A 72,089-nucleotide genomic window follows, 5' to 3' on the forward strand; every position below is an offset into this window, starting at 1 on the left:
CAATTAACCAAACAACACAGAGAAGAAACAACCAACCCATATTCGCTCCAACCAATACTCATTTTAGCATATATGCAGATAAATTGAAATCAAACCAAACCATAAACACAGAAGAAATTCAAGAGGCAAAATCATTAATGACAGAACTAAGGTCCTTTGTAAACTTCTTGCAGAACGACGAGGGATTCAAAATATTTAAAAGCATGCAAAAAATCATCAACCAAAATCAAGAACAAGAAGAAATAGAGCAGGATGAATACTAAAATAACAATAAAATCAATACTCAACATTTTAATCTGGAACGCAAACGGAATCACAGCAAAACAGCATGAATTTAAAAACTTCATTCTCGACTACAATCCAGACATAATCATCATTATTGAAACCCACCTAAATCCAACCCTTAACTTATCAATAGCAAACTACAGAGTACATAGATGCGACAGAAACTATAGAGGAGGAGGCGTAGCACTACTGACAAAAACCAGTCTGACAACCACAACATACAATGAAACTAAAGACAGAGGCTATGAACAAATCTCAATACTATTAAACCACCAAAAAAAAAGACATCAAAATTACAGGCATCTACAATTCTCCAAAAAACAAGCTTGCAGACCAAGATATGAAACTACTCTTTCTTCCAAATATACCCACAATAGTAGCTGGCGACTTAAATAGCAAACATACAATATGGGAATGCAAAAACACCAATCATACAGGAATCCATCTGAGAAAACAAGTTATAAAAATAATCTAACAGTCATTGCACCAACCACCCCTACATATATTTCAACAGCACCAAATCATAACTGCGATATACTAGACTTTGCCATAACCAATATACAAGTTCCAATAACTGCCTGCACACACAACCAGCTATCCTCAGACCACCTGCCTGTACAAATCATAGTCGGAATACCAACACAGCACCATGAAAAAACGAAACTAAAAACAGACTGGAATCAATACCAAAACATACTGACTGCAAACAACAACAACCCACCAAACCTAGAAGACGATTTCACAATAGAAAAATATATCCAACAACTGCAGCAAGAAATTATAGAAGCATATAAAACAGCAACCAAAGAAATCAATAAAATAGCCCATCACTACAAACTTCCACCAGAAATAAAGAATATTATCAGAAGAAGGAACCGACTCAGAAAAGCCTATCAAAGAACAGCCAACCCCGAATACCAGCATGAAATGAAACAACTAAACAAACAAATAAAAAAACTCAGCAAAAATCACAAAAACCAACTATGGAAAAACAAACTCGCCTCTCTATGTACTACTGACAACACAATATGGAAAATTGCAAAATCATTCAGGACTGAACCGCAAATCAATAGACCCATCAGCGGACCAACCAAACTGATATATGATGTAAAAGAAAAAGCGGAAATCTTCGCCAACTCACTACAGAACCAATTTTCACCAAACATAAACTCAGATATGAATCACCACAACATAATAGTTGAAGCAGTAAATAAATTCCAAGAAGAACATCCAACAACCGAATCTAATGAACCAACAGAAAATAACGAAATCTACAATATAATCAGAAAACTAAAAAATAAAAAAGTACCAGGAGAAGATGGAATAACAAATATAATGATAAAACTACTTCCACCCAACTATATCAGCAAAATCACATATATCATAAACAGCTGCCTCACACTCAACTATTTTCCCACCATATGGAAAAACGCAACAGTCATTTTATTCCTAAAGAAAAACAAAAACCCAAGCTGCCCTGAGAGTTACCGGCCAATAAGTCTCCTAAACATAATTGGTAAAATATTTGAAAAAATTATCTACAATAGAATAAAACCTCTCTTATCAGCACTACCAGACGAACAATATGGATTCCGGGAAAAATTAGACACAACCAAACAACTACTCCGAATAATTGATTATACAGGTAGAGCACTAATAAACAAAGAAACTATAATATTCCTCATGATAGATATATCAAAAGCTTTTGACAAGGTCTGGCATACTGGCGTAATATATAAATTAATGCAGCTCAACTTCCCACCCGGAATCATCAAATTACTTTCCTGCTACCTCACCAATAAAACCTTTCAAGTCAGCCTACAAAACCTAAAATCAGCAAAAAGAAATATCTCAGCGGGAGTCTCTCAGGGTAGCATACTGGGTCCGATTCTCTATATCCTATATACACATGACTTCCCAATAAACAAAGATGATTACAATAGCATCACATCCTTCTATGCAGACGACACCGGAATCATTATCAAATCAAGAAATCCCAACTATGCCCTCTTAAAATTACAGGAACAACTACAGGAAGTAGAAAACTGGAGCGCGAAGTGGAAAACAGCAATGAACGCAGATAAATCTCAAATCATAATCATCCAAAAAAGAAGAATACAAATACTACCAAACTGCATACCAAAATTTTTCAATACACCCATACCAATAGTGAAGCAAGCTACATATATTGGTCTAAAAATAAATAGCAAACTCTCCTGGTCAAACCACATCAAATATATTATAGATAAAGCAACAGCAGCAACAAATATCATTCAACCACTGTCACAAAATCCTAACATCTCCTTGCAAATCCGAAAACTCCTTTATACTAGCATGATCAGACCAATCTTAACCTATGCCTCACCAGCCTGGGCCACAATACCTGACCATCTCATGGAAAAATTAAATCAATGTCAAAATAAAATCCTCAGAAAAATCACTCGCGCACGTTGGTTCATTAGAAACAGAAATATCCACAAAAATCTCAAAATGCCTCTCCTCTCTGAATTCATCCATAAATTAAATGCCGATTTCTACCACAAAGCAGAAAAATGTCAAGCAGCAAATTTCAACCAGATCCTCTCCTTTGAAAACTACAAAAAAGACAGCCATCTCCGACCAATAGCAGCCTTCTACACATCCGATGCCTCATATCATCATTATCAACGTAAATAAAAGCCAACAGCCATAGCCTCATGAATAGCACACCCGTCTACAACCACCAAGGTCCTTGGTTCGACTCCAACTGACATCACTTTTATAAAATATCTTCCGAAACAGCCATAATGCATTAAATCATCAATCATGAATAAAATCAACTACTCCTCACTGCATCCTGACTTCCTACATCCTGCCGGCCATCATCCAGTGCCTCCTGAAAATACAGTATCAAGAACTTTGAACTTTCAATAGAACTTTAAAAACCAATAAATACTTCAAATACAACAAAATAAAAATGTGATAACCAATATAAATAATTATAAAAATAATATTCAACTATGTAAAAACAAAAACACTCCCTGTAATTTCTCTTTTTATATATTTTTAAATTTTTTTTTCTCTCTTCATGCCACCATATTGTTGCATACCTCAAAATGTTTTAACTCATTGTAAATATTTCATGATGTATGGGTTAGGGGCCGCTGCGCGGCCCAGGCACCCAATTTGTTTCAAATAAAGAAAGAAAGAAAGAAAATGACGCTGACCAAACCCCACACAGAGGAGGAGCAGTAGCTCTACTTGTAAATAAAAACTACTCATCTACCTTCTATTGCAGAACAAACACAGACGGATTCGAAGAAATTTCTGTGGTGATAAATTTTAAAGATATAAGATGTATTAAAATTAGAAGTCTATATAACCCACCTGACCATATTATTGCAGAGAAAAATATTATAGATTTCTTCCCTTAACATCTCGAATGCATAATCATTTTTTATTTATTTCCAATGAGCTGCACAATCAGTCTTCCCGATGAGCAGACCTAGTGCGTTCTCCAGAGGTGGTATCCACTCTTTCAGGATCACCACAATGGGTGAGATACAGTTGGCCATGTTAATTTGGACGTCCAGTTTCTGCCACACAAGATGGCAGCACCGAGACTCTATTCGGATGCTAAAGTGCACTAGGAATTTAATTTTGCCGGAAATGCCAAGAGCCAATAAGGCACTCCAGGGATCTTTTACATGCCGCATAATCATACGACATGGCCACTGAGGATTTTCTGCATCCCGAAAATCCTGTGTCTGGGCCGGGGATCGAACCCGCAGACTTGGGCTCAGAAGGCCGACGACAAACCAACTGCGTCACTCAGCCACTGTCTATGTAACCCAATGGAATGCATAATCATTGGTGACTTAAATGCAAAAACAACTACATGGGGATGTTTAAAAACAAATAAAACAGGAAGACACCTAATTAATTTAGCACAAAAATATGGACTCACACTCTACACGCCTCTAGAACCAACGTACATCCCAACCAACAATAGATTTAAACATAATATCATTGATATATTAATTACAAACTCTAAATATCCTTTCGCAATTGAAGTTCTAAATGAGTTAAATAGTGACCACCTACCGATAATAGCATAAGCCGTTTTCAAAAAACAAGACAAATTCAAAACAAAATTTATCACTTATTGGTTAGTCTTTGACAATTTGCTTCAAAATTATTGTAATGATAACACAACTCTCAATAGTTACCAAGATATAGATAATAACATTCGCGCACTAACCATCTTAATCCAAGAATCATATAATGTCAAGAAGTAAGACATCAGTACTCAGTGGTACTGATAATTTGTGTTGATGACGATGTGACAAGTGCTGATTACGCTTACAAACAATTGAAACTGAAAATATATCTCCGTGAACTATTATTTAAACTGATTTATTTTTGTTTTATGTTACAACAGTGACACAAAGACATGTAGTTCTGCTAAACTAATTCCCTAAATACAGTGCGAGCTGCACTAAGACAATTTTGTTTTCTCGTCAACATAAAGTGCATGCTGAACCACAATTTTATTTTCTACATTACTGGATATAATTTTCGAGCAGCGGTAGCTGCATTTATTTCAAGTAAGTGCAGATAAACTGCATTTCATAAACTTTATAATTATCTCTGTGCTTACAATAACATTATAATGTCCAATACTATCAAAATCAGTGAAAGTACTGTTCCCAGCTGGGTAATGGACACCAGGGATTTACTAAAACAACAACTGTAATATTAAACCGAACTCAATAAATCGCTATCTCAGCAATTAAATGACATCAAAACAATATTTGAAACTAAGATGACCACATTGCAACAAAGTATGGATAAACTCCAAGCTGAAAATGACGAATTAAAAAAAGAAAATAGACATCTACAAAGAATCAGTAAACAGAATGTTGAAACACCGATAACAATCCCTGATACTCCGGCAGTGGAAATAACTACATCGCCGAGGAGAAATAGAAAGAAAAAGTCATCAACAAAGAATAAAACAGATCAGCAACAATCAAACAACAACAATCGACAAAAAGAAAAGCAACCAGCTGTTCAAAAAAGAAATAGATCGTCCAGCACGGAAGAGGAAGAGCCCGTAATCAACAAAAAACTTACAATACAGAAAAACACATCAATACCAGCAAAAACAACAGATGGAGGCATTATACAGCAGCCAACAACAAGTGCCCACCCACAGGAACGTTTGAGAAAGGAAACGCTTTCCAACAGCGGACCTGGGAGAAGCAACATAAATCAAGAAAAAGACGTCACCGATAACGATAAAATGGAAGATGACGATGTCAAAGGACGATGGAGATCAGTTTCAAAGACGCAGCAGAACCTGGATTCCACCAAAAATCATTAAAGATAATAACGTAGCATGGTTGCAGCTTAAAAGAACACTTCAAAAAGAAAAAGTTAGAGGATTTGAAGATAAATACACAGGCGACACATTAAAATTACAGTTTTTTGAAATAGACATGAGACGCCGCGTAATAAAAAATCTAGACCAGCTTGAAGTAAAATATCATACATTTCAACTAATTACAGAAAAGTAATTAAAAGTAGTCATCAAAAGCATTCCTACAGAAATCACATCAGAACAAGTACGATTCAATCTTCAAGACTGCGGATATTATGCAAAAGATGTAAAACAGATGAAAAAATACACTGATTAGGGAATAATAAATCACATCGCATGGTTACACTTGATAAAGCAGAAGAAAACAAAGGCATCTTCCATATGACTAGATTTATGGACCTCGTTGTTTCCGTGACGAGTTAGAGGGCGAAAAGACTACACACAGAGCCACAGATGCCAGCAGCTTAACCATGTGCAGGCATCCTATCGGCACACACCCAAATGTTTAAAATGCGAACAGGAACACCTCACCTATCACTGCACCAAAACCAGAGAAACTCCAGCAACCTGTGCAAATTGAGGAGGACCGCACCCAGCAAACTATAAACAATGTGCAAAGCATCCAGTCAACCATATAACGAATAGAAACAGTCATCAACCTATTTTCGCTCTTAGCAGCGATCAATTCAGCTCCTATGCAAACAAACTAAAAGCAAATAATGGAAAAAAAACAGTAATACAATACTTGACACAGAAACCGTGAAGGAAGCCAAATCTCTAATGACAGAACTTAAGCTCTTTGCAAACTTCTTACAGAATAACGAGGGGTTTAATCTATTTAAAACAATTCAAAAAGCAGTCAACCAAAATCAACAAGAACCAGAAGATGATGAATATTAAAATCACAATCAAACTCATACTCAACATTATTCTATGGAATGCCAATGGAACTGACAAGCAGCATGAATTTAATTTTATACTTGACCAAAACCAAGATATTATAATAATAACAGAAACCCATCTCAACCCAACTCAAAATCTCACCATTGCCACCTACAGGACGTACAGATATGACCGGAACTACAGAGGAAACGGAGTTGCGCTGCTAACCAAAAATAGTCTTACAACAACAACATATAACCTTTCAAATGACAGAGGATATGAACAAATCTCAATATTACTTAACCATCAGAACCAAGATATTAAAATAACTGGTATATACAATTCACCTCAAAACAAGCTAACAGATGAAGACATGAAGATATTATTTCCAGCAAATATACCAACAATAATAAGAGGTGATTTTAACAGCAAACACACCATATGGGGATGTAACAATACAAACTATACAGGAACTCTACTAAGAAATCTTCTAACAATATATCAACTTACAGTTATTGCTCCAACCTATATACCAAACAGACAAAACCACAGCTGTGACATCCTAGATTTTGCAATATCAAACATCCAAGTCCCCATAGTCCCCTGTACCCACAATCAATTGTCCTCTGATCATCTGCCTGTTCAAATATCTATTGGAATACCTACTCAGCACTTTGAAAAGCCCAAGCAAAAAACAGACTGGAACCTGTATCAAAATATCCTGACCATAAGCAATAGCAATCTACCAGCTCTTGAAGACGAGTTAATCATAGAAAATTACATCCAGCAACTTCAACTAGAAATTACAGAAGCATACAAAAGAGCAACAATAGAAATCAAAAGAGTAGCCTACCAATACAAACTTCCGCCAGAAATAAAATTCATTATCCGTCAAAGAAACCACTACAGAAAATTTTACCTAAGAACAGCTGAACCAGCATATTCAAATGAAATCAAGCAACTCAACAAACAAATCAAAAAACAGAGCAAAAAATATAAAAATCTTCTTTGGCAAAACAAAGTCACCCTCTGCACTTCAGACAACTCAATTTGGAAGATGGCTAAAACTCTTAGAACAGAAACGCAAATCTACAGACCCATCAAAAGGCCATCTGGCTTAATATACTCAACACATGAAAAAGCAAAAATTTTTGCAGACTCCCTACAAAATCAATTTTTCTTAAACCCCAACTCAGATTTAAATCATCACAATACAGTAACAGAAGCAGTTAACAAATTTCACTTAGATCATCCAACTACTGAAATCATTGATTGGTTGGTTAGTTAAAGTTTATTGGCACAAGAGCCAGAAGTGGCTATACTGGGCCAGTCACTAGTGAAATCATTGAACCAACAGATAACGAAGCAATTTACAACATAATCCGAAAGTTAAAAAATAAAAAGGCACCAGGCGAAGATGGCATCAGAAACTTAATGATAAAACTGCTACCACTTAACTACATACAAAAAATCTCACATATAATCAATAGCTGCCTAATTCTAAACTACTGCCCAAACATATGGAAAAATGCATCAGTCAGAAAAATAAAAATCCAAGTTGCCCAGAGAGCTATAGACCAATCAGTTTACTTAATATAATAGGAAAAATCTACGAAAAAATCCTCTACAATAGAATAAAACCACTTTTAACAGCCCTACCAGATGAACAATACGGATTTAGAGAAAAACTGGACACAACTATGCAGCTTCTACGCATAATTGACTACTCTGGTAGAGTAATAAAGAATCAATAGTTTTCAATAGATATCTCTAAACCATTTGATAAAGTCTGGCACACTGGAACAATATATAAACTAATACAACTCAATTTCCCTCCCAGTCTAATCAAACTCCTCTCCCAGGGACGTATATATGGGGGGGGGCGAAATCCGAAAAAAAAATTATATATACACGTATAGTTGATATTCGGATGGCTTTACTAGCAAATAGTTTCCGAAAAAAAGTATAGATGGCGCTAGGAGTATCGTAAATCTAAAATATGGGCGTACAATGAAGGCATAGCCTATTTTGAAGACCCAATCAGGCCCCTCTTCCCCACTGGGCACTATGGGCACGTGCCCAGCGCCCCGCGATCGAATGGGGCCCCCTAGTTCCTGCCAGATTACCAAATGATAACCGATACATTATTACCGAAAAACATTAATTTTGAAAAATCTGATGATAATGACTTACTACAATACCTACGCTTATTATATTAGCTTTAGTTTGCCGCATGCGGATAGCTATACCTTGTACAACATAGCTTGAACTTTTTGACAGATGGGTCAGTGATGGGAAACAGAAAATATCTATTGGTGTAAAAAATGTGTTGGCTAAATATGTGGCTGTATGTATGTTTTAAACTATTCAAAATAAATAAATTCATTCGTCAATCAATTTTATTGCACTAGACATAAAAACATTGGGTAGGTAAGAAACCATTGTTTTCAGTTTTTGTATTTAAATTTTACCTCGAAGCAATAAAAACCACTTAAGACTTTCGGAAAATGCTTGAGTCCTTAACAGGTACTTTTATGTTGTGTGTCTATTCTTATGATTATTATCAATTTTTAATATTATTAAAATAAGAAGATATTGTTCGTCGTTGCAAAGTTATATCGATTTCAGATTTGACATCTGTCAAAAAGAAAGATCAAACTAATAAATAAACAGGGTATAATACTCCACTCTCTCTCAAAAATGAGTTTTTCCGATATTAGTATGTTTAGGTTAATTTAAATACCTATATGTAAGTATAAGAATACAATTTAAAAAAAAATTATTAAGGTATCTGGACACCTTCGACAACTTTTTTTTTAAAAATCCTTATTAATTGAAACCTTAAGGGTTTTTTTGGTGCCTTGTAGTATAAAAACTGCTTTTTTGCAGTTGTTTCAGCAAAAAAAATTTTATTTTTTGTAAATTTGGGGAAAAATATGGTAAAAAATGCTGTTTTTATGAAACCACTGTTTACGCTCTAAAAATTTTTCAAGTTAAGTTATTGAACAATTTTCTTCACTATTACGTTCGTAATTAATGTGTCTTAAAAACAGACTAAAAGCTAAGCTCTAAATTAGAGGAACTATAAGTTATGGCGTTTTAAATATCTTCATTTAAAAATTTCGAAAAAAATACAGTTCAAAATAAACAAAAATTGCTCAAACAAAGAAATTTACATATTTATGAAAAAGATTTTAGTCTATCTTTGAAAGAATGTTATAAAAAAGCTGTACACAAAATTTCAAGACTTTGGGACTAAAACTTTTTAAGTTATGATGTAAATCGTAACTCAAAAGTTGCAAAAAATCAAAACTTCAGAAAATGCATTTAAAGTAAACAATTGCATAAAAAAATTTTTTATTGTAATAAATATGCAAGGAAATCATATCAATGATATTTTACACCTTCATTTTTGTTATTCAAGTAGAAACATTTTCATAAAAACATTATTTCCTTTTTATTAATTAAGTTTTTACCAATGAGAATTATCAGATTTACTAATATGAATAAGGAGTAACCTTGATGTTTTATTTTAAATTGTAAACATCATTTATCATTGTAAACATTTAATATATTTGCTAGTTAGAACTTCTTTCTTATAAAGTGAAATGCTAGTTATATTACAAGATTAAACAAAATATAGTTTCGGTCAATAACATTTTTAAAAACAAGCATACACTTCGTAAAAGATAATGACTTAGAAGTATTATAACACACATTTAAAAAACACAGTTTAGAAAAAGAACATAATAGTTTTGAAGTAAGAGTTTAACAAAAGAAGGCACTTATAAATATTAGAAACAACCGCTTTGGTATGTAACCCCTTCTGTCAGTTCGATTTTTGAAAGCTTACGCTTTTTAGAAGCGTGTAACTTTTTTCTTTGAATTTTTGTAGACGGTAAAGAATGTCGGTGAGCAGAATTTAACCGCAGTTTGTTCATTTCTGTGAATGCAAGAGTAGTGAAATAACCAGGGTTTATTCCAAATGATCTTAAAACAGATAGTAAACCACATGACCCATCGTTGAATTGCAAAATTGCACATGACACACCAAACTGCAGAGTTTCCAGTCCAACAAAAACATTCTTTGGCAAGATTTGCCAGATAACACCATTGAAGCTTTCATTTTGATTCTGAGTTTTTCCATGCAAACATTTTTTCAACAACTCTTGATTGCACAATTTCATGTATGTTGGCTTTATAGCCGCCATTACTTTCTCAGGTAAACCTTGGACATTTTCTTTATAGTTTTTTCCTAACGCCTGAAACTGCTGGTACTTGCACCAACTCTCCAAGCCAGGAGGACACTGCACATGCATTGGCTTTTTTGAGCTAGAACAACAGTGGAAAAAAGCAGCAATTACTGATCTTTGCATCTCCAGAAGATTTCCACTATTGCTCCGAATTGCAATCCCATAATAGTTTTGTAGTTTATCTATGAACTTATCTGTCAGTTTGCCTTTCCCGCCAAGTCCTTTTGTATTTTTTTTTACCTTTCGTAAGTGGGAACCAACACGCTTTTGCACATGTCCAATGCATTCATACTTCACAACACTGTCTTTTCCATATACGTTTTTAACGGTTTCATATGCTTTTGCATCTCCATCGCCATAGTACTCTCTATACTCAAGGCTATTCAGTAGAGCCGATCTTTGAAAGATTCTAAGAGCACCAACACTCTCCATACCTCCAGCAGAGCCCGTATGATTTCGGCAAATATGAGGTTTCGTAGAATTTGTTGATGCTAAGCACATTCTACAATAGGATGACATCACCTCACAGTCAAGTACTTTACCGGTATCAATGGAGATGACAGAGACGCAACCATTCAATGAACTATAACCTCGACGTTGCCAAGTTCCATCGACAGAAATTCCACAAGGTGTCACAACTTCATTAGACTGTTTCATTGCAATTATTTCTTTTGCAGCCTCATTCATGCTGCTTTTGGACAGTTTTACAACAGCATCAGATAACTTTTTCACTTGTTTCTGAAAACTGTATGGCGCTAAGAAAGGTAAATCAAGTATAGAAAATAGCTTTCTGCCTGCAGTGTAACCTCTACCAATCAATCGCAACCCATAAACAAGAAGAGTGTTGATTTCAGAGCATTTATCAATTTTCTTTGATGTTGGGAAAGGAACCATAAAAGAGCAGCTGTTACACTTCACTGTAAAGTTTGACAAAAGTCCATACCTTGAATCTTCAATTATTGACAGCGATTGCTGAAAACATTCAGAACAAGATAGGGCAGAAAGTAAGCATACAAGGAATTCCATCGATATTATTCTATTACCTTGAATGTTAGCATTTGAAACTCGCTCATGGTTTTCCACTGTTTGTAATTTATCTTTCAGTTTAGAGAAACTAGCAGTAGAAAGTTTCTCCTTTTCAGTGCCATCCACGTTATTTTTGTTAGGTAAATTTGAATACCTATTTCCATAGAACTTTCGCTTTTTATTGCGATAATTTTTTCCTGCCATATCAGCTGAAAACAATTATTATGAAATAACCCAAAATAAAGCTATTTAATCTAGTATAAATCAAATCAAAATAAGAAAACTAACTCCAAACAACAATCGAAATCACAAGAGAGCCAAATGACAACAATCTCTTGTTGCCATATTTCAAGTAATAAAAACAATACAGACTATTAAAATATTTCGAATTGCTTATAATTACTTTAAAAAGTTCTTTAAAAGCAAAAAAAAATGGAAAACAATGATTTATGCACTGAATCTGTCAAAAACATGATTAGTTTCGGTTTCGAAATTTCACTTCCGGTGAATTTTCACTGAAACTAATACTTTTTCAAATGCACATATCTCGGGTTAGAATTATCGTATCAACGAAATTTTACCACCAATCGAAAGATAAGATTCCAAATATTTTTAAAAGTAAAAAATCTCAATTTCGAAAATTTCATCGAAATTCGACTTTTCAAGGTAGTGAGGCACCTTAAATTAAAAAAAGAATTATTTGATGCGGTGTGGTTTATGTCTTAAAGAAACCTATTCGAACGTCATTCGTAATACCAAAGACAAAAAAGGGGAATTCCCGATTCCCGATCGTCGTTTGACTTGACGAACGGGAATTCCCTTCAAGTATTTGTCTGCGATGTTGTGGCGTTTGTTTTGTTTGTAGTTGTTAGTTTGTTACTGACTGTGCTCGAGCTCTGATAAAAAAAATAGTATTGTTTGATTAAATCGTCGTTTTGTCTGTTTTGTGTTAGCGAATATTTTCGTTATAAAATTAATTAAATAGTGAATTATAATATAAAATGTCGAAACGGTCATATCCTAGTGGATCTGAAAAAAGGAAAAAAGCTCTACATCAGAAAGAAGTAATTGAAAAGTTACCAAAATTAACATCATATTTTACTACTACTACTGGAGAAACTTCTGTAAGTAGCAATCAACTCATAAATGTTCCACATGATGACTCAGCTCAATTACAAATTGCGGGAATTTCTAAACCTTCATGTTCCAATTTTGAAAAAGAGATTGAATCAGAAAGCGACTATTCCTACGACGAAAGTGCAACGACTTCAGTGACTTCACTAAAACCGACAACTCCAACTGTGTCAATTGAACAGCAGTTTTCCAACACAGAAGAATTAATATCGCACGATCCCGCCGATTATTTTCACGAAAAGTTTGTTGAAATAAATCGCGAAATTTTAATTCGTAAGGGACCAGTATATTTTCAAAATAAAGATTCTGACTTTTCCGAGGCATCCAGAACATACAAAGATGGTAATAAATTAGTAACGAGATATTTCAACAAAGCATTATTTATTCGCAAATTAAAGAACAATGAAAGCGTCGAAAGAAAATGGTTGCTGTATTCGCCTTCCAAATGCTCTGTATTTTGTTTTTCATGCTGCTTATTTAACCCAACTGATGTTAATCTTTGCTCTCGGAATGGATGTAATGATTGGAAGCATATTAATCACATAATTTTAACACATGAAAATAGCCCAGCGCATAAGCAATCTATGATGACTTATCTGGCACGAAGTAAAGCGGTTGGTAGAGTAGATATAGACTTATTATCTCAACATCAAAAGGAAGTGGATTACTGGAGAAACGTACTTAAACGGATTGTAGCTGTTGTAAAATTTTTGGCATCGAGAGGGCTTCCATTTCGCGGCGACAATGAAATCCTAGGATCTCCAAACAATGGAAATTATTTGGGCTGTGTGGAATTATTGAGTGAATTTGATCCATTTCTTGCAGATCACTTAAAGAAATTTGGGAATCCTGGAAAGGGTAACATTTCTTATTTATCAGCAAATATCTGTAATGAGTTTATTGAAGTAATGGGAAAACAGGTTCTAAAAAAAATTATAAATGAAGTTAAATCAGCAAAATATTTTTCCATAAGCGTTGACAGTACGCCCGATCTGTCTCATATTGACCAGCTAACTTTCATCATTCGATACGTAAAAGACTGTGTTCCTGTTGAAAGGTTTTTGAAATTTATACCTATTAAAGAACATAAATCTAAGTATTTAGCGGAGACCATCTTAAATTTTTTAGAGATACATGATATTCCCATAAAAGATTGCAGAGGACAAAGCTACGACAATGCTTCAAATATGTCGGGAAAGTATAGTGGTCTACAAACAAGAATCAAGGAAAAATGTGAATTTGCCACCTTTATACCATGTGCAGGACATTCACTAAACTTGGTAGGTGTCCATGCTGCTGGGTGTGTACCGGAGGCATCACAGTTTTTTGAAATAGTTCAGAAAGTGTACAACTTTTTTTCGGGCTCTACCCACAGATGGAATATGTTAACAGAACATTTAGGTTCAAAAAAAGTTGTTAAGAGTCTTTCACAAACCAGATGGTCAGCCCGAGCTGATGCAGTAAGTGCTTTGCATGGGGGTTATAAAAGAATATTAGAAGCTTTAATCACCATTGCAAACGATACTGAACAGGCACGAGAAACAAGAGACGAAGCCCTTAGTCTGTCTAGAAAAATGGGAAATCTAGAATTTATTATACTGACGGAAATCTGGAGCACTATATTGGAAAGAATAGACAAAACAAGTAATTATCTTCAGAAAGAAACAATAACACTGGACGTTGCAACCAATTTGTTGACTTCACTTTATGATTTTATTACTAACCTCAGGGATAAATTTGATAACTTCGAATCATCTGCCAAAGAAAATAACCCAGAATCTGACTACAAGGATCTATCTCAAAGAACAAGACGTAGAAGCTCACGGCAGAGTTTTTTTGATGGCTCTGCGCCATCAGTCCAATTGAATGGAAAAGAGCGATTCAACGTAGAAACCTTTCTCCCAATAATCGATACCTTGAGTGTTCATCTAAAACAGCGACAAAGTTCATATGAGATCGTCAGTCAACGTTTTAGTTTATTTTTTCACTTAAAAACTCTGAATTCCGAAGAGATACGACAAGGATGCAAAGAATTTTCTCAAATCTATCACGAAGATGTAAATGAAAAAGAGTTAGAAATAGAATGTCAACATTTAAAAGAATACTTAATAAATGTTCAGAGTGAAAATGAAGCATCTAACAGTGTACAGGAAGTATATAATCTATTAAAGCAAAACAAAATTGAAGACACATTTCCTAACGTAGAAATTGCATTGAGAATATTTTTAAGCATGATGGTAACTAACTGCAGCGGAGAACGCTCCTTCTCCAAATTGAAACGAATAAAAAATGAATTAAGAAGTACAATGCTTCAAGAGAGATTAAATAGTTTGTCGCTGATGTCCATAGAATGTGATATTCTCAATACCATAGATTTTGAAGAAGTGATTAACGATTTTGCTCATCTTAAATCTAGAAGGGTACCTTTGCAATCAACATAGAATTAATCTAAGGATTTTAAGTTAAGCGAGTTACTTTTGTAGATTATTTTTTATATTTCCTATTTTTTATAGCTAGTAACTAAATAAAAATAAATTTAGAACCTTGTTTGTCTTTCTTTATCTATTGTAACTAAATAGTGTTTTCTCAAGGTCATAGGGGCCCCATGATCCTAATGTGCCCAGGGCCTCAAATAGTTTAAAGACGGCCCTGGACCCAATCGAAATTTCGAATAAGTTCCTGTTCGAAGATTTTAGACTATTCCAGAAATCAAAGCTTCTCGAATTCATGCGCTCTAACTCAATCTATATAAGCGGGAAACAGACAATATGCATGCAGTATGTAGTGCGCATGTAGTTAGATCCAAGTCGTTTTATCTGTAGCTCTGTTTATTGGGCTAGTGAGATTCTTGGAGAGCGATCATCTGCATTTTGCTGTTGTGGAATCTTAAATTTGTTATTAAGTCAATTGCATTCATAATGAAGAGACAAGCTTCTATTAAAAACTTTTTCGCAAAAAAACAGATTGTAAATAAGTCTGTTAGCGACAGTACTAAAGTTGGCTGTGCTACTTAGAATGTTTCTTCTGGTGTCGAAGGTATTTGTACGGTTGATCCACATCCAGTCCCAATTACAGAGGATTTCAACTAGGTAAAAAGAGATATCTATGATATTGGAAACTATTGTCAAGATGATTCCATTCGTTCGTTAACAAATGAAGAAAAAATTTCGCTTGTAGAAAATGTTTGGAAACCACAACCTGCATAAAAATTTCCTTCTAATTCCAGTTGTTCTACTTCAACCCATACTAGATCTTTTCAAATGTAATGGTCAGAAGAATTTAAGTGGTTAGCTTATTCTGAAGAAAAATGCGGATTTTTTTTGTAAATATTGCGTAATATTTTCACCTTCCAATAGTGTTGGAAAAGGAGATCATCAAGTAACAGGGGCATTTAATAATTTGAAAAAAGCCAAGGAAATATTTCGTAAACATGAAAATTGCACTTATCATAAAACATCAGTTTTGATTGCGGAAGACACAAAATCCATTGTAAAAAAAAAAGCTGACAGTGTTATCAATAAAGTCAATGCTCAAAGAAAATTGGATATTGAAAAAAACAGAAAAAGATTGATTCCTATAATACAAACTATAAGATTTTGCGGAAGACAACAAATAGCGGTGCAATTAAGCAGTTATTTGAATTCTCTATTAAGTAAACATAAGATTACTCCAAATGATATTTATAACGTTGATGAAATAGGAATTCTAACGGTGCCAAACAAGCCTTCAAAAGTGTTGAGTCTACGAGGCAAAAAGCAAGTGGGTAGCTTGTCTTCAGCCGAACGAGGAGTTTTGGTTACTGTTGAAACATACATCAGTGCAGCTGGGGTATTCGTCCCTCCTATGTTTGTATTTCTTCAAGTGAAGAAAAACCCAAGATTCATAGATAATGCTTTCCCAGGATCTTTTGAAGTGTATCACAAGACCAGCTGGGACACTAAGGAGACCTTCACTGTGAGGTTTTAAGAGTTCGTAGAATATTTCAACCCTAGGCATAAGAAACCAGTGCTGTTGCTGCTTGATGGACACAGCAGTCACACCTAAAGTTTGGAAGTTGTAAATTTGGCAAAAGATGATAATGTAATCATCCCAGAAAAAATGGCTGATAAGAGAAAGAAGAAAACTGTAGTAATAACATCATCTCCATATAAAAGTGAATTTTGAAGAAAAAGAAAGGATGATTAAACTACAAGAAAGAACCTAGTGAATTGAAGAAAGGACTGAGCGGCATCCTTTCATCTTAGAACCACCCAGGCAGTCACTCACCTCTATCTAACCTTCAAAGACCACCCAACTTCTGACCTTGATCCCCCCCCCTCTTTTGATCTAGCCGCCTCGCAGGCCACCTGCACGCTGACCCTGACCTTGGGCTTCCCGCCTTTTCTATTAACAATACAACCCCTCTGACTTCCCCCAACTAACACCTGCGCCCTTATCTTTTCCCGCCATCAACAAAACATAAACAAACCTAGTGTTTACAAACATTGGCTTCAATAAATAAATACAAGCTATAAATGTAATTTTTAATACTTACTGTTAATACTTTAATAAATTCTTAATACTTTTAATACTAATGTAATTTTTAATCTAATAACTATGTAACGACCATATTACTATTAAAGCCAAACTCTACTAAAGATTTAACTACTTTACTGTCCTAAAGGTTTTACTACCACTGCTTATTATATCATTGTACTATCTATTATTTGTTTTACTGTGTTAACTGTTAACTAGTGCTACATGTAACTTGGTACAATTGTTATTTTAATGTTCTGTCTTAAGCCCCATGCTTTTCTATTATGGCTAACAATCATAAATTCGGCCAAAGTGCCACCCTGTACAATCAACTGGCCCCTTTAACAACTTTTCGGAACACGGATGTTTACGATCCGGAGGAGGTCCCAACTGCTAGAGGTAACTCTATCCCCCCCCCCAGTTTCGCATAGGACTAGGGCCAATGCGTCACTGATAGGACTAGAAATTGACTTGACTGGTCGCGTGAGACAAGAGTTTTCTCTCTTACAAGATTGTATCACGGGATTAAAAAATCTCGCAACACCCCACCTGCCGAAGGACGCGAAGGCTAAACAGACGTGCTTTGCGATTGACATCAGTGCTAAGATCAGGGATTTAGAGAACCTTTATCAGACCTTGGCCCAACAGTTGGCCCAAAAACCAAGCCACCCAAAACAAACCCAAACCAAACCCAAGAAGTCCAAGACAACTGGCACTCAGACAGAGGGACCGGTAACACTGGTTGATGTTGATGGACTGATTAGTGTTACCACATCTCTGCATGAGCAGATTAAAGCGAATAACGCTAAGATTGACGACCTATTGAATCAATCAAAACAAACTGACTTAACGCCAAGGACGTACGCTCAAGCCGCCGCTCTAACGCAGGACCAACCCCCCACTCCTAGACTCCCCACCATCATTAACTTACCCATTCCACCAAACGCTAATAAGCAAGATCTAATACATAAAGTTACCTCACTGCAGACTAGGGCCTCTGTAAGGAAAGTAAACATTCAACCTAAACAAATTACTATTAACTGTGACTCTGACTCAGATAAACAAACCCTAATCAACGACCTAAGTAACAACGACTTTAAAGTCGTTATTCCAAAACAACGAAGACAAAACATAATCATAACTAACGTACCAACTCATATCACACAGGACTGTCTTTTCGGTAGGCTGCACGCACAGTTGGGCACCAACCAAACAGACTTTCCTATTAAACTGTATAGGGTAAACAAACACAGGAGTAACCAGTTGCTGCAGCATTGGGTGATCTCCCTAACCAAAGTCTCTGCCAATATTCTTTGCAGGCAGCAGCACATATATTTCGGACTCAGCCGCTCTAAAATCTCAAAATTTGTCAGAATTAACAGGTGCAATAAGTGCCAAAACCTAAACCACAAGGAATCAGATTGCGATTCCGGCCCCATTTGCATGCACTGCGCAGGCAAACATCACTCCAAAAACTGCATCCACCAAGACTCCTGTGTTTGCTACAATTGTTATTACATGAACGAGTACCACAAGCAAGACCCGGAGTGGTACCCACTAGATATATATCATAAGGCTAACGACAGATACTGTCCAACCTATCACCAAGTTAAATACGGCTATTGGCCATAATCTAAATTCTAAATTTAATTAACAACAGTTCTACCCATTTAACTTATAGCTAATTTTCAATCAATAATTAAGTTTTTTTTCATCCCTATTCCAAATTAATCTAATAACAATACAACTCCAGGTCGAGCTTGTGACCACTCAACTTATTAAAAACCCTTATCTTTCAGTCAATTAATATCTGTCTGCAACAAGGTAAGTAACAAACAATAGTAAAAATGACTAACCAATTACCAAGCCAAATTAAATGCCTCCAAATAAACTTAAACAACTGCAGAGCGGCAACAGCCCTCTCAGCCAGATACGCGCAAGATAATAAAATTGATCTAATTTTAATACAAGATCCATATCTAACAAATAGCAAACTATATGGCTACCCAAATCAGTGGACCACACATCACTCAAACAATAAAGAGGCCTGGTTGGTCTTAACCAAAACAACAACTATAAATTTAATACCAGCAACGGAATCAGCAGCCTTTGCCAATATAACAACTTCATTAGGTAACATCATCATCGGCTCGCAGTACGTCAGGCCACACGCAGATCTCTCAACAGCACTAGATGAGTGGAGCGGCCTGATATCGGACAAACCACTCATACTATGTGCAGATCTGAACGCCAGGTCAACCCAATGGGGCTACACAGCAACAGACAATAGAGGAGATCTTCTAATAGACTTTAATATTGCCCATGACCTGATTAGATTAAACTCACAATCACCACTAACTACTTTTTATACGCCACACGCGAAGGGTAATCCCGACTTCACCTTAGGAAATCGTGACGGCTCCATATTAGTCAACGACTGGACCGTCAACGATACACATACTGCGAGCGATCACAGATATATAACGTTTAACCTTAGTCAATCCTTAATAGTACCAACTTCAAACCGTCTAAAAACTAATTTTGGCAATCATCCTAAATTTATCAAATTGATACAGCGCGAGGCCTCAGGCCTAATAGATAACTGCAATAATATAGTAACAACAACAGACCTAGACGAGCACACCAGGGCTCTAATTGATACAGTAACAACAATAGCAACAAAAATATATAGATATCGAAAGATTAAACCCTCAACAACGCCCACATGGTGGACAAATAAACTAAAATACGAAAGAAATAGATTAAAAGCATTAAATAAAAGATTACAAACAAGTAAAGACCCAATAGAAACAAAACTAAATAAAGTAGAATACAATAATGCAAGAGCTAACTACCGCAAACTAATAACTAAAGCAAAAGAAAATTCCTGGAAGCAATTCTGCAATAATCATTCAGACTCTTATGGTGCAGCTTATAAACTGGGCCACGGTAAACTATTCAAGCCAACAGACCTAAACCTAAAATTACCTAACAATAATATTCCAAACAAACAGGAAGCCCTGGTGTATTTATCCAAATTTCACTTTCCAGACAAAGACGATACCATCGCGGACCAACCACCTCTACACACACATCACATAAACTCTGAACCACACGCAGACACAAAGGAGGTGAGAGATGCTCTCTTTGCCTTCCTTACTTCTAAAGCACCAGGTCCAGACGGGCTAGACTTTATGATTTGGAGGCGCGTCTTCGAGGCCGACCCGAACATTTTGACAATCTGGATTAATAAATGCTTAACACTAAATCATTTTCCAAACAACTTAAAATCAGCCACCGTCGTGTACTTCGCCAAACCTGACAAGGACACCACACAACCGGACGCATATCGGCCGATCTGCCTTCTACCAACTTTAGGCAAACTATTAGAAAAAATAATAAACCAACGACTAATACACTTTCTAGAAATTAACAATAAGCTCAGTGAAAAACAATTCGGCTTCCGAGAAGGCAGGTCAACAGAATCAGCACTTAAATTAGTAATAAACGAAGCAAAAACAGCAAAAAAGAACAAAAACTGTAAAAACACAAATTATAAAATGCTAATATCGGTCGACATTAAGGGCGCCTTCGACTCAATACATTGGGACCAAATCATAACAAGACTAAATGATTTCAACTGCCCTAAGCAGTTAGTAAACTTAATTAACAGTTATCTAACCAATAGATCAATCGAATTTGACGGCGGTCTAGGACAAACTAAACTTAACACCTACAAGGGGTGCCCACAGGAGTCATGCCTAGGCCCACTCCTGTGGTTAATTATCGCGGACATTTTCCTGCAAGACTTTAATCTAAACAATGTCAAGACAATAGCATTCGTTGATGACTACGGTTTCATCATATCAGGCAATAAACGTAACGAATTAGAAACTAACGCGAATATGGCCATGAACACCTTTAACGACTTTTGTGTTAAATATCACCTAAATCTCTCAATTAACAAATGTAACTTTATGACATTTAAAAACCCGTTTAAACAAAGACCACCAATAGTTAAGATTAATAACCAATCCATTAAATCAGTAACTTCAATTAAATACCTAGGGGTCGTCCTAGACCAACATTTTAATTTTCTCGAACATATTAAATCACTTAGGGCAAAAGCCACCAACATTCACAACCAACTAATTAAACTAGCCCCGAGGACCTGGGGAATCCAAACAAAACTGCTTAAACTCTGGTACCACACGGTAGCAGAAAAAACCCTCACATACGCATCAGCCGCATGGGGCACCAACTTAAACAAAACAGCCATCAATGCATTAAACAGTGTACAAAGACCACTACTAATCAGATTAGCAAGGAGTTTTAAGACAACTTCAAGTGTAGCACTTAACGTTTTAACCGGCATTCCGCCACTCCACCTACAAATTCTAAAAGAATCAATAATAGCTAATGCACTAAGGTTTAACACATCTAATGATCAATACAATATTAATGCAATAGACTATCAACAAAAAATTAAAAGTAACTGCACTCATCCAGCGGATAAAATAAGCTATAAATATATCTCTCTACCACCATGTAAACCAATAGAAACAATAACAAATATCTACACTGATGGCTCAAAAACAGAACAAGGAGTTGGTGCAGCATTCTGTGTATACAACAACAATCACTTAACGGATCCCTAGGATCCCGGTTAAATCCCTCATAAGGGCACCAGACACATCTCGACAGTGAAAATTACCGAATAAGCGTTCATGTTTGAAAATTCATAAAACCTTTAAAAACATATGTAGCATCATAATTTTTGTGTACTTAATTATAAGACAACAGTCTACATAAAAATGTTAGAAGCAATAATATCCCATAAATAAATTTTTTAGAAATTTTGCTTTACTGTGTAAGTTTTGTCAGTTAATTATGTTTTTCAGTTAGTTTTACACAAAAAATTAAACATTGTAAGCCCTGTCCCGTTTTGTCCAACCCAGGTATGCTAAAACGAGATATGTAAGAGTTTGGAAAAAAAATTTTTTTTTCTCCATTTCACAGTGTTAAATAGGAATTTAACATTTATTGTAATAACACTTTTCTAATAATAATATCACACCTCTGCACAAGAACTCACAAATATTTTCTCATATATCTTAAAGACATTCTAGTTTCAGTTTGTAAACAGAACAACATCGAATGCAGTGTCTTAGGATAGCTTATAATTCGGGCAACAATCATCTCCGATTGGACAATAGAACGGTAAAGGAGCCAATCAGATGAAGGAGAAGAGTCTTGGAATTCCGCTAAAGAAGAGGCGAATAAATGTATGGCTGATAAGCCGATGACGTGATAGAAAAACTTTTCTTTTTATTGTGGCATCAGTCTGATTTCATCTTTACCGCCAGTTTAGAAACAGGATTTTGAGTTGGTTGTTGGTGTTCGTGAGGCTAGGGGGCTTCGGCCCCTAAGCTAATTTTTGAGTGTGCTGCTAGAGACTCCTTGAGAGTATAATTTTTTTTTTTTTGAATGTATGTGCTTGTTGATAAAAACCATGCACCTCAATCTTTTTACATCTGAAACAAATTTTTATTAATTTTTTGCTTTCTAAGCAATTAATTTATTTTACAGCCAGGATGAATAAGCTCTGGCAATTATTTTGTGAGTTTTATAATGAACATTTTTGTGTAAAGGGAATATGATATTTGATAGATAGCCAAGACAATAAATATATTTTTGTAAGTATACTTTTGTTTCAATTGTCCTTGATGTTTTGGTTCTAATTAATTGTTTAATTTTAGATTATTCCAAAATTCCTTTTTTTTTTTTATTCTAGAGAATTGAGCTTCTCACACGTTTTGTACTAACCCTAAGATCTTAATTTATTTTCCAGCACGTGTTACCATTAGGTCGATCACTATGAATGATTATTATAGCATAATGTTTAAGAGTAGATTTTGATTGCAGCATTATTCCTATAATATAGTGATTCCACATGGAATTAAAATGTATTCCTTTATTCTTAATTTTTACTCGTGCTGATTTCTGATTAATTTATTTGGCCAGTTCGTTTTGATATTATATTCTAATATTTAAATTTAATCATTTAGTATGCTGAGATAAATGCTTAATATGTTATTCAATGAGGTATTTTTAGCATTACCTTTCTTGATTAAAAATTATCAAGTATCACATGATTGAGGTAAATGAATTCATTTGTTTAAACATTTTGTGTTTTATATGTTCGAGTTTAATAGCTAATGTATATTAGGTGTAATTGTGGATATAATATGTATCTACTTAAATCTCACGTTAATCTTGTTTTAACTAACCCAAGTCAATAAGTGACCCCAACATAATATGTGTCTTAACACAGCCAAAATTTAATACACAGTCATTAAAGTTAGTTTAAAATATGTTTTTTCTGTGCTTCAATAAGTGATGTAGCAATAAAAATAATGTGCGGTTCTCTTTAACAGATTTTCCGTAGTAAATAAAAATAATAATGGTATCCCGTTTTCTCCAACTCTCCCCTATTATGATAATCAACTACATACCCTCCAACTTAGGAAGATTTTGAAAATAATTCTTTCTAGTGGTAGCGAACCAAAGTAGAAATTTTTAAAGCAAATGGATCTCTCATAAAACTTTTATCAGAACTTAAGAATCTAGCCATATGGCCTGCACTTTTATAAGTAATAGTGGACAAGTTACGCTAAAATTAATTTTTTTTAAATATTAAGACATTAATTTTGCTACCGTCTGAAAAGAAGATTTCTGAAACTACGGAAATTCCGTAGCAGTTGGAGGGTATGTACAACACAAACGCATGACATTTTGATACAGTATACTTTGAAACAACTTAGGAAATGTCAAAGAATAGGAACTTCGAAGATCATGTATATCTTCAAAAATAATATAAGAAATGGCAAAAGATAATGAAAATCACCCCATCTGCACTTATAGTGTTACGTTTTTCACTAACTAAGCTCATCAGACAAGAGAAAGATTCTGGCGACATCCGATAAAATTGCTGGAATTTCACAGAATCTTGGTTCATTTCCTCAGTCAAAACAAAAGTGCAATGTATGGGCTAGTTTCTGGTGTAAGGATGAATCCAATATTTTCCATCCTTTGTATTTATATTCTGCACTCAGAGCATTAACATCATCATCATCTGATAAAGAATCCTCAGAAAAATATTCCATTGTTTCTCGAATCAAAGACAATAAATTATAAGAATAACGAGTAATCTAAGAAGTTATATTAAAAGAATATAAAGTTTTATAGACTTATTATAAATAGAGATATTATGTGAGGAAACAAAAGGCCAAATAAAGATATTTTTAAAGCATATATATAACATAATGAAATGGCAAAAAATTACAGAAATAAAATTTTAAGAAAAATATGAATTATTTAAAAATAAATAGAAATATTAAAAGAATAATATAAAATGTTATATTATTAATAAAGATCGTGAAAGATAGATAATCGTAAAGATATCGCCTACTCAAAATATAAACACAGAATGGGAAAATGACCTCACGTCAAATAATTTCCTGTGGATCCGGATACTCCTACTGAGCATGCGCGATAACTGCAGCTATCGTTCCAGTGTATAGTGTGTCTCATCTGTGCTGCTGAGATGTACGGCTGCCGCATCTATATTCCTTACTGCGATTCTCTTCAGTTCTATGATAATAAACGAATAGTGTCTAAAAGCATATTCGATCAAAAATAATTGCATCGCACACCAGCCGCATAAATTCGTTTCATCTTCGAACGAAATAATTGTGAAGCGCATGTTATTTTTATTAACGTTATAAATATAATAAAAACGTAATAAATATAATAAAAAATATCTTTCCAGATATTTCCTTTACTTTACTGTTTTTTAAATAAAAATTTGTGGAAGAGGAATCTGGAAAAAAATTTCAGTGATAATAAATGAGTATCAACTAAACGCATCTTTGATCGAGATACTTGTAACGTGTTTGCGATTTTAATAACGTAATAAATATAATAAATAAACTTTTCCAGAATTCTCTTAATTATTTATTTATTATTTTTTTGTTTATTAAATACAATTTTATAAAAAAGAAATCTATCGAGAAATTTTAATGATTATAAACTAAGTATCATCGAAAAGCATCTTTGATCAAAATAATTGTAACGCGCTCGAGCCATGTCAATGAATTTTTTACCCGAATCATATAAGGGAAATTGATAGTCATTTACCCACCTGGGAATCGAAGCCTTGACAAAAGAGGTTAGGGGACAGTGGTTGTCGTCTAAACCACTATCCCACGACCTCCTGGTGTATCTGTCACCATAAATCAAAGGAACTAAACATTTGAGGATAACCAGTGAGTTAAACCGGTTGGGTCGACTACTTCACTTCACTTCACTTCTTCTCGTATGCAAATTATATTTATAAATTTGCATGATAAACTTTGAATGGAATCGCGAACTGTAAGTTGAAGTTAAAGTCTTCGAAGTACATGGTATAAATATTGCAAGGATCAAGAGCGTACATGCACTGAATTGTCGTGAAGTCCAAAAATCCCAACATTGCCCTATAGAAACTCCAAGAAAAGCTTACGGAAATAGAAACCAGGTGTGTAGACTGGAAGTTTAAAGTCAACGGCCAAAAATCGAAACTACTAATCATCCAACATAAAAGAAAAACTATCCTCCCAATAATCAAGTTGTTCTCTTCAACGAAACTATACCCATAGTCAAAAGCGCATAATATCTTGGTCTGGTCATAAACAGCAAATTTAATTGGAAAGATCACGTAAAAACAGTTATCAACAAAGCACAAGCAGCCTGTCACAGATTACAAATCCTTCTTCAGAACTCCAAAATGGAACTCAAGCTTAAACGCTTACTCTTCATCTCGATGATCCGTCCCATCCTAACTTATGCTTCTCCAGCTTGGTGCAACATCTCCACATCACTCCTTAAAAAACTCAAAATATCCCAGAATAAAATCCTCAGGAAAATAACAAAAGCAAGATGGTTTATCTGCGATAAAAACATACATCGCGGCCTCAACATAAATTTTTTAGATCACCATATTGCAAAGTTAAATTTCAGATTTTTTCGAAAAGACCATAAATTGTGACACCGCAGGATTCAACGAAATTTTTACTTTTGAAAACTTAAGAGAAGGCATACACCTCAGATCGATGGCAGCTCATTTTTGTAGTGACGTAATTTTAACTAAAATACAAAATATTTAATTTCCTTTTATTCCAATTACCAGAAAGAACCAACTTAAAGACCACAATACAAGACGAATGGGGAAAAGGACGCTAACGGCCCCAGATATATTTCGATGATGATGATGCGTACATGCACTGCGTTGTCTGCAGTGGTCCCGCTACGTTCTCCACGTAGAAAAAAACATCCACTTTCTTTGGACTTCATATTATAGGTAAGTTATATTTTAAATTTCTTTTTAAGTAGCTAATTTCTCTTTTTATCTATTTTTAAATAGCACATAATATTGTCTATTATAAATAAAATAATATTAGAAATTTAAATTAAATTTTAAAGAAATAGTATATTTTGTAAAATGTTCTCATCTTTCTAAACGATAGACTCTCACAATAATAAATGTAAAACTCATATCTTGTATTACTTTAATTTCTAAGTAAAAAGTTTTATGATTTTAAGTTTTACTATCCTACTGCTTCTCAGTGTATGTATAATCATGCAAAATACATAGTGTTACTTTAAATTATAACTTGACTGACGAGTAAAGGTAGCCTGTGCGCAATATTTACAAAATTTTCACGATGTTTGTAACGAAATAGTGGACCCAATATTTCCATGGCTCTCTAGTCACAGTGGGCTTTTGTAATGCTTCACTTTTAATATTTCACTTTAAATAAATAATAGTAATATTAAAATAAGTATAATATTTAAATAATTTTAAATTTAAATGCTCTATCTCGAAAATTGTTTTAAAAAAATACTCGAACATCTATGAAACTTTTCACTGTCAATATTTATGTAGATATCAACTGCGAAAAGCTTTAAAGGTTATTTTAAATCTCCTCCTAGGGGTCTGAAGAGAGTTCAAAATAATTTTAGAATGTCTGGAAAATCTTTATCCCAAGAATTCGAAGAAAATGATTTTGTTGTAAGGAAAACTTATTTTTAAAATTAATAGTACATGCTAAATGCATACAATGTAAATAATTTTAACAAAATTATTTTAGCCTTGCAATCCCGATACTCAGTGGTTTCTAGAATTACCGGACAATGAAATCATAGATCCCCACGTACAGTCTTTTTTAGAAAATGAGGACCTAGAGTTAGATGAGATGGAGTTAGATTTCCTTGAACGCGAAAATTTTTCCTTTCAAACTGGTGGTGGATCAATTAATAGGACTTCAACCTCAAATCAAAACGCAAGAGCTAAAATTTTGCATTAAACTTAACATATCTTAAAAAAATAAGTAAAAATTGCAATTTTTTTTTTTTTTTTTAATTTAGGATTTGGTGGAGTTTGATCCAAAAGAAAATAGAAAGCGGACTATAAAGAAATGTATCGGGGAAGAAATAGATTATCAGATAATATTTAATTTACAATCAAGAAGTAATATTTCGATATTAGAAGTAGAGGAAGGAGTCTTACAATTGTTTAATAGAATAATTCAACGCTCTACAGTGTTTCTCAACCCCGGAGATCTTATTAGGATATGTGTAGATACTACAAGTTTAGACAGCCCTTTATCCACTAAACTTATGCCTGTTTCTGAAATGACACCAGAAAAAATTGTTTCTCAGATTGAGAAAGTCATTATTTCGAGAAAAAAAGTTGATTTGGATTCCTCACTAAAAATTAATATTTTAACAATAAAGCGACCGCTTGGTTCGAGTAGAACCAAAATATTAAATCTACCCTTGAATACAAAATCTAAGAAGTCTATAATTACAATAAACAATCAAGATGAGTTATGTTGCTCAAGAGCTATAGTGGTTGCTGTTGAACCGAGGAATCGAGAAAACGACCCGAGGAAAAAATATATTAGTGCAGGGAATAAACCTCTTCAAGGTGTTTTAGCAAGAGAATTGCATTGCAAAGCAAATGTTTCTTTAGGACCTTGTGGTCATTCGGAAATAGAAAAATTTGCGCTGCATTTAGATGTTCAAATTAATGTTGTCGACGAGATTCCAAAATTTTTAACGGGGAAACTTATCGTGCTGTATTCTTATTTTAGGTAACCTTCAGCACTCCTGATAGATCAAAAAAAAATTTATGGTTAAAAAAGAATCATTATGATGTACTTACAAAGATGACTGGTTTTTTAGGAACTTCCTATTACTGTGACATAAGTTATAAGACTAAATCTGCCCACAGATGTAAAAACAAATGCCCTACGTGTTTTTCAGACTCTTGTCTTGTAACCCGCCCCGTAAATTGCCCAGACTGTAACAAGATGTGCAGTTCCTTAGACTGCTTTTAAAGGCATAGAAATGATAACAAAAAGCATGTATCTCTATGTGCGCAATTCGGACTTTGCGGAGACTGCTACAAGGTTTATATGAAAAATTTTCCACATATTTGTGTTCTCAGCCTGACATTGCCCTCGTTAAAAATCAGAATAATTGATTCGCTTAGTTTTCTACCTATGCCACTATCAAGATTGCCAGATGCATTAAAGGAAATTAAAAAAGGATTTTTTCCACATCTTTTCAATACAACGTAAATATTAATTTCTCATTTAGATATTTCTAAAACAATTTAAAGTATTCTCTTTACGTGTCCTATATTTTAATTTCAGAAGTAACCAACAATACGTAGGACCTTTACCTGACTCGGTGCATTTCTGTCCCGATACTATGTCAACCAAAGATAGAATAAATTGTTTTGACTGGTATAGTTATAGACAAAATGAATCTTTTAACTTCAGAAAAGAATTAACAAAGTACTGCAGGTAATAAATAGGAGTTTTCAAATACTTGACAGCTGTTTTAATATCCTCTAATTTATTTTACTATTTCAGATCAGATGTTGATATAAAAAGGCGTTGTTGCGTTACATTTCGAGAGGACTTTATTAAACTGACCGGCATTGATCCTTTTCAGCACGCAGCCGCATGTATGAGAGTTTATTCTACCCTCTTCATAAAGTATATTCTAGAGAGTATATTCTACCCTCTCTATAGCCATAATTCCTCAAAATGGATACGTAAAGAATACTAATACAAGTCAACTTGCCCTAGAATGGTTAGGTTTCATGGAATTTAAAAGCGGTCGAGTTTTTAATTTTTTATAGATAACTTATTCTGTCATTCTTAAAAGTATTTTTTTTTTCAATTTCAGGTCGCACTACTCAGCATTCGAGAAGAGGGATCGGTGAGGTTAAGATATGCTGAACCGCTATGTTGATGGTTTTCACAAAGAAAGTAACACTGTCAATGAATTTTACGGATGTCATTATCATGGGTGCACCGAATGCTTTCAACCTTTTACGATTCATCCCACCATAAACAAGCCGATGTGGAAATTGGAAAGCGAAACAAAAGAAAGGAAAGAGGCCCTCAAAAAAGCTGGTTATATTGTGACATATGTGTGAGAGCATGATTTTAGAAAAAAATAACCAAGAACTTAAAGAATGGCTGTTAGGATTTAATGTATTTATATTTCTATTTTTAAAATCAATTCGATATTTGCATGTTACACAAAGGTCGATTTTTATATTTTACAGTGCATACCTAGATTGAACCCTCGATCAGCTTTTTACGGAGGAAGAACGGGAGTCTCCAAACTTTAGCACTGTGCCAAAGCCCCAGAAAAAATAAAATACATAGATTTTACAAGTCTTTATCCTTACGTAAACAAATATTGCTCCTATCCAGTAGGGCATCCTATTATAATTACAAATAATTTTAAATCAATTGAAAACTACTTCGGGTTAATTTTGTGTACGATACTTCCCCCTAAAAATATCTTTCACCCTGTTCTACCTGTGAGATCAAGAGGTAAACTGACATTTGGTCTATGTCAGACCTGAATAGAAACGAGGAAAAATCCTCCCTGTGATCATACTCAAAGTGAAAGATCATTAATAGGTACTTGGACCACAATAGAAGTACAAAAAGTAATTTCTATGAATTATAGTTCGCTAGAGATTCACGAAATTTACCATTTTAATGATAGGAGCGATAGTCTTTTTAAACCATATATAGATTTATTCCTGAAAATCAAACAGGAGTCGTCGGGTTGGCCCTTAGGGTGTGAATCGGAAAAGGAGAGAGAAGTGTACATTACGGATTATTTGAGAAAAAAAGGAATAATTCTGGATGCCAACAATATTAAGAAAAATCCAGGGTTAAGAGCTCTTACTAAATTAATGTTGAATTCTTTCTGGGGTAAATTTGGCCAAAACGAAGATAAGCTACAAACAGTATTTATATCTTCAATTCAAGAATTTAACAAATATTTTTCGACTGAAGAAAATATTTAGTGAAGTGAGGTTAGCTTCTTTTCTATTTCTTAACTCGTAGTTTTACCTTAGCACTGTTAAAACTTTTGTATTCTATCTTTCTGATTCATAATGATGCTTTTCCGACTGAGGAGATCGCCATGATACAGTATAAAGTTAAAATAGATTTTGTGGAGAGTAATTTCCGTGGTAATGTCTTTATTGCGGCCTTTACAACAGCCTATGCCCGGTTGAAACTACTGGACACTTTAATAGACCTGGACAAAGATGTGCTGTACTATGATACTGATAGCGTAATATACATTTCCAACGGAAGAAACGATCCGGAGATAGGAAACGGAGATTTTACAGAAGAATTAGATGGATCACATATACGAGAATTCGTAACTGCAGGCCCAAAAAATTATGGTTATGAAACTGCGACTGGAAATACTGTCTGCAAAATCAGAGGTTTCACTCTAAATTATCAGAACTTTTGTAAGTTGAATTTTGACTGTTTAAAAAACGTTATTGTTAACGGTAATAGAAAACCTATTGTAACTGAAAATGTAAAATTCAGAATTAACGTAAAAGAACTTAAAATGGAAAACAAAGAAGAAACTAAACAATATTTATTTAGTTTTGATAAACGAGCTGTTGTAGAGGATTTTTGGACAGTACCATATAGGGTACGATTTGTCAAATACAAAATGAATGATTTTTTTGTAAAATACGGAATTCAATTCTGTAAATTTGTATTTTTTCTTTGTCATAATAAAAAGAAAATTGCTTAACTTTGAGTTTGTCTGATTTATAATTAAGAATCTTTATCGATTTAAAAATGCTGTTTTAAAACTACAATTTTTAGTTTGTGGTATTTGGAAAAAAATGTATTTCCAAAATTGTGTTTTGTATATTTAATTAAAAGTGATAAGGAAATTAAACAAACACAAATAAAATAGCTAATAAATTTTGAGTTTAATCCATGAATTTTTTCTAGCATACATTACAGGTTTTTTTGCAGGTTTTGTTACAGTTTTACGGACTGCATACAATTTTCTGTTGATTTCTAATGTAGAAGGGAAATTCATATTTTTTAAAATTGTCAAAAAGGTAGTGCGCCCATTTGGAGCATTCTTTCTATTTCGTAATAAATCATTCACTAAGTGTACAATACTTGTTTTTGGAATGACTTGTTCTTTGTGAATAATTTCAACTTTGTTATTCCACTTCAATAAGTCTTGAACACGTAAAAATTGGAATATTTCTTTAGCAACTTCATGATAACGTTTTGGGGCCGTTCTCAAAATTTGTCCTTCGAAGTCAGAATGTTCATCCTTCACGTTTGTTATTTCGACTGTTTCTTCTGGAATCTGCTCCGATTGTTATGGAGGTTTAGATATTTCAGGATCTAAACCTCCACACCTAAACCCCCTTTACAACTGGGTAAAAACCGGAATCTGCTACTTTTTGTAATTCTTCGCTATAAAATGTTCCTTTTATATTTCCATTCATTAAATCTTTGATTTTATATACATTAGGATTTCTCGGAATTACGTGAGTAATAGTAAATAACTCACTCGTCCAGTTTTGCTCGTAGCCTTTTTCAAAACGACCCTTTTCTCTGCTAACACGAACTCTTACTTTAAAACTTATTACTGGTTTTCTGAGCATATGTAGATCTCCATATAAATTTTGCCACACTTTTCCTTGATTTGCAGTTGTAACGGATGCTGGTTCCGAATACTCCTATGAAAACTATGATTATAGCTTAAAATAAGTTTTTTTTAAAATATCTATGTAACTACGTGTATTGTATTCCGTAAAATATTTCCACATTTTAGGTTTTAGGGTTCTATTAATGTTCAATAACAGATGCTTTTGCTTGATTGTGTTGTACAAAAATGAATTTGTTCTTTCTTCAAGTAATTCTGTACAATTTTATTTTTAAACTCTGTTCCCGAATCTGTCTGTAATATTTCGGGTTTCCTTTCTTTAAATATTTGTTTCAATGCTCTTAATATAGTATTACCTAATTTGTCTTTTAAAGGTATAGCACATGCAGATTTTGCAAAAACATCAATACAAGTCAACAAATACTTGTGACTTTTGTTATATTTAATAAGGATTTCAAATCAACTAAATCAGCTTGGTATTGTTCATTAATTCCTCCTACAATTACTCTATTTTTTTTAAAGTTAAACTTAAGAGATTTACGTAAATTATAAGAATCTTTTTTTTTTCTAACCATTTTTTTATATCTTTAACTTTAGATTTGCCTTTTAAAACTCTCCGTAAGGCATTTATTCCTTCAAAACTACCCGGAAGTTCAGGTTTACTATATGTATAATTCATTTAATTGTTCATTCATAATACTATTTAGAAGCTAGACACTTTTACACTCTTATATTTGTTATCCAGTTTCGAGCAAAATGAATAATTTTTTAAAAGAATGCTTTTTATGTAGCACTGTCGTAAAGTTAATATTGCTTTCTAGCAAGAATAATAAATATTAAAAAAATTCCATCTATTTATAAGTAAATTTTAGGGTGTTCATTTTATCTAAATACGAAAAAAAATTCATCATCATTTAAATTTACTAGATAAATTTTCCATTAATGAAGCGCATTTTACTGGTATTGCCCTCTATGAGAAAATAATTTAGTTACAGTGTTTATTGCTTAACTTTTTTCTATAATAACGATTAAGGAGTCGGAAGAATAACTCTTAGCGTTTAACAGATTAAATACTATAAAAATTAAAATAATTTTGATTACGAATATTAAATTACACAATTATCAGTGCTGCCCTCTATGAAAAAATAATTTAACTAAAGTGATTATCTATAAAAAAAAAATATTGCAAAACATTTTTCTATAATAATGATTAAGGCGTCAAAAGAATACCTCTTATCTTTTAAATTATTAAATGCTACAAAAATTAAAATACCATACTACGTAGTTCTATTACGAATATTAAATTACACATTCTTATGGGTTTAAAAACACAAATAACAACTATAATAGTACACATCACATAATATTTATTAAACTAAACACTGATGCCATCAAATGAACAAAAATCAACTTTTGCAAGCATTATCAATTCAAATATATTAACAGTATTCAGATATTGTTCGTTTATTTAGTCATTTAAGGGAAAGGGATACCTTGAAGTAAAAAATATTTCCTTTTTTAACGCCTTTTCAAAGTCAGTAACTATACTTACTGTGTTCAGGTTTAAGTACGATTCATAAAAATCAGAAACTGTGTTAATTTCTTCGATTTCTGGGAGTTCGTCGGTTCTTTGTATAGTTTATAGACCTTTTTCTAGAGAAATGTGATTGTTCACAAAATTCGTTACGATACGAGTCATGGATGACGAGGTTAATCTTTCCATGCTTTCGTCAGACACTTTTTTGAGAACACTACATGACGTGCGTCGTTTGAACAGTTCATTAAACTTAACGGCGCTGTATTTTAAATTAATATAATTACAAATCACTGTGTCGAGCACTTGACCGAGTTGTGACCATTGCATAGAATCTATTTCTACAGTAGATCTATAGATTCGACCGCTTCGACACTGATACTAATGAGATAATGTGAAATATTTATCTTCTTGCATTTGGACGTAGTAGGTATCTCTTTCTTCTCGATCTGAAGCATCCAATTACATGTTAATATCAACAACATCGAATACCGATATCGGAGGCACATATGTTTTGCTCAACACATTAAACTGGGCTATTTCTACAGTAACGCCATCTTTGGAGAGATAATACATCTCACGATGAAGTTTATAGGTTCTTATACGGATCTTTACTTTCCTCTTGTAAGCATTCAAAGTCAGAAACAGATGGTTGCCAAGAGGATAAACATGTTCTGGGATACTGTCTCTCTGAAATTTTCCATTCTTATGTCCAATGTACTTGCACTCCTGTAATATTAAAACGTTTTTGAGTTCTTGACCAAATGGTGATAAAATTTTAGTAATAAAATTGAAATGAAATACATTTGAAAATTAAATATGAAAATTATAAACTGTAAAAATATCAAAATTAAGTAAAAATAAAGCTTATATTTAAATTTAATCATTCTATATTATAAAAACAAAAAAGAATACAAAATACATAATATCATTAAATACATAATATTTATATAACCGTCATTATTAAAATCAAAAGGGAATGATTAAAAAGGAATAGTAAAACCTATTAACTAAATAAATTTAAAAGCATTAACATGAAAATTAAATAAAAAATTAAAAATAAAATATTATAATTAAGGAAATGGAAAAATAATTTTGAAATTAAAATTTTAATTACATATTTAAATAATAAATTTTTAGATAAATAATTTTAATAATAATTATTTATTTTAATAATAAAATACAATTAAAATAAATAATAACTTTGAAAAGAATAAAATAGCTTTATTTTTAAAACTAATATTACAATGAAATAAACATTACTATAAAATATACTTACATCGTTTTCATTATATTTTCGCTTGATTGCCGTAATTTCTGAACTTTCAACTCCAGCCATTATAAAGTATATTCTCAGACTTCGATGAAAACTATTTGAAGTTTAAAGCATACGTTCTTATAAATGTTTCGTGACTTCGAAATGGTTATATATATATAAAATTTTTGAGTCCCGTTGCCAACTTTTTTGAATGAAATATAAACAGCCAATGAATAAACCTAAAAGAAGCAAACTAGTAGTTCAACTCCAAACTGCACATGTTTCGAAGTGCATCCTTTGGAAAAACATGATCGGTCTGCTAATTCCTTGTTCAAATCTGAACAGAACGGAAGGAGGAGGGAGGATCATGTTCAAGTCCTGTTAGATCTTGTTCGGGGTTTCATTTCATTATTCTAAAACCTATTAAGAGACTAATTAAATGTGTTTTGTTATTAACTGTTAACGTTAACACATTAACTGTTTTCGTTTAATGCCCCAATCGGAAGTTTCCGAACCGCATTTGATGGGGAGGTTTCAGCTATTCGCATGGCTCTTCAGCAGTTGGTTGTTCTTAGTGATAAATTTCAAAATGCTGTTATCTTATCTGACTCCAGAGCTGCTATCCAGTCCATATGCTCCATACTCGTCCCATCTTCTAGGAATATACTGGAGTGCCAACTATCCATTAAAAAAAACTGGAACAATTGGGAAAAGCGACTGTTCTGCAGTGAGTTCCGGCTCATTGTGGGCTTAGTGGAAATGAGAGGGCAGACGCACAGGCGAAGCGAGGCACTGACGTATTGCAGCTCATGAATAATAACGTTCCTTTTTGTACTATGAAGCGACTTATTAAGAACCGAGTGTCTCCTCGATTTAATAGAGATATAAGGACACGTACTGCTTCCAAAAGTTGGGGACATTTAGATCAGCTGAGTATTCTGGAGTATACTCGACGTGTTGCGGTTGCGATGTTCAGACTTTGTACTCGGCGTGACTGTCTGGCTGGACATCTATTTTCTATTGATGTCCTCCCGGACCCCTTTTGTTACGTCTGTAAGGATCACGTGATCATGGATGATCATCACATTTCACACTGCAGAGCGCTTCGTGGGAGTTCCTTGGTCGAGTGTTATTGGGAGGCTCGAGGCCGAATGGAACAATGACATTTTTTTTGTTTCATTTTTTTGTTCTTGTCTTTTTTTCCCTTTATCTCAAGTTCTCTGCCATTGGAAATAAAAATAACACATTAAAATATTCAAAAAAAATTTAAAAGAAGTGCCAAGACAAAATAAAAATATGAAACATAATGGCGCTAACTTATTCTTTTCGCTGAAGGCATATTAACAATAAGATATCAGTAAATGATGTTATTAAAGTATCGAATCCTTTTTGACGTTAATGAACAGATGGATGAATTTCTTAGATTTATTTCTATAGATATTGGTAAAGATTTCCCGCTTAATGGTATTCGCAAAGGAACACAATTATTAAAGTTGTACAAATTAAAGAAACTAACTAATGATGAAAAGACTTTTATGAATAAAATATACTTAGTATGTAAATAGCATAAATAATAAAATAGATGTGCAAAAAAGATGCGAAGCTGAAATTTTTTACGGAATTATGATTCTACCGTTTTTGCTAAAGGAGTCTATAAATCTCTTTTTTGAATTAATAAATTTTAAATATTGTTTAGATTTAGAAACAAGCGGATTTCCGTTTGCTGTGAGGGTTCTCGTTGCGGTGGCCATTGCTATTGAATGAAGATCGACAGAGGTTCTTTTAAGATCATCCTTTTATTTTATTGATTCTCCTCTGGTAAAGTATTGGTCGTGCACGTGGTGGAAATCTTATGACTTGTTCTCCCCGGTGTCAGCGAAGCCACGTGCCGGCTTTTGTTTTCTTCGTCGTTCTGACCGGAGATTCAAATGGCTTCACTCATATCAAATGATTCATTAGAAAAAAGGCCCTGCTCAGTGCCAGCAAATTTTTAGCCCACTTCAAATATCAGTTAGCCGTATGGCAGCAGAACTTAGGGCTTCTGATTTTAACCTAAAACATTTGGATAAAGCAGATGCTAAAAAGTTACTTAAAGTTTCATTAAATAATTATGAAGTTTTTTCTCAATATTATGCAACTTAGGGGTTTACTGATGCGGTAGTACTTGAATTTAATCTGATACATGAATTTCCGATACAAACTAAACCATATCCTATCCTAAACTTTGCTAAAAATTTCTCCAAAATAAAATTCAAAATTTGTTAAATGCTGGAATTATTAAACCTTCTTCTTCTAATTATTTCTTTCCTGTGATCTTAGTGAAAAAGAAGCCTTATGTGAATGATCCTAACTAGCAAAAATTTCGAATGGTTATTGTTTACAGATTACTTAGTTAAAGAGAGTTTTAAAATTTGTCTTCCTAAAATTAATGATATTTTGCATAATATTTCTGGAAAATCCTCATCAGTCGAACTTCGACTTCTAATAAGTCGAATAATCCTCTAACTCGAACTTTTAATCAAGTTCCAAATTGTGATGTGATCATCACAATGTTTACTTTTTTCAAAGTACCTACTGGGCTGTCTTCAACTGAAGCGCCCTCTTTATTGCCTTTGCGAGATCTCTAGGGCTCTTTGTGGCCAATAATCCTAAATTTGATAATGCAAACTTTGAGTTAACATGTAAATATTTAAAGGAATTCTTCCAAAACGGTGCAAACCCAACTAGTAACCTGATCTCACTTAATAATATGTTTTTGCTGCCAGGTGAATCGATTCGAAGTTTTGCACATAAAATTGAGTCCTTGATTGCAAAAACATTTACTTCGGTAAATGACATTAAAGCATTAAATCAAATTAAAGCCCTCCAGCTGATCAATGGATTGCCCATTGAAATGAAAGAGTCACTTGTATTGGAAGATTTAAGTGATTTTGAGTCCTTAGTATACTAAACCCAATAAGTTGGCTATGGCAAAGGCTACTGTACAGGTGTTAAACTCCCATACAACTGTAAACAAATTAGAAAATGAAACCTTAAAGAGTCTAGAAAGCCAAATTCAAAATTTAGCATTAAAGGGACAAGAAATTACACGCCAATTTTGCTCAAAGCAACACGCGCTAGCTAAATGTGAGGAATTCAAATTATCCCTAACTCGACAAAAAGAGGTTTCAAATCTACGCATACATGAAAGCGTAAACCATTTGAAAAATAATCATCAAAATTCCCAGCAATCAATTATATGTCACTATTGCAATAAAAGAGGGCACATTATGGCTGGTCCATTGTCGATTATATTTGGCGATTACTCGCCCAGCTAATTATCATAGATTGTATAGTCCACAGTATGTGACACCTCGTTTTTTTCTCATTACAATTATCCTCCCAGGTTTAATAGATTTCAAAATTTTAATACACGGAGATATAATGTAAGACAATATAATAGTCAAATGAGACAAAATTCTGAGAAAACTGTACCCAAATCAAGCTATAAGAATCATTTAAACTTAAGAAGAGGTCATTAGAGGGTGACATAGTGTCCTCACATCTACGAACAAGTTCACCTAAACAAAGACTTAATAATTGCCTTAATTCTAATATGAATTCTGATAAATTTGATACTGTTAAAGATTATTTTAAAAATTGTAATTCAATACCTAAAGAATTAATTTATATCAATAATGTTTTTACTAGAAAGATTTTAAACCCATGATTCGGCAGCCAATTTTTTAAGTTTTTATTAGATTCAGGGTCAAGAAAGATGCGGCTACTAAATATGGCATTCCTCCAAACACTTTATCTACCATTTTAAAGGATAAACAAAAGATTTTGAGCCGCTTTGGATTGGGAGCCGACTCTTCCAGTAAACGCGCAAAAACGTGTGCATTTCCTGACGTAGAAGCAGCACTTCTGAAATGGTTCGAAACTCACCGAAGCAAGAACATTCCCCTCAGCGGAGTGTTGTTAAAAGAAAAGGCAATGGACTTGGCTCGCCTGCTGAACGTCACGGGATTCAAAGCCAGTACGGGATGGCTGGAACAAGATCGTGTTCCGCACCCTACACGGACAAGCAAAGGATGTTTCAAATGAAACATGCGAGAATTGAAACATGAATCATGAAATCGAGAAATGAAACATGCGAGAGGAAGAGTTTGCCACATCTTCTGCAGTCATATGCACCGAAAGATGTGTTCAACTTGGATGAAACCGGACTCTTTTTTTTAAATGCATGCCTAACTAGACAATGATGTTTCGTAGTGAGAAGTGCTCAGGTGGCAAGCTCAGCAAAGAACGGTTGACGCGAACGCCAATGGGACTGAAAAACTTCCGTTGATGGCCATTGGAAGACAAAGAAACCTCGGTGATTAATTAAATCCCTTCCCGTGGAGTACCATGCCGTATGTTGTTCGAGACATACATCCGGAAACTAGATTCAAAGTTTTTCAACCAAAACAGACCCTATTATTCTCTCGTTGTTTCCATATGCTATTAAAAAATTAAAATGCATACTATTGTACATATTTTATAGCACAGGCCACTTGAGTGCCAGAGGAAAGGAGCGGGGGGGGGGGGTAACTCCAATAACTCGAACTTCGGATCAATCGAATATTTTTGGGGGGTCCCCTGAGACTTCAAGTTATCGAAGTTCGACTATACTGTTTTGGATTTAAAGAGTGCCTTTTTTCAATTAAAATTAAAAGGACAAGATAAATCGAAACTTGCATTTTGTTGTGATATAGGTAATTTTCAACCCACTCGTGTACTTTTTGGATCTCGTAACAGTACTTCATATTTTCATAATTTAATTTCTAAATGTTTAGATGATATTAAAGGACATAATTTGCAATATTTTTTGGATGATACATCTTTAGCTTCAGATTCCATTGAGGAAATGTTACAATTATTGGTAAAAGTTTTTGACAGGTTAAAGAGATTTAACTCTTGATCCAGCTAAAATCCAGGTATGTAAATCTGAAATTAAATACTTAGGTTTTGATATACATTCTAATGGCTTTTCAATTGCATCTGAAAATGTAAATAAAATTGTAAAATTCCCTATTCCGAAAGATGCAAAGCAAGTTCAAATTTTTTTAGGCATGGTTGTGTACTGATAAAGCTCCTTTATAGTTTTTTTTTTATTAATCTTTCTGCCAATAGGTGGCAGCATGAGTCTAAAAATTTTCTGCTAATGACAGTGAGAATAAACCTTTTTTCTAAACTTCTAATTTTTTTACATAAATGTAATAATTAATTTTATTGTTCAATATTATAATTTTAACTAAGAATAAGTTTAATGTAAGCCTTTAATTTTATATATTTCACTTTTTAGTTGTAAATTTAATTTGTACTTTTTGTAATTACTTATACTGTATGGTGGCAACCCACTGGGTGAGATGATTGAAAATGATATATGCTGATACATTCTGTTAGTGTTCATGTGATAAGTATGTAGGTTGAAATATTGTTCAGAAAAAGTTTACTTACCTAAGTGGTTGATATAGTATAATTGAAAAATGCTTGTTAGTTGATGGTGAACTTCGTTTGCCTTTTTGTAAGGCATATTTTATTCATATATGCAAGCAGATCCAGAATGTGTGCTCGCTTATTAAGCGGTTACCTGAGGAAACCACACGTGGTAGTTGCCACACGTGGGCTGGTGAATATTTTATGTATGTAACCTGTTGGCTGAATGAATATGAATCGCTTCTGCAAAGAACTATGTGTACCCGAAAGGGTTGTGCGATGGAATATGGTATGTAACATATCCTTATAAGGGGCATGATGTTAGCCCGTGGTAATCGATGATGTTCGTCTTTCCTGTTTGATGCCAGACCTTTCGGACAACTTTTTTCATTTTTACTCGTAATAAATGTGTTATTTTTCTTATTTTTAAAATGTGTTCTTAATAGGTCACATTATCATAATAAATAGGTAAGTATCCCATGCTGGAATCTGGTCAAAGTCAAAATTTAAAGGTAAAATGATAACACAACGCATATGTATTTTAGGCTAAATCAGAAGTTTCTTTTTTTTGGTTTAAGTATCATAACGGTACAGTTGGTTATTTCAAACATTCAATTCAACAAAAATTTATAACAAATAATTTAACAAAAACGAATGTTATATTTAATTGGAGTAATGAATGACAGGATGCTTTAAATAATATTTTAGAACAGTTACAACTTAAACCCACTTTAAAAAATATAAATGACGAGAAATTTTTATTTGGTAACTGATGCTTCCAGCAATTCTCTTTGTGGAATTTTGATGCAATATATCAACAACCAATATGAACCCATTGACATCTTCATCATGAGCCAATGTTAATTGGCTCCTGACGAAGACATTGTAGTTTTCATACTGATGTCGCTGCCTAAAAAATACGAAGGGACAAAAACTGCTCTGAAAAACCTACCTACTACAGGAGTTTGCGGACTTGGGTCATATATGTGCCAGACTGATCGATGCATAAGCCTTGCTGGTGGAATACAGAAAGGAAATCCCTACACGTCAAGCCAAATGCCTAGGCGACACGGCAGCATTTACGACGTCTTTAAGGAGAAACCACCTGGTATGCAACATCTGCAAAAGAAAAGGTCACACAGCGAGAAACTGCAGGAACAACAAAGGAGTATGCCACAACTGTGGACTCCGGGGACACTACAAAAGAGACTGTAGAAATCTGAGACATAGGGAAGGCATGGAAAATGCTTCGTCAGCCGCCACCTTCACAGCAGGAGAAAAGATTAGCTGCGCAGAATGGATCATTGATTCAGGAGCATCTCAGCACATGAGTTCAAAAAGGGAATAGTTCAGAGACTTGAAACCCCACACCGGAATCGTCCAATGCGCCTCGAATTACAAATACTAGGTATAGGAGACATAGAAAGAGAAAATTCCAAGGGTCAAAAATTCACCCTCAAAGACGTGCTTTATGAGCCGGAAATAAACGGACAATTAATATCCGTGAAAATATAGAAAAAGCCGGATTCACTGTAATATTTAAAGAAGAAAAAGTATTCGCAAAATTAAATAATCTGAACATGCACCTTGCAACTAGAAATGAAAAGGGCCAATACCAATGCGATTTTACACCAATTGACGCCACTGCCATGATCACAACCACAAGTACAGATCGAATGTTATGGTACCGCAGGATGTTTCATCCATACAGGCATGTGATGAAACTTATGTCTCTGCTTATCACTGATAAATTCAGTAACGTTTGCCCACTTGCCAAGCCAAGTGCAACGCCCATGGAAGCCGGACCCAGGCTTAAAGAAACTGCCCCCTGGAAAACAATACATTCTGATATTTGAGAACACATCTCGCCAGAAACTCCATCAGGAGCAAGATACTTTCTAACATTCACAAACGAATACAGTCGCTTCATTGAAGTGCGACTACTACGCAACAAAACAGAAACCGGAAAAGAACTAATTCATTTTCTCAAATCACATCCAACGGTAAAGAAAGTTCGTTGTGATAATGGAAGAGAATACCTATCAGAAGAAGTGAAAAAGTATACCAGACAAAAAGGTATAAAGTTGGACCCGTCTCCTCTATACACACCGGAGCTCAACGGATTGTCCGAAGGGTTAACAGGACTCTAATAGAAAAAGCCCGAGCATTAATTATGGACGCAAGACTTCCAAAAACATACTGGGGATATGCTATTCAAACCGCCGTCTATCTTGGAAACAGAACCCCAACCAGATATATCGAGAATTTCACTCAGTTTGAATTAATATACGGAAGAAAAGCTGACCTGAAGTTCTGACGAGTATTCGGAAGCGAAGTTCACGTCTTGATACCGAAATCCCAAAGAAGAAAATTAGACAGTCGCTCGAAGAAAATGACACTTGTCGGCCACTCTAATATGGGTTATAGTCCTCTCGACAGACAAACAAATCGGATTATAATCAGCCGCAACGTTACCTTCAATGAAAGGGAAAGAGCCCCTCCAATGTCTCTCGATTTCCAGGAAGAGATTCAACCAAGCGAAGAAGAAAAGGAGGAAGAAGAACCAAACCGTGTATATGAAACTTCACCCAATAGATAATTAATGATGTGCACCTGTGGGCACGGGAGATCTCCAGGGGTCCGTTTGGAGGGAAGGGTATAGAGGGATTTTATACAGGGGACAGAATCCTTTTTTGGGGAAAACCTGAAAGCGAAAATAGATTTTCCTCTTACTATCGCTTAACCATATATTCAATCGACAACATTTTTTCTAGCCATTTTAAATAATGTCGGAAATAAGCTACTTAAAATCTTCAAGAGGGGGCTATTTGATACTGTATAAAAATTATTTGTTTACTTTGCACAATAAATATAAAACTAGTTATTGGAAATGTGAACAGAAAAATTGCACAGCGAAACTCACTACAATAAATGGCTTTTTGAAAAATGCTATAGAGACACATAACCATGCTCCGGATTTCCATAAAATTCGCAGGAAAACGTTTTACAACAAATTGAAAAGCAGGTGTGAGACGGAGTTCTCTGAGGCTATTCCAAGAATATACAGATAAGAAATTTGTTTTTAAAAATGTTATATAGTATGATTTCATTTTAATTTTTCAATCGAGAATTTAATTTCTAGATAAGTCAGTTTATATATATATATTATTATTCAAGTATTAATTTCTCTACTAGAATCTCATAATTTTGATTTAACCTATATTAGAATTAATTATCGAAACAAACTGAAGATTTGAAGAAAAAAAAATCCCTTATTTGACTAAGGCAATAATCAAGACGACAGTGTTTTTAAACTAAAGTAGCATGTTGAAAATTGTTAATTTAAGAATAAAAAATTTTTTACACCAATTAAATAATAGTTTTTACAAGTAAATTTAAAAATAGAATTTGTTAATTTATGAAAGTCATTTTAAAAAAGAAACTCTCTGTAATTTAATTACAAATTTTCCAAAAGTTTATTCAACATAAAATTGATTTATTCAGAAAGTTTTGGAATTATTCCCAGCCTTGTATAGAAAACTTTCTTTTAAAAAGTAGTAAAGCCATGAATAATTTACGGTACTGCAATTTGTTTATTTCATTGTAACGTTATTTGTAAAACTTTCTCTTTTAAATGTAAGGACATAATAATTTATATACCTATTATCAGTCATGGAAATTTTTTTCTATATGAAAAAATTAACGATCAAGCAAATATTAAAAGAAAAAAAGTGAAAATAAAAAACCTAAAATTGAAAATCAAAATAAAATAAATTTCTTTAATTAAAACAGTTAACGTAAGATAATCACACCTGGAAATAACTCATAGATAATATGTTAGATATATTTTAAATAGATATCTTTAATACAGATTTTATTTTCCCCCAGCTTATCGTAAAAATATTAATTAAATATAATTTCAGAAATAAATCAAAGAATATTTCATTCTGATTTTTCTTTTCACAAATTACAAAAAATTATTATTTGCTTTTGAAAAAGCAGTAAAAAATTACATAAAATTTAAAAAAATTGATGAAGTTTTAATATTTGGAGTTGTTATTAAGAAGAAAAAAATGGTTGTTTCAAAGTGCATTTTTAAATATAGGGTACTTATTTTTTAAAAAATTATTACTCCTTAATTTTGATAACTAGCGTAAAATGTCTCAAAGTTTCATAGTACATTATTTTTACATTTTGATAGATTTAAAGAAACTGTGTAGGATTGACTAGCATTTTAACTTTAAAATAAAAAAATTAATTACTGTTAATTCATAATTAGATAATATATTTTTTTTAAAAATCAATTTTATTACATTAAAAATAAAATTAATATATATACATCAATGTTAGATCATCAATACATTAATGTTAAAATAAAAAAAAGAATAAAATAGCAAAAAAAAAATTTTGTGAAGTTTAACTAAGCAATTTACAAAACAAAAAATCCACTTTAACTAAGAAAATTGGAAATATAAGTTCATATAATTTAGGCAATTTTATATTGTTTAATACCTTTTATTTCATCTTACATTGTTCTTTTTTTCTTTGGTATTTAAGATATCTATATATATAAAAATCCAATGATGGTGTCCCACCAGCCAATGAAATCTAAGGTATCACGTGACAGTATGAAAGAAGTAGCCAATCCAAGCGAGGATGCAGTTTTAAGCCAATCAGAAAAGAGAACGCATTCGCGTCAAAGCTTTTTGTTGATTTACTTTGAGTGGGTTTTTGCTGATTACATGTCATCTTATCTTATCATTCTTATGCCTATCCAGTGATTGATATCTTTTAATGTTTACATTTTTGTTGTTTGCTATTATAAAGCTTACTGAGGCTTGCTTACCTTAAAATGGTTAAATTTTAAATCACATTTATTTATTCAACTCATTTCAATCATTTGGAATTTCAGTATAATGTCTGACAGGACAGATCGCGATCGAGAATATCGCAGACAGCGGAGATTGGATCCCACGTTTCGTCAAAATGAACAAGAGCGTCGAAGAATAAATCGACAAAATAATCGAGAGCTTACTAATGCCCGCCAAAGAGAAAATCGAAGTAGGGCAGCTAATCGTCTTCGAGAAATAGATGGAAATCAGTATTTGGGAGAATCGTACAGTGATGACTGTCCACCTCTTTTGATTGGATCTATGTCTGTAGAATGCTCTCATTGCAGGGCACTATCCTTTGTAACAGAGCATGGAAGAATAAAACGCAATTGCTGTCACAATGGCAAGATAAAGCTGAACCCAACTCATCCGTATCCAGAAACTTTGAAACAGCTTTTATTGGGAAATGACAATGACTCAATGAATTTCAGGCAAAATATACGTTTTCACAATTCGTCTTTTGCTATGACAGCATTTTGTACAACCCAAGAAATTCAATTTAAAGGTATAAGCTGTGTTGCTCTTCGTGGGGAAGTTAACGCAATGGCCACAACCAGCATCATGCCAGCGAACAATGAAAAACCACGTTTTGCGCAAATCTATATCCATGAAAATGAAACTGCTTTGGCCTGCCGAACATCTGAGCGCTGCAAACCAAGTGTTTTAAAAATCATTCAAGATGTTATGCAGCTAAACCCATGCGCTCAAGTGTATAAATCGCTGTTTGAAGCTTATAAGAGGCATCCTACGGAGAGTGTTCGCCTTGAATTTCACAAGTTGACCACTACTGATGGCAGACGTTATAATCTTCCAACATCTGGTGCTGCTGCTGAAGTGTCGGCTGTTGTTGTGACAGGTGCTGAAGGTTTAATACCTGATCATGTACAATTTATCGTATACCCAAAACACCAGTTTGTGTGTCAAAAGATGTATAAACTGTCTCATCATGTGGAACCAATGGTTTTCCCATTGCTTTTTCCATCAGGTGATCCTGGTTATTCCCTAAACGTACCAAATAATGCAGGATCAAGTCGTGTTACTGCTGTACAGTATTTTGGATGGCGGTTGCGAGTGCTTAGAGACTTTAACATTTTCACCTCTGCTGGTCGTTTATCCCAGCAATAAATTCTACATGGTTACATTACTATGGAGTGGAACAGGCTGAATTATATCAAAAGTCATCAGAATTTATTTCGTAGAGAAACACTTCAAGGGCTGATTGATCATGTGCAGTATAGTTCCGCCAATACCTCAGACATTGTACGACTTGGGCGAGCTGTCGTTCTTCCATCATCATTTGTTGGCAGTCCGAGAGCAATGCAGCAGCATTTCCAAGATTGTATGGCTCTCTCAAGAGATGTCGGACGACCTGATTCGTTTGTAACTTTCACAGCAAATCCACAGTGGCCAGAAATTAGAGAATACTTGAGTTAACTTCCAACAGGATTCACTGCAAGTGACATTCCACATGTTGTTGTACGAGCATTCTATTGCAGATTTGAGGAGTTTGTGAAAGAGATAGCTGCAGGAAAGGTTTTTGGCAAAGTAATGGGCTATACTTTTAATATTGAATTTCAAAAGAGAGGTCTCCCACATGCCCATTGTTTATTCATTCTCAACCCACGTGACAAATTGCTGACCCCATCATCAATTGATAGATTTATCTGTGCTGAAATACCTCCAAAAGATAATTTTCCAAATCTGCATCAAAAAGTGTCCAAACATATGTTACATGGCCCACATAAGCAACTCCATGTTATGACAAAACAAGTGGCATCTGTAAAAAAAAATTTTCTTTCGCTTTTCGAGAAGAAACGGATATGTCTGGTGATGGTTTTCCTTTATATAGACGTAGAGATAACAGGAGTGATAGCAAGTTTCCAATACGTTTGTTATAGAAATGCATAATTCCTGTCGATAATTCGATGGTTGTTCCCTACAATGCCTATCTCCTTCTGAAATACAATTGCCATATCAATGTGGAGTACTGTGGAAGTGTAATGGCGTACAAATACATTTTTAAATATGTTAACAAAGGGCACGACAGAATCAAGGTGACAATTTCGAATGATGATAATGGGGTACAATTAAGAAATGAAGTTGACGAGTTCATCGATAGCCGATATGTAATCTGATATCACTTAATAATATGTTTTTGCTGCCAGGTGAATCGATTCGAAGTTTCGCACATAGAATCGAGTCCCTGGTTGCAAAAACATTTACTTCAGTAAATGACAATAAGGCATTAAACCAGATCAAAGCCCTCCAGCTGATTAATGGCCTACCCAATGAAATGAAGGAGTCACTGATTTTTGGAGGATTCTAGTGATTTTGAGTCTCTAGTAACCAAAGCCAATAAGTTAGCGATGGCAAAAGCTACCGTTCAGGTGTTAAATTCACATACAATAAATAAAGTTGAAAATGATACTTTAAAGAGATTGGAAAGACAAATTCAAGCTTTAACGTTAAAAGTACAAGAAATTACCTGCCAATTTTGCTCAAAGCCGCACACTAACTAGCTAATTGGGAAGAATTTAAATTATCACTAACCCGGCCAAAAGAGGCTTCAAATATGCCCAGACAGGAAAGCTTAAATTATTTGGATAACACTCATAAAAAATCACAGCAATCAATTATTTGTCACTATTGTAACAAAAGAGGTCACATTATGGCCCATTGTAGATTATATTTGGCAACTGTTCGTCCCACTAATTATCCCAGGTTTCAGGGTCAACAATATGTGACACCTCGTTTCCCTCATTACAATTATCCCAATAGATATAATAGATTTCAAAATTCTAATTCACAAAGATATAATGCAAGGCAATTTAACAGTCAAACGTGATATAATTCTGAACAAACTATAACCAAATCTACCTACAAGAGTCATTTAGGCCATTAAAGGGTGGCATAATGTCCTCACTCCCACGTGCAAGTTCACCCAAGCAAATGCTTAATAAGTACTGAAATTCTAAGATGAATTCTGAACAATTTGATACGGTTAGAGATTACTTTAATAGTTTTAATTCAGAATCTAAATTAATTTATATCAATAATGTTTATACCAGTAAGAATTTACCCATAATAGATATTAAGTTTGGCAATCAATATTTTAAATTTTTATTAGATTCAGGTTCAAATGTTTCACTCATGGCAAAAGATGTATACTCAGCAATAAAGAACTATAACAAAACTAGACTTCTTTCGAGCAATGTTCAAATTAGGACTGTTAATTCAGACTTAAAATTTTTTTTTCTGCTCTGAGATTTCTTTTAAAATTGATAAGCAACATTTTAAAAACCCTTTTTATATTTCTGAATTTGCACATGGCAATTTTGATGCTATATTGGGTTATGACTTCATTTCCAAACATAATATTAAAATTTTCCCCCATGAAAATTTTGCTGCTTTTCAAAATTTTAAAGTTAAATTAACAGAAAAAGATGAAACACTTTGTAATTCAATTATTGATTCTAAGGCAATTGTAAACAAGAAATTAGTAATTGAGCCAAAACAATCAGCTCAAATAACTTTGAAAATTAAAAATTTTAGTGATAAAGACAATACTTTCTAATTTGAACCCACCTTTAAAAATCCAAATCCTTCTTTACATAATACTGACAAATCTAAATTTATTACTGTTGTTAAAAATATTGGGGAGCAAACTGTCCATATAAACAAAGACACTAACAATAGACACTAGCAATATTTTCTTTAATCCTGAATTTGAAGAGAATTCTTCTCAGGAAATTATTCATAATTTAGAAGAAGATATGGAATTTTGTAATTTGATATCTGCTACACAAGAGATTTTGGACTTGAGGAAAATTGATTTAAATAAAGATGATTTTGACCTTGCCCATTTACCATCTGATAGGCAAGAAAAATTATTGCAATTACTTCAAGATATGCTGCTTTTTCCAAATCCCTTAAGACTTTAGGACACTCAGATATTATTAACCCTCAAATTAAATTTAAATCAAAAAATCCTATGAAATGTCAACCATTTACAATTCCCTATGCCATACAAGATCAAGTAAGAACAGACTTAATGGAATTAGTTGAAGCAGGTATAATAGAACGAAATATTTGTTCTTGGTCTTGCCCTTTAATTGTAGTTAAGAAACGACCGAATGGCTGTCTGATCCATGGCTGTCCGAGTCTTCAAAATCGGTCTGCGAATCTCAGTCGCCAGCAACACCACTTAAAATAAATAATAAATCTATCTGTGTACTACCTTCGTTTTATTCTAATGTAACTGACGCAATCGAAGCAGGTGCATCCTTAATAAATTCAACTCTATATAACACCAATAAAGATAATCACCCATCGAATTTAAAAAATGATTTGGCAGTATGGGCTATTGCTGATAATGTGCCTCAATCTACGAACACTAATTTGTTAAAAATTTTAATGAAATATCCTTGTGGTTCAGACTTGCCTTTAGATGCTCGTGCACTGCTTCAAACACCTCTATGTGTAAGAGTAGAAAATATATCTAATAGAGTTTACCACCATTATTTTGGAATTGAAGTAGGAATTAAGTTTATTTTATCTAAGATAAACTCTAAAAATGTATTAGGTCCTGATCTAAAACTACTTGTAAATGTTGATGGTTTGCCTTTAGCGAAAAGTTCAAGTAGTCAGTTATGGCCAGTTTCAGGATCATTAAGCTACAACTTGAATGCACCTTGTGTATTCCCCATAGGTATATTCCATTCAAGTCAGAAACCTGAAGATCCATATCTGTTTTTAAACAAGTTTGTTGAAGAAATGAACAAATTAATTAAGAATGGTATTGTGGATAATGGGAAGCATTATAAAATACAGATCTGAAGGGAATGATTTGCGATGCCCCTGCCCGAGTGTTTATATTGTGCATTTAAGGCCATTCTGGTTATTCCAGCTGCAACAAATGTTTTCAGGAAAGATTATATTTTAAAAAAATAGTGTGTTTTCTTGAAGTAGATTTTGTTGAAAGAGCTGATTCAGATTTCTAAAACAGACTTGCTAGTGATAACCACTATAAATGTGACTCTACATTGTTGAAGATTGATAAGCTTGGCCCTGTATCTCCCATTAGAATATATGCATCTTGTTTGCTTAGGGGTTATGAAAAAGCTCATAAAATTATGGTTAAAATGTGATCTTAAAAATCGACTGTCAAATAGTCTGTCAGAGGCAATCTCTGCTATGCTTTTGAGTTTCACTTCAAGCATTAGTAACGATTTTGTTATTAGAAGGCCAAGGGCGTTAAGAGATTTCGAACGCTGGAGAGCTAGAGAATTTAAACAATTTTTGCTTTTCACTGGCTCAATAGTTTTAAAAGGCAGCTTACAAAACGATCTGTACATGAACTTTTTATTATTACATTGTTCTATAAAGGTAGGTTCTTATAACAAACACTAATATTGCCATGATGAATTTTGCTCATTCTTGGCTTCTATGTTTTGTTAAAGGTTTTCCATTTTTATATGGAAAAGAACACATGTCTCACAATATTCATTGCTTACTCCATCTTTCTAAAATTGAAAAAAACTTTGGTCCTTTAGATCAATTTAGCTCTTTTCAATTTGAAAGAGTCTAAAAAGATAAGAAAAGCTGAAAAACATTTATAGCAAGTTATAAAAAGGTTTGTAGAGAAAAAAATTTGTTTTGTGAACAATCAGGTTACCAAAGAACTATCTAAGTATAATGATAAAATATGTTTAATTAAACAACATATTAATGGGATAACTTTGATGAATTGTTATGGCTTACAATATGAAGAGATACTGTTTGGAAAATTTTCCTGAAAGATTTCATTTTCTAATAATGTATGCTTATTAAAAAAAATCTATTTGTTTAATCAAAAATTTTATTAAGAAATCAGATGGTAGTGTAAATATTGTAGTCAACAAAATTTCTTAGCTGTATTGATGTTTATGAATATCCTGCTAAATCTTCACAGTTCAATATATTTTTGGCTCAGAATTATTCCTCTTTATTTTATGTGTCTGTCAACCATATTTCATGTAAATGCCTCGCCTTGAAAGAAAATGATAATTACAACATATTTCCTTTGTATTATGAATATTAATTACATTCTAATTAGATTTCACCTTCTTACCTATATTACATAATACATATTCATTATTTTTCATACTTTTTATATCTTATAGCTAATACAAGCGAATCGTTTAGTTCTTGTACGAGTTCTCACAATATACTTAATCTTCCTCATGTGAACGGACTTAATGTGAACTAATTTTTTCTTTTCTCGTTAAAAGGCATATTAATATAAATAGCCTCTTTCCCCTATATTTTACAGCTCAGATTATTAACAAGTCTAAATAAATTAATTTTTTCCACTCTGTAGAATTGAAAGTTTTAACAAAGTATTCTTGTTTTCCTGACAAAATAATTACTTTAATATTAGCGTTGTGCGTGTGAATTCTGTTCAATATATATATAAACTATACGATTCTTCTATTTTATTTGCCCACTTACAAATTGCTATGCCAAATTTTTAATTTTAAATACATTAGCCATTTGTCAGGCTGATGATATTAATACATCATTATTTTATTTTACGTTAATATTGGCTGCTGAAATTGTTAATAATTTTTTATTAATGTAGTCAGGTCATTATATTATTTTTGTGCAATTTGCATGTTTTAAACAAAAATTATAATTTTCAATGACCAACTGTATCAAAGCAATCTTTCCATACACACTGAAACGATTACTTGAATGTAAGGAATTATTATTGTATATATAGCTTTAAATTTAAAAAATTTTGAACTCAGAATTTCGTTACTTTCATTTTTTATAATATTGTAATTGCTTTATTCATGTATATATCTGAAATATGTAAATGTTCGAAAGTATGTTTAATTTTGCATTATATGGATAATGACCAAGTGTATCAAAATAATGTTTCCATGCACAGACATGATTGCTTGAATGTAATGGATTTTCAATGTATATATACTAGCTTTCAATTTAAAAAAAACCATAAACTTAGAATTTCTTTATTTTCATTTTTTATGATGTTGTAATTGCTTTATCCATGCATATATCTGAAATATGTAACTGTTTAAAAGTATTTTTAATTTTGCATTATATAGATAATGCCGTTCAATCTTGCAATTGTTAAGTTCCTACAGTCTGATAAGGTTGCAGTTGTGCCAGTGACCAGGTTGTCAACGAAAGGATGTGTGCCGCCTTCTTGAAGAGCATACGAAGTTGTGAAACTCGTAATGAAGCTAACTAAACCTTCTCCAGATTGGATTTGCCATGAAGCTCTGGGTAATACCTGAGTTCAACGATTTTTTTTAAAGAGATTCTTTCTGATGTTTAACTTGGGTTAACACGATCATATAAAAGTAAACTCCTGTTTGTGAAAATTGCAACACCATGAAGGAATCGTCATAATTGAATGAAATTTACTACACGGTTGAGTGGTAGTGGTACAAATAAATGATTAAACTTTCAAAGCAAACAAACAATAACAAGAGATCGAAATCAGTATTTTGTGTAGCAACCACGCACCGCAATAAGCGCTTTTACACGACGTGGTATGGAGTCAAGTAAATTTTGAATGTCTGTCTGAGGAAGAACATTCCATATAGTTTGAATGCGTACCCAAAGTTCGTCTGTAAAAGCAACAGGACGAGGATCACAAGCGAGGCACCGACCAACGAAATGACACACATGTTCAATCGGTGACGTATCTGGGTAATACGCAGGCCAAGGAAGAAGCTGTACCTGCCGCAATGCAAGGAAGGATTGAACAGTCCTAGCAATATGAGGGCGGGCATTGTCTTGATGAAATACAGCGCCTGGCAAGGCTTGAAGGAAGGGAACAACTTGGGGCTGTAAAACTTCACTGATGTACCAGTTGTTATTCAGATTACCCCCAATTCGTAGCAATTCAGATCGTCCATGATATGCTATGGCACCCCAGACCATAACTCCGGGTGTTTGTCCACTGTGGCTTTCGATAATGCACTCCGGAAGGTGGCGTTCACAGGCATAGCGTCTGGCACGAATGCGGCCATTATGGTACCACAAATTAAAGCGGGATTCGTCAGAAAACACGATATGCTGCCAATCAGCACGCCAGTCCTTATGCTGATTGGCCCATTGTAGCCGCAGGCGGCTATGGTATAGCGTGAGGGTGATCCTGTATAAAGGAGTCCTTGCACGCGGTCCACGCTGCAGTTGACGTCTACGAATTGATGAAGCACACAATGAAACACCTGTAGCTATGGACCACTGGTGCTGCCAGTTGTCTAGAGGGAGCCGTACGGTCTGTCAGCGCCATGCGGACCAGGTGTCTATCATCGCAAGCTGACGTGACATTTCGGGGTCCACTCCCGGATTTCTGAGTTGTCTGACACTCCGTCCACTGCTTCCAAACACGCATCACTGTGCTGCTGTTACGCTGCACACGAGCGGCTACTGCACGATGAGACAATCCAGCTTCACGAAGGCCGATGATTTTCACCCTTTCAAACTCCGTAAGTTGTTGAAATCTAGCTATCTTTCGTCGAAGAGGCATAAGTAACGTCTGAGCTAACGTTTACCACTAGCAGATAACCACCGATAACCATACACGCCTCGCTACAGCCGTCTATTTATTCGGATCCATCCGCCGTTCAGAGGGCGATGCTCAGCATACGCATGCGCTACGGGTCTGAAAATCTAATCATTTGCATATTATGCTCTACTTTGCATTTCCTGAAAATTTCAGTTCACTCGCGTAAGTCCTTCATGGTGTTGCAATTTTCACAAACATGAGTTTACATTGCGTCATTGAAAAAGCCCAGGTTCAAACCCTGATCCACTGTTAATTAGGGCTTTATATATTCAGGAATTTTGTTCGTTTTTTTTGTTGGTTAATTAAGCCAGAATTTTTTTTTATTTTTTCCCTGATCAAAATGGTACCAGAAGTTTGTTATTATTTTTATCAAAAAGAATTAGAATGTTATTCCTGGTCAAAGAAACCAGATGATATATATATAAAAAAATAATGATTCAAATGAATTATTAAATAATTAAATTGTTTTGATACTCGATCGGAAAAATTATTTGCATAACCTGTTTAATCCTGGTTGAATAGTCTGAATATATATATTAATGCTTACTAAAGTAGATGATTTTTATAATTTACCTTCTTTACTTTCATTGTTATTTTAAAATAATAATAATTAAGTATCTTTTGATGCAATACAATTTTTTTTGTGTGCTTTTTTTGAGAACATTTTTTCATTTTCTAAGTGTATTTAAAAACAATTGTAAGTTTATTCAAATATTTTCTTTCCCAAAACAATTTTTGTATGTTACAATCAAATACTTTAAGATTGTGTTGTTATAATAGTACGTAATTATTATAATCTTTCATAATTAAGAATGCATTAATTAATTAACCACTAACTATATAAACGAATAAACAATACAGAAAGTAACACGTTAAAACTATTAAAAAAAATTATACAAGATTCTTCAATGCACTTTCCTACTCAATCAAAACATAAATTTTGTGCACTAAATATTTAAATTCATCATATAATATTATAATGTAATAAAAATTTAAAATTAATGAACACTACCAATCAATTTTTAACTTCGTTTATCATAAATTTTGCAGAATCTTTGTAAATGAGGTTACTATGAATCGTATTTAATGTGCTTCACCATACACTCTTTATAAACAATTTTTAATATACTTTCAAATCATATTTTTTTAATGTTATGTTGTATAGAATTTATGAAACTTGACATTTTATATGACTATACTCAACAATACATTTATTTAACATAAATTGCAACAATGTTATGAATGTATATGCAGTTAATTTAAACAAGCCTTTCAATATTATTGCATTGGTACATTTCTCGATTGTGTAATTATTTCGAAATGAATATTTCGAAAATAATATTTCGAAATGAATACCACATTGCTACCATTGTGATAGAGCTAACAAAAAGTATAGACAGCTGCTTGAGGTGGACCACTCACCATTCGACAAGGAGTGCCAACAATATATAAGAGCTCAATTTATAAGAGCTCAAAATAGACAGATGAAGCGAACTACATATGAACAGTAAGAACAACAGAACTATCAATATTGGTCATATAAATTTACATCACACCTCATCCGCTAAACTCCAATTAAACAAGGACTTTAAAAATCTGGACATCAATATCATTAGTATGAATGAGCCTTATTACAATCAAGACTCAACAATCACCGGATTCTCAATCAAAAATAAGCTTTACTACCATAAAACCTGCCACGTTCAGCAATTATGCTGAATTGAGAGGTGATAAATGACTTCCCGGTGCACATATCAAGGGACATAGGATTGAATGTAGAAGTTTTATGGCACAAGATCCAACGGAGGATATGCTGCGCCAAACAATTTGTTGAGTTAGATCTAATGGTAAATTGCACACAATAGTTTCATTGTCATAAAATAAATGAAAGTAATAAAATTGTTTATCTCAAGACACGTATTTTTAAAAGTTCATAAAAATCATTAAAAAGCATAATTCTATAAAATACACAAAAAGGTAAAACGGTTCATGGGTAGGAAATAAGAGTGAATAAAATCAGATAAAACAGTTATATACAATATATAATACCAATAGCTCGCAGAAATGCGAAAATGTTGGGATGATGAATATCATCTAACAAATCCTTCATACATAAAATCGTGCTATTAAAAAAGGTAAGACGATGTTGGTTAAAACAAGGACAAATGGTTAAAATGTGATGAACCGTAAGTAAAGTATTGCAAGAGTCGCATTTGGGAGGAGATTCTCCAAACAACAGATGAAGATGCGTGAGTCGAGTGTGGCCGATTCAAGGGACATAGGAGCTGTCAACTTTACATATGATAGTGTGGAATACCTCTTCATATCTGCCTACTGTTCTCCGAGCGAAAACATTCTGGACAACCAAGGAACAATTGACTCTCTTCTAAGTAAAAACATCAATGCAAGAGTTGTGCTTTGCGGTGATTTGAATGCCAAATCTGTAGCATGGGGACCGAAAAGTGACCACAGGAGAGATATTCTTCTAGACCTTCTCATGAGAAATAATCTTGATGTGGTAAACGATCCAGACGGCCCACCCACATATAACTCAGTACTAGGCCAAAGCTGGATAGATATGATAGCGAGTAACAGTGAGATTAAGAATTACAGAATTTACGAGGGAATTACCTGCTCGGATCATGAACTCTTATTGGCTTCTATTGGTACCAACAACACACGTATTAAACATAGAAGTAGGTAAGAAAAAGAGAGTTCTGGGCCCTGCAGATTGAATGTAGGGTTTAGTGGTGCAAGGTCCAGATGAGGACATGCTGCGCCAAACAATACGGTAAAATCGTTTAAAAGCCTAAGTGCATACAAAATTTAATTGTAATACAATGAATTGATAAAATAGTACTAGTGAGTGAATAAGACAAGATAACTAATCTAAATAAAATCAGATAAAAAGTATGAGTACAGTATAAAACGTACGAAGTGTGTAAAATGTATGAAGGTTAAAAAAAGGGAAATTTACAAAAGCGTATAAAACAGTAGATATGTTAAAACTTCTACATGCAGTTAAAAATACCAATGGCACGTAAAAACGCAAAAATATTAGGATGGTGAATGTCATCCAACAAATCTTGTATGCATAAAATAGAACTCCCAAAAAGCTTTAAGCGATGTTGATTAGATCTTGGACACGTTATTAAAATATGATGAATTGTGAGAGGAGCGTTACAAGTACTGCATTCAAGGGGAGGTTCTCCGAACAATAAATGTAGATGTGTTAACCGGGTGTGACCGATTCGCAGTCGAGTGTAAGTTTAACGTCTGCACTACGCAGGTGCAGTACAGGCAAATGGTCCAAATTGGTTTTAACACTATGTAGTTTATTGAGAGTTTGGAGATCCCACCTTTGCTACCAAAGAGATGTTATAAATTTCCGAACATGCAGCTTAACATCCGTGAAAGCCACAGATAATGGCAAGAGATCAGTGGCAGACCGTGCGCAAGAATCAGCTAGGTCGTTTCCTGGTATGCCAACGTGACTCGGCACCCAACAAAACATTACATGAAACCCATTTCTGTGAAGACTGATCAGCTAATGAATAATAAAACCTAATATTGGGTGATTTTATCTCCGAAGATTATTTAACTGTCGCAAAACGCTCATACTATCTGAATAAATGCAATACCTGCGTGTAGAGAGCGTAGAGCAGGATTTACTGTAACATTCTAAGATGAAAAGTATATGTGAGAAATGAAGAAAGGAGCATACTTTTAGCTGGTTTGGTTGTTTGGGATTTTAGGCGCAAGAGCCAGTCTTGGCTATATCGCGCCTCCAACTAGGTAGATATTTTACAGCTAGGTTCACAATTCTGTTTTGGTTTAAAAACTAGATAGATGTATAAATGCCAATATCCTTAAGGTACGAGAAAATGTTAGGGGTTGCAGATAACAAATTAAGTGCTAACACCAATCCGCTATTTAACACCGATGCTAACTATTAATTGTTGTAATCTTGTTTTATCTCGGACTTTCCTTGTAATCACATATTTCGATATTAAAGATCATTTAAGGTCGTGAGAAAGAATTCCTTCTCAGATACTTACTACCTCTTGTACATCCGCTATAATCATCTGATGTAATAACAGCTGTGTTGAAAATCTATGTCAAAGTACCATTTAAGTTTTCCTACTTCCTTGTATCTTTCATACCTGAATCTTTTAATATACCATACATTAGTTCTAAGTTCAAAAAAGACTACGTCGCCGACCCACGACTTTTGACTCTTTCTTTATACCGTGATCTCAGCAGCAGAGCGTGGTTCCCTCAAAATGGAACAGGCTTCAAAAGCCTCACCCGTAACTGGGTTGAAGTCTCTTCTACTAGAGGGAGAATAAGGTTCTGTCTCGAAAGACAGCTTCTTCCTTCTTTGCGAGAAAGGAATCAGTTAAAAAGACGTCTTTCCTCTCGTTTACGTGACCAAGCCAGGAGGAAGAAATTATCCTCGTCGTACACCCGTCTCCCTCAACTTGCTGCTCGTAGTAGAAACGTGCTGAAAAGGAAGTAAAGAAAGTAATCTGTCTCATTAGAAGGATCACTTCTATTTTTCTAAAAGAGGCCTGAGGAAATAAGATGTATAGAAGTCAAAGAAGAAATAAGATGTATAGAAGTCAAAGAATTGGATAAATACCTGGACGAAGAGTCAGCAGATACTGAAGCAGAAAAACTACGGGGAAAAAAGGCAGCACTATTAGTACAGTACATCGGCGACTCAGTACTGCCGACCCTTCAAGCTGAAGAGACTGCAGCAGCCGTATGGAGTAAGTTGAAAGCTCAGTATGAAGAAGGAAGCAAAGGTATAGTAAGTCAAATCCTAGGAAGGAAAAGACTAATGACTGTTAAGAAAACACGAGATGCACACTATGCGGGAGCATTTGGACCGCATCTCTAGGCTGGCCGCCGATTCGAAGTCATCTGGAGCCACTGTATCAGATGAAGATCTCATAGTGTACATTCTAATGTCACTACCGAAAGAATACAAAGGAACCAAAACTGCCTTGGAAAACCAGCCCTCCAGAGTATATGGATTAGATTTTTTGACTCATGTCTGAGCCAGACTAATAGACACTGAAGCTTTACTACTGGAATCAAGAAAAGAAATCCCTCCTCGGCAGACCAAATGTCTAGGAGATCCAGTCGCATTTAACTGTGCAAACAATAAACATGTCAAAGAAAAGGGCATTCAGCTCGTTTCTGCAGAACAAAAGTAGTCTCCTACCGCTGCGGTCAGCGTGGTCACTTTCAAAGAGATTGCTCACGTAACAGACCACGAGAATCACCACAAGAGAATGCGTCCTCTGCTGTGACTTTCGCTGCTGGAGAAGTGATGAAGAGGCCTTCATCATGGACTCAGGTTGTACTCAACATACGTCCTCTAGAAAAGAATGGTTCACCAGACTTAGACCGCATACAGGAGTTGTGAAATGTGCATCGAAGGAGGACACATTGGAAGTAACAGGCATCGGCGACATCGAAGGAAAAACGTCTGATGATAAGGATATAATTCTGAAGAATGACCTTCTCGTTCCAAGAATTAACGGCCAATTAGTGAGTGTAAACTGCATTGAAAATGCAGGTTTTTCTATTGCTTTTGAAGCTGAAAAAGTTTTTATAAATTCTGAAATAGAAAACCTAAAATTAACCGAAAAGAGAAGCAACGGTCAATACACCTGAGACTTAATTCCTATTACGGCAACTGCCATGAGTGTTACTGTACAAGAGAATGGAAAATTCTGGCATCGACGTCTGGGACATCCCTCGGTCAAAATACACAGACTTTTGAATCTCCCTGTGTCTAAAGAATTCTGTGAAATTTGCTGCACTGCCAAACAAGCTGCTACTCCAATGGGAAAAGGGCCAAGAACCAGAGAAAAGAAACCTTGGCGACAATTCATACTGATATTTGTGGACCAATTTTCCCGACCACAGCATCTGGAGTGAAATACTTTATGACGCTGATTGATGACTACAGTAGATTCACCGAAGTTAAACTCCTGAGAACCAAAAGTGAAGCAGCAAAAAAAAATCATCTTTCTAAAACTGCATCCATCTGGTAAAAGGATTAGAAGCGACAACGCGAAGGAATACTTTGCTGGAGAATTACTGACTTATACCAAAGAAAAAGGAATTGACCTGGATCTATCCCCACCTTATACACCAGCTTTGAATGGCATAGCAGAAAGGGCAAACAACAAATAATCTATGTCAAAGTACCATTTACGTTATCCTACTTCCTTGTATGTTTCATATAAATACCTGAATCTTTTAATATACCATACATTAGTTCTTAGTTCAATAAAGATTATGTCGCCGACCCACGGCTTCTGAGTCTTTCTTTATACCGTAAACTAAACATACTAACCACTAGCTATACGCCCGCAAGCCACCCCTGTAGCAGCCTTGACCCTTAACGAGGTACCCAGTACGTGATGGCGGGCTTGACCGTAACCTCCGAGAAGATAGAAGGCCATGACGGCTACCGCCGAATCTTTGATGACTCATAACCAGTCGTCTGCCTTCCATCAAGTGTAATCTCGACCACAGCAACTTTGCGCGTTGTTTACTTATGTATACAGTGCGATAACTACGATCATTTTTGAGCGAATAATAAAATTTCTTGTACTTGATATAATTATTGAGTTTTTTTTGTTAAACTTTGTTATTGTCTTGTTTACATTTTTATAATGTTGAAATTTCACAATTTTTACTGTTTTTAAACATCGTTAAAAGATTTCAGTGTTAGCTATGCCGAACCGTTGTTGTGTGCCTGCTTGCAAGTCTAATTATACATCAAAAACTGTCAGTGTCGAGTATGTCAGTGTTTTTAAACTTCCTAGAAATGAAGAAAGGAAGAAATTGCGGCTGCGTAAAATCCCTCGATAAAACTTTACACCATCTAAACATTCAGCGGTGTGCGAAAAGCATTTCATAAATCATATGATCATCAGGGAAGATTTCACAGACTCCAAAGAAATCACTCATAAAATAAAACGAGAACGCCCTATTTTAACTGAGGATGCATATTTGATGGATGCCCCCCTTATTTGAGTGATATAAAAACTACTCAAAGATCCAGTAGAGATGAAAAAAGACTCAAAATGGACAGTGAGTTGATTTCAGCATTTGCGAAAGATGATCAGACTTCGAATTTTAAAGAATTTGTGAATAAATTTTCTGCAAAGATGAAAAACTTTTTGCGTAGAGAAAATCTGCTTGTTTACCAAGCTGAGTCAAAGTTTTTTGTTCTTTATATGAGTGATGATCCTTCTTCAGTTGAGTTAAAAAGTATTATAATTGATAATAATATGAATATAAATATATACATAATGCAAGATCATTTGGATCTTAAAAAGCACCTGCACCATATTTTAAACAGCTCGACTAAAGTAAGTTTATGGAGTGAACTAGAAAATGTATGCAATTTTATTTATAATTTTTCTGTAGAAAATAATGTAGAATCCTCCAAGGATATGTACTCTGCCGCTGTTGAAGTATGGGATCAGTTTTGCAAGCAGAAGCATGTGAGGAATTTTCTTTTGAGATGTTCGTTTCGGAGAAGTTAAAGCTTCACAAGAAATCACCAAATAGTCGAAGGTATAGTCCTCACTTGACAACGCTAGCCTATTCCTTGTACATTAAATCGGCTGCCTGCTACGAAGAGCTTCGTCAAAGCCAGATAATTTATTTGCCATCTATTAGACATCTAAAACGATTAACTTCCTTCCTCAGCTTGTCACCATCTACAAACAATGTTAATAATGTCAGTTATTTAACAAAAAAATGCCAAAGTCTTTTACCTCATGAGTAAACTGTAAGCTTATTACTTGATGAAGTACATGTAAACCTGCAATTTCTTACAAGGGCAAAGCTTTGTATGGTTTTGCTGAAAATGCTGTTAATACTGAGGCAACATGATAATTTCTTCAGGCAAGCTTTCATGGTTTCTTCAGTATTCAGTACATACAAAGATATAATTGGACTAGTTCCTGTGCAAAACATGAGTGCATCAGATTTGGCCAATTTTACCCAAACTGCCCTCACGGTGTTGCATGGTTCGTCATATAATGTGCTTACTGTCATCTCAGACAATAATAGAATTAACCGGAATGTGTTTAAAAATTTAAAACTTCAAGCTGAGGATTCAATTTATATTAAAAATTCTGCGGATAATTCTCGTCCCCTATTTCTGTTATTTGATTCTGTGCACATCGTAAAATCCATACGAAATAATTTAATAAATAAGATAGATACAGAAAAGACATTTGCGTGCCCAGATTTTAAAGATTTTACCAAAATCGTGGAAGTGAAATTTTAGTTTTTACGAAAAGTTTTTAACATTGAACGAAACTCGATTGTTAAATATGCCAACAGGTTGTCTTTTAAGACAACTTATCCAACTAATATTGAGAGACAAAATGTCAACCTGGCATTGAATATTTTTGATGAAAGTACTCAAGCTGCAATTCAGATATATGGGGAACAAAACTGTTTCTCAAACTGGCAACCTACTGTTCAATTTTTGAAAACAGTAAAAAAGTGGTGGGACATTATGAACATAAAGAACACAAAGAAAGATTTCCTTAAACGAAATGCTGCTTCTTTTCCATTTCGCTCTTTAAGTGATGAAAGGTTTCAATTTCTTGGACATTTTTTTGCGTGGTTAGATGCATGGAAAAAGTTGAAACTGAAGCCTCGCTGTGGATGTTTGTCAGAAGAAACCTTTTATGCCCGCACTCAAACAACTCGATGCATGATATCCTTAATTGAGCATTTCTTGAATCAAGGAAACTCTTATGTCCTCACAGGCAAGTTTCAGACAGACTGCTTAGACAATCCAGATTTGGCATTTACCGACAGATGTCTGGTAGCAATTACCATGTTTCTGTAATTGAAAGTGAGAGAAAACATCGAATCAAAAGTATCCTCACTCTGAATTCAAGCAGTTTGAGAAACATTTTCTTTCGCAGTTTATGTGGTGATGATACTTCAGATGATGTTGAAGAAGTGGACATTAGTGACTTCTCAGTGATGTCTTGTGCGACTTCAACATCGATGTTAGTTGAGATGAAGTAGAGATTCTCACATATATTTCTGGTTATTGTGTCTTCAAATTAAATCTAACATGCAGTATGTGTTTTAAGCATTATGTAGTTAATCATAATATTCTGATTGAACCTAGTGACAGTCACTTGGCACCCATTTCAGAAAACAAACCCGACTCTTATATAAACATCGTAAACAAAGGAGGATTAAAGAAACCGAAACCCTCAAGACTAATTTTAAACATAATCATTCATGCATATAGTATTTTTAAAAAGCTTTTAACTTCTGAATTTGAAGAAAACTTTCAAAAGTGTAACATGCCACAACATAAAGTTATTGTAAACTATTTAAATTTTATCTGGAGAACAGTGATTTGTTTTCACTACAAGAGAAATGTGACATTTGTTGAACTGAATTGTTTAATTCTGTTTGTAAAATTATGACCACCTTTAGTAACATTTGCTTAAAAAATTATACTAAAGTGCTATCTGACAAAAATCTTGTAAATTTACGAGAACAAAAATTAAAAAAATTCAAACCTTGTTAATTTTTCAAGCTAAAAACTGTTGTGCTTTTTATATATTAGCTTTAAATTTGGTATATCTATTTATTATCAAATATAAGGGCTGAAATTTTACATTTATTTTTAACTATATACTTTGAGGAATGGCAGTTCTCTCTGCTTTGCATCCACAAAGTGAACATGCCTACAGGACTGCAAAATATGAAGCATTTACAGGTGATTTAAATTTTACTGGATTGGAATTTCCTATGAAATTGGAAAGCATTGCGAAATTTGAGAAACAAAATGCTATTTCTATCAATGTGTATAGTTTCACTGAAAAATATATTATTTAACCTCTTTATATAATGAAAAACGAAAAAGATTTCCATGTAAACCTACTATATGTAACTTCTACAACAACTTCGTATTATTGTTGGATAAAAAATTTATCACGACTCTTAACATTGCAATATTCCTCTCACAATGGAAATAAATGTATTTGTCGAAGGTTAGTTAGTTAGTTAGTTTTTAGTTATTGGCGCAAGAGCCAGTTGTGGCTATATCGCACCTACAACTTGGTTTTTATTAAATATCTATATTGATGTATCAAAACCAATGGCTTTGAGGTATGAGAAGATGTTGTCGTGGGGACTGTTACCAATTAATAAAATCAATGATGGATTAAAGCAACCGAATTGGCGTTGTCTCTGAATTTTAAATTTGCTACATTTGGTTAAAATGTGTTTCACAGTGAGCGGTTCCTTACAATGGGAACACTCTGGAGCAGGCTCATTTAGTAGAAGATGTCTGTGAGTAATACGAGTATGACCGATACGTAAACGATTTAAAATAACTTCTAGCTTTCGAGGTAGATTAAGATGTGTATAAGGTTGTAGGTTAGAATAGATACTATGTAGTTTATTATTCGTCTCATTATTCCAGTTTTTTTGCCATTCTGAATACAAGGTACATTTGATAATATTTTTAACATCTGATAACGTTGATTTGTGATTAGTTAGGTTATTTGTTGATTTTGCTGCCCTATCTGCTACTTCATTTCCTAGAATGCCAGTATGTCCAGGTATCCATGAAAAAATTATTTTGTACCCAGAAAGTTTTAAAGTGTTGTGGAGATTAAAAATACAATTTATAATAGAATGAGGTTTATGATTACAGTTTAACAATGCTTCAATACAGCTTTTCGAATCGCTATATATATACCATTTCTTTAATGGTTGAGATGAAATAAACTGTAAAGCCAAGAATATTGCGTGTGCCTCACTTGTAAATACTGAACAGGACGGGGGAAGTTTTTCTGAAACAGTGGATCCATTGGCCACAACAGCTGATGCTGTGTGACCATTAGTTTTTGAGCCATCCGTAAAGACCGGATTAAAATCTGCGTATTGCTCTCGGTGGTAATTAAAAATTTGTTGATAAATAATGGATGATGTGTGTTCTTTAGTATTTCCTTTAAAAATGTCGATGAAAGGAAAATTTATACCAATCCAGGGAGGATGCGGTTTACATACTGGTAAAATATCAAAATCCTCAATGGTAAAATCTGATAAAAGTTTTTTCATCCTAAGTCCAAAAGTTGGAACGCAGGATGGTCTATGGTTAAAAAGAGTTTCGTAGTCTGGCGTTAAAATCTTAGGAAACATGGGATGATTAGGGTGACTCTTGATATGAAAATAATAATTTAGGGCAAGTTTTGCTCGGCGTATAATGAGGGATGGTTCATGATATAAAGCTAGCAAACTTTGAATTGGAGAGGTACGAAAAGACCCTGTAGCAATGCGAATTCCTTCGTGGTGTACTGTGTCTAGGTATCTTAAAACAGATTTTCTAGCAGATCCATATATAATAGATCCATAGTCAATTTTAGAGCGAATGATACTGCGATAAATTTTAATCATAGATTTGGTGTCTGCCCCCCAAGAGCAGTTCGTTAAAACTTTGAGTATGTTTAATTTCCTTTCACAATTTTGTCGCAGATAGTTAATGTGAGATTTAAAAGTTAATTTTGAGTCAAAAATTATGCCCAGAAATTCTACTTCAGGTAAAACTGGTATACGGTAACTATTGATAAATAATTCTGGATCAGGATGAAGACCTCGTTTACGACAAAAGTGAATGCAAGAAGTTTTGTTAGGTGAAAAAGTAAAACCATTACTGTCTGCCCACTGTAATACTTTATTAATTGCATATTGAAGTTGTCTTTCTATTGTGTGCATATGGGTAGCTTTGCACGAAATCCGAAAATCATCGACAAAGAGTCTACCGTCAACAGAAGGGGGTAAAAGAGATAAAATTTTATTTATTTTGATTAGAAATAAAGTGACGCTTAGAACACTACCCTGAGGAACACCCTCTTCTTGAGTGTAAATGTCTGAAAATATAGGATTTAAAAACACTTGAAAGGTTCTTTCTGCTAAAAAATTTTGAATAAAATAAAATAAATTCCCTGTTATATCATAATCTAGAAGATCTCGCAGAATACCATAACGCCACGTTCGGTCGTATGCTTTTTCGATATCGAAAAATACTGCTACCAGATGCTGTCTTTTCAAGAACGCTTCTCTTATCTCAGTTTCTAAAAGTATGGCATTATCAGTAGTAGAACTGCATTTTCTGAAACCAGTCTGTTTGCAAGATAAAATATTTCGAGATTCTAGCAAATAGGTAAGTCTAGCATTTAAAATCCGTTCCAATAGTTTGCATAAACAGCTAGTAAGAGCTATGGGCCGATAGTTATTAGGATTTTTGTGGTCTTTTCCTGGTTTGGGGACAGCTATTACGTATGATTTGCGCCAGCTGGAGGGAAATTTTCTCTCGATCCAAATTCTATTGAAAAAATTTAAAATTATTTGTAGATGTGTATCTGAAAGGTGCTTAAACATGTTACTGTGTATATTATCAGGACCAGGAGAAGTGGGTTTACAACGTTTTATTGCCGATTTTAGTTCTATTAAAGTAATTTTTGAATTATAATCATTGATTGGTTCGGATGGACATTTAAGTATTGTTTTTTCAGTTATTGCTTTATATCTTTGAAAGGAGGTTGGATAATTTGTGTGGCTGGAATTCTGAGAAAAGCTTTCAGCAAGAGTGTTAACTATTTCTTTTTTATCAGTTATTTTGCGGTTATTTATTTCAAGATGAGTAACAGGTGAAGTTGCATAATGGCCAGATATTGTTTTAATCTTTTTCCAAACTTCTTTAGATGTAGTATTACTGTTTATTCCACTGACGTATTCAATCCAAGATTTCTTTTGGCTTTGTCTTCGAGTTTTTCTTGCTATTGCTCGGGCCCGTTTGAATGCAATCAAGTTTTCTTGGGTGGGATATTTACGGAATTTTCTCCAAGCCTGTTTTTGAAATTTGTGAGTTCGGCTACATTCCTTGTTCCACCAGGGTTTTGTATATTTAGGGCAGTTAGGAGAAGTGTAAGGCATTGACTGTTCAGCTGCTGTTATGAGGGCATTAGTTATTTCAGTTGTGGCTTCATCAATAGTTCCTGTTTCTATTGTATGTTCATTGAATGTAAGAGATTTACAAAACATTACCCAATCTGCAGCCGCGATGCAGAGTCTAGGTAATCGATAGATCTTATTTTGAGACGGTACAGAAATTTTTATAATGATAGGAAAGTGGTCACTGTGGTAAAGGTAGTTGTCAACAAAAAGCTCTAAAAACGGGTATATTTGAGGAGAACAAATAACCAGATCAATAGAATGAAAAGTTCTAGAAGGGAAATGAAAATGAGTTTTTTCATTTTTATTCAGTAGACATAATTGATGATCATTGATGAGTTTCTCTATCTGGTTACCACGAGAATTTGAATTGGCGCTACCCCACAATGGGTTATGCCCATTAAAATCTCCCATGATGATGAATGGTGACGGTAGTTGAGTAATTAAATTGTCTAGGTCAGATTGTGGTATTACCTGATTTGGTGGTAAATAAATACAGCATACCGTGATAAGTGATTGAATGAAAATTTGAACCGCAACAGCTTGTAGAGGGGTTACTAATGAAACAGTAGAAAACGGATAGCTTTTAGACGTTAAAAGTGAAACGCCGCCGCATGCTTTGTTACCTTGTATAAAATCCTTTCTTGAATTAGTATACCTATGTATATTTCCCTTATGAGATGGTTTAAGGAATGTTTCTTGGAGACAAAAGCATATGGGATTGTGTTTGTCAATTAGGCTTTTAATGTCTATTAAATTTGTGTAGAAGCCTCTGCAATTCCAATTTAAAAGTTTTGCCATTATTTATTTTGCAGATTTAAACTTGTTGGTTTTAGGCATAAGGTTAATTGGAGTCTCCATTCCCTTCTCTATTTGCATGTCCGAATCAGTTGCGTTATCAGTGCTCATACAGTCAGTCACAAAAGTCTACATACACCCGCTAATATTCGCAGATCTAGCACTTTACTCATATTTTTGAATATCCAACTTTATTTTTGTTAACATCTTGGATAATAACTCATATCTAACAAAAAGGATTATGAACAAATTCGTTAAAATATAACAAAAATTAACAACATATTAAATTATATAGTCACAAAAGTCTACATACAGAGACAGAACAATACAAACTTTCAGAATTAAATACCAAAAAATTTAACATTAATATTTTGTAGGACCTCCCTTTGAAGTAACAACTGCCTGAATTCGGTTTGGCATCGACATAACCAGATTTTTTGTCGCCTCAGGTGTAATTTGAGACCATGCAAGCTCTATTGCCTTCTTTAGGGCTTCCTTGCTTGTTACCGATTGTTTCCGAACTCTCCTATCAACTTCCGCCCAAAGGTGCTCTATGGGATTAAGGTCTGAGGACTGTGGCAGCAAATGGAGCTGTTTAGTCGTTTTATAAAGTAGCCATTCCTTAACAATCTTAGCTGTATGTTTTGGGTCGTTGTCTTGCTTGAAGACAAAGTTGCTCCCAAATCCCAATTTTCGAACCGATGGAAGTAGATTGTCTTGCAAAATCTTCAGGTATTCAAATCGATTCATCATGCCATCGATAAACACTAAATTGCCAATTCCAGCAGCCGCCATTGCTCCCCAAACCATAACACTGCCTTCACCGTGTTTCACAGTTGGAGTCAAATTCTCGGGATTCATTTCTGTGTTTTTTTTTACCTCCAGATTTTTCCGCGGCCATCACTCCCGAACACGTTGAACATACTCTCTTCTGTAAAAACAACTGTTTTCCAAAAATTAAAATCTTGGTCAATATGGTCAGAAGCAAAATCAAGTCTCTTTTGTTTGTTAGTAGATGAAATGAATGGCTTTCGTCTAGAAACTCTACCATTGTAGCCGGCTGATCGACGAATTCTACGAACAGTTTCTGGATGCACTATCTTTCCACTAGCTGTTGCAATTTGATTCGCTAATTTTGGAGCACTAATTTCGGATTTTCTTCACTTTTCTTACTATGGTTCTTGCATCACGATCATTAAGCTTCCTTGGACAACCACATCGATATTTGTTAAGCACATTTCCACGCATAACATTATTTCTGTAGATTGTTTGAATAGTTGACCGACTTCTTTTTACAATTTTTGAAATTTCTGCATAAGATTTCTTTTCACATTTTATTCTTACTATCATATTTCGAAGATCTAAAGATGTTTCTTTTCCCTGACTCATTTTGTTGAAGTTACAATGTCAAAAAATCTCGGGAAATGAAGATTGGAATAGATAACGAAACATGTAACCACAAACTAAGACAATCTTCCAAAATAACTTCGTATGCAAATTTTTTTCCGTCCGCCAATCAGGTGTATGCAGACTTTTGCGACTTGATAATTACTATACAAATCACAAAGTTACCTAGAAATTATTATTTCTGAATATTTTTATTATGGAAAACAATTTTTTTAGAGAAAACTGAAGGAGTGATATGATTTTTAAAATTGAAATTTAATTGCTTTTTGAGAAACCTTTATTTTGATCAGTGTATGTAGATTTTTGTGACTGACTGTATCTTCAGATTGTTCTAGCTTACTGTTGGATAATTTGTTCCTATTTTTATTGAAACGATTTTGTTTACTTTTTGAAACAAATTTGGGTTTGCTTAATTGTGGCGTCTGGGTTAATTTTTTGTGCAAAACATTTACTAGCTGTGGAGTTAGTTTCAGATATTGATTTTTTTCAGTATTGTTTTGTGAAGATGTTGATTGAGGGGAAACAGATTTTACAGATTTGTGTATTTGATGAGACGGTATGGTTTTTGAGGCAGAGGTTGTTTGTTGAGATGTTTGTACTTCTGCTTCGATTACGTTACATTGTATGCCGATGGATTTAGTTATCTTTGAATTGGTGACAGCTGCAGCATACGAAATATTAGGTCGTGGCTGTGAGTTTAAAAATTTAGATCTAGCTTCAGTGTAGGATAGATTTTGCGTAACTTTAATGCTTATAATTTGTTTCTCTTGCTTCCATTTTTGACACATTCGAGAATTAGCGGAGTGGGGTTCATGGCAATTTATGCATTGTTCTGGTAACGTGCAGGATTTGAAGTTATGCCCTGTCTGACCGCAGCGAGAGCAGGTTTCTTTGCCTCGGCAGTTGTTGGTGGCGTGGCCAAACTTCTGGCATTTAAAACAGCGAAGTGGATTTGGTATGTATGGACGGATTTTACAATTTCTATAGCCAGCTTTAATGTCCGTAGGTAAATTTGCTGTGTTGAAAGTTAGAATCAAGTGTTGTGTAGGAACTATTTCATCGCCCTTTCTTATTGTTATATGTCGTACATCAATTACGCCTTGACTAGAGAAGCCTTCAATTATTTCAGAGGTTGGAAGAAATTGTAGTGTTTTTTCTGTTATAACACCTTTCGATATGTTTAATGTCCTATGGGGTGCAACAGTAATAGGAACATTGCCAAGTTTATTTGATTTTAAAAGTAGGGTAGTCTGCTTTTCAGAACTAGTTTCCACTAACAAGTCACCAGAGGGCATAGCACGAACATTTTTTGGATTACCTATCTGAGATTCTAGAGACTTTTGTACGAGAAATGGTGATAAAGAAGAAAGTTTCTTTACTGTTGAGCTGAGTATCAGATATTTAGCTTTTGTAGGGTCGTAATTAGAGCATGTAGATAAGTCAAATCTAGGTGAAGTTTTTCCGAAACAGGGTGATTCAGTAGGAGTAGTCATATCAAATGAAGATGTTCATCTGGACACTCTCATGCCCACCACCGAGCCCAACAAGGGGAACAGAAACACTGGCTCTGAATACATCAGCCTCAGCATTCTGCTCAGAGTAGCTCCAGATATAGCACTACACCAAAGAAGCGTGGATCCGCCAAAGCTATCAGAGCTCAGGGGCACTCCCCTGATGCAGTACTAGTCCCGAGCAAGGAGCTAAATTGTCCCTACCAGCCGATTGGAAGAGAGGGGGACCTAACCTCCTTCCACTCGTCTAAAATGAAGCAGGGGCCAAAGAGCACGCAGTCTACCAACTCCGAGAGGAAAATGCCCCCTTGGGCGCCACACTCGTATGAGAAAGCAGACAGGTAGCTCCAGGCTCCCCCTTTCCACCTTACGAGACGCAGCACACGGCAAACGTGCTGGTCAGCAAAAGCTAACGTTGTTAGTCTGCATGCTTTAGGGAAATATTGGTTATTTAAAATAAATAGGTGAAACATAAATCAGGAAACCCGACAAAGCCAGTAGAAAACAAACAAAAATTAGAAGATATATAATCTGTAACTGATAAACAGTGTTTTTGAATGAAATAAAATTCGTCCACTAGGTCCATATAAACATTTGATCAAAGGTCGGAAACTCAAAACAGGACCGTCGCAAGAGAGAAATAGAAAAATGCTCAGGTCCAGCTCGGGGCCCCGGGTGCGCCATGCCCGTCACACAAGAGTGTGCCCCTGGGGGGGTATTTGTCGAAGGTGCTACAGTTTTTTTCTTTAGAAAAGAATATGCGTGACCATAAACTGAACTGTGATATTCATGATGCAGTGCGAGTTCTCATGTCAACAAATAAGGATAAATGGATTAATTTTAAAAATTTTCGAAATCTACACAAGATTTATTTTTCTTTTTAAGTTAATCCGACTTTGTTTTAAATATTCCATTTTTTTCTTCTTTGCTCAGAATGATATTCAAACGACGGCATATTTTAACAAAATAGAAGAGAGAAATTATGTATGTATAGATAAAAAAAATTATATATTTTATGTGAAAGTGTGTGTACAAAAAACAATCTTACACTATAATACGAGGAATGGTTGCCAAG

The 72,089-nt window shown here is 34.2% G+C and overlaps 2 protein-coding genes across 2 annotated transcripts; one reads left to right on the plus strand and one right to left on the minus strand.

The window, feature by feature from the left end:
- Window positions 1–29,757: 29,757 nt before the first annotated feature.
- LOC147802958 (uncharacterized) lies at window positions 29,758–41,208 on the minus strand. Its single transcript, XM_087153858.1, has 2 exons — window positions 35,349–41,208; window positions 29,758–34,798 (listed from the first exon to the last, which is right to left on the minus strand). The coding sequence occupies exons 1-2, from the start codon at window positions 35,406–35,408 to the stop codon at window positions 34,532–34,534; spliced, it is 327 nt and encodes a 108-aa protein (XP_087009984.1). The 5' UTR covers window positions 35,409–41,208; the 3' UTR covers window positions 29,758–34,531.
- A 4,495-nt stretch (window positions 41,209–45,703) lies between these two features.
- LOC139426137 (uncharacterized) lies at window positions 45,704–46,804 on the plus strand. Its single transcript, XM_071183898.2, has one exon. It carries the CDS (start codon window positions 45,704–45,706, stop codon window positions 46,802–46,804), a length of 1,101 nt encoding a protein of 366 aa, XP_071039999.2.
- Window positions 46,805–72,089: the final 25,285 nt, after the last annotated feature.

Source organism: Parasteatoda tepidariorum, chromosome 10 (genome assembly GCF_982258835.1).
Source record: "Parasteatoda tepidariorum strain Cologne lab strain chromosome 10, Ptep-v5.0, whole genome shotgun sequence".
NCBI classification, from domain to species: domain Eukaryota; kingdom Metazoa; phylum Arthropoda; class Arachnida; order Araneae; family Theridiidae; genus Parasteatoda; species Parasteatoda tepidariorum.

Excerpts from the sequence above, each read along its gene's own strand:
- LOC147802958 (XM_087153858.1), bottom strand. The coding sequence starts at position 35,408 with ATGGCTGGAGTTGAAAGTTCAGAAATTACGGCAATCAAGCGAAAATAT. Across the intron at positions 34,799-35,348 it reads GAAAATATAATGAAAACGAT|GAGTGCAAGTACATTGGACA; the intron begins GTAAGTATATTT and ends TTAATATTACAG.
- LOC139426137 (XM_071183898.2), top strand. The coding sequence starts at position 45,704 with ATGTCTGACAGGACAGATCGCGATCGAGAATATCGCAGACAGCGGAGA.